General features: G+C 41.8%; 1 protein-coding gene across 6 annotated transcripts; it reads right to left on the reverse strand.

The window, feature by feature from the left end:
* Positions 1-2,088: 2,088 nt before the first annotated feature.
* On the reverse strand, positions 2,089-51,331 carry LOC120030412 (ELAV-like protein 2). 6 transcript variants are annotated; one of them, XM_038975807.1, is made up of 7 exons: positions 51,260-51,331; positions 47,914-48,154; positions 33,186-33,289; positions 12,897-13,050; positions 11,660-11,876; positions 10,107-10,148; positions 2,089-2,416 (listed from the first exon to the last, which is right to left on the reverse strand). In XM_038975807.1, the coding sequence occupies exons 1-7, from the start codon at positions 51,329-51,331 to the stop codon at positions 2,089-2,091; spliced, it is 1,158 nt and encodes a 385-aa protein (XP_038831735.1). The 6 variants fall into 6 exon arrangements, with proteins under 6 accessions (XP_038831735.1, XP_038831734.1, XP_038831733.1 ...); XM_038975806.1 differs by having other exon boundaries at positions 2,089-2,419; XM_038975805.1 differs by having other exon boundaries at positions 47,914-48,157.
* Positions 51,332-72,089: the final 20,758 nt, after the last annotated feature.

Below are 72,089 nucleotides of genomic sequence, written 5' to 3' on the forward strand. Positions count from 1 at the left end.
TCACATTTAGAATTGAGTTATAGTGGGGCAGGGGGACTAATTTTGTCATGCCGCCCCCCACCCCCCCTCGGGTTCGTTAACAGTTACCCTCAATCAAGACCAGTGAGAGGCCCCTCCCCCACTGCAGCAGTTGTGTCACAGCTAATCTATAATCAAAGTTTAACTTGTACAAGTAAGTAACCCAAAACAGAAACAAGTCAAACCAGAAAGAAAAACAGTTGCAAAGATAAATATATAATGCACACACTGCTTGTTTTAAGGGGACGCATGACTAATAATTAGTTAAATACAAAGCAGGATGCAGGTGCAGTATTCAGTGCATCTAAGGCTTGACCAGCGTCTGTTTGTTCGAGATAAGCAAGACGTTCAGCAACCTCTTGCAACGCTTTTTACTATGTTCATGGAACTGCTTCAATGTCCTTCCCCAAAGTGAATAAAGCAATTTACACCTTTTACGATTTTTAAGAGAGGTTATATGCATTACGTACAGTATAAATGAATATGGTAAAAGGTAATCAAATTGTTCAAAACTGTGGTTTGTATCCATTTTTTACTAGTAAAAAATTGAAAAATTGTGAAAAAAATTTGAACAAATTTCAGTTGGTTTGCTTTTTATATATATATATACAGTATATAAAAAACAAACCAACTGAAATGTCTGTAGTTGTCTAAATAGAAGAAGCAAGACTATCTAAAGACCAAACCACCAATGAATCTTACACTGTAATGCTAGTCCATAGTACAACAAATAAATTATTTCAACTGAATGTAACAACTTTGAGTCAAACTGAAATCAAAGGCAATATCCAAAATACAAATCATACTATACGTACTCATAAATAAAAAAGCACTTTCCCATAAAGTCCCAAAAAATAAACAAAATAAGTTAGCCAAATACTCAACATAAAAAATTACTTATTTACATAGCTGTGAACTCAGGAGTAATCCTTTCCATTCTTCATTCAAACTAGTTTTCTTTAGATGCTGCCTTTGTCGGCTTGTCCACTCCTTTTCATACAAAGCAGGTAAAACCCTTATTTGTTTAATATATAGACAAAATGAGTCTTTAATGATATAGTAAGTACACCACAAAACACCAAGAGCTCTGTCTGAAGGGAATCATTTAGGAAGAAGTGATATTTATCCTCCTTTAACCTTTTTAAGATATTTCCATTTTACCATTTGGCATGCACTTTTGCGAATAAACCTTTGCATTTTTCTGTCTGTGTCTCCAAATCAAATCTGAATGTGAGTTTCTAGTCATCACAACCAGGATGATAGGATAACCCACATATTTTACAAATGAAACCAGCACTACCATTGATTCTAAAATCGAAAGATATTACAAATATCTCAAAAGGTATCTTTTACATCATACATCTCATACATCATACACGTTCTGGTAAAGTTCAAAAGCTCACAAGGTGTCATATGAAGATATATCTACTTAGTATCAAGTCAAAATATTTGTTCCAGGTCCAGTAAAAAGTTTCTCCAAATTTGAATTTATATAAAAATAGATGCTTTTTAAACCCACATCAGAGAGGTTCTTAGCTCTTTGGCAAGTTACTGCGTTAGGTTATTCTTTTTTTCCATACATTCCATACAATAAGCAACATTATGCAGCCAACCAATAACCAACTCATATTACGATAAACAAATACTAAAAATTAAGGAAAACTATGAATAATCCAAAATAATTACTTGGTTAACCAATTAAGTCGCAAACGCACCTAAGGCAAATCAGGACACAGAAAGATACAAAATAAATCACTACACAAAGCCTTACAAGACTTACTGGTTCAAAGCAGATGTGCAACAAAACAACAAAAAACTTTAGTAACATTTTAAATGGTCTATCTTTAAAGACATGAATTGAAATGCTACATTACACGCAAAGTTCAAAGCAAAGCATTTTAAGAAGTTGCTAAGCCTAGTAATGAAAGAAAAAGAAAACATTGGACGCTAAATATAGTTTCCTTACGTAACACTGATTTACATAGATGTTTTTACTAATGTAGAAAGTTTATGGTCAGTAGGTTTCCATTGAATGTTTTTCCATTTTCTATAAACAATCTGAAATGGAGATTAGGCTTTGTGCGTTTTGTTGGTTTTGAACGAGACTTGCAGAACTCTGTCCCCGAGGCGGTATCCGTTCAAGCTGGCGATGGCCATGGCTGCCTCGTCATAGTTAGTCATTGTGACAAATCCGAACCCTTTGCACTTATTTGTGTTGAAGTCGCGGATGACCTTAACGTTTGTGACAGCGCCAAATGGTCCAAACGTCTGCCACAGGATGCCCTCGTCTGCATCTGGAGCCAGATTGTAGACGAAGATGCACCAGCTGGTGCCCACATGCCCCGGGATGTTGATGCCAGCCAGGCTGGTCACCCCATCGATGGCCATGGTGGAGAACCTGCTGTAAAACACAAAGACACCAGCATGGGTCAATGCAAAACCCAGACAGCAGACAAGCATTACTGACAGACAAGCATTGCCGAAGGAGGTGACACAGTATTATTGTACAATGGTATTTCAGTGACTTTTCATTGAACTCATTAAATTGCTTTTAGGTTTTATCTAAATGGCACAAAAGAGATGTTCACTTGACACAATCCCTTTCAACTGCATGTACATAGCTACATTAAGTTTGAACTATGCCAAAACCAAAATTGACCCATTTTCTCATTGCCACTTGACCAGCTCAAAGGTCCAATGCAGCAGTTTCTATCTCAAATATGAAATCATTTTTGGGTAACAATTAACCTTTTCACGTGTGAGTTCCAAATATCTCTAACAGTGATTTTTTTTTATGCACGTGATGTCAGAATTTACTTTCTGCAAAATGTGATTGTTACGCACCAGGACAGTTAACATACGATGCCCTCAAACCAAGGCACGCTGCCTACTAATTATCTATAGGCTATAGGCTATGTTACAACTTCTCAATTTCAAATAATTTTCTAACAGTTCAAATTGAGGTGTGTGTCCGCCTCATTAATTCACATAGAAGTAGCCCATTTCACTGTTGCAGACAATTTACGCTTGAGCCATTACTGAGCTGGACAAACTTCTCTCTTTGACAAGAGCCCATGGACAAACTTTTTCCTCCCTGGCACATTTTCCGGCTGGCGTCAAAATTGCCTTCACTACAAATAACTTGGAAATGTGTGCATTCCTATCAAAGTAAGTGCCTTATTAATTTATCATTATAGTTTCTGTATATCGTGTTGACATGTTTCTGTAATTTCTGTAATGAACTGTAATGGAACTTTTTGACTTTTTAGTCTGGCCTGCGCGTCATGATTTTGGATTTTTTAACTAAACGCGCGAACAAAAAGGAGGTATTTGGACATAAATTATGGACTTTATCGAACAAAACAAATATTTAGAATGCTGTTTCTGACTTCTGTTGACTCCACAACATGGCGGGTACCTGTATGGCTTGTTTTTGTGTCTGAGCGCCGAACTCAGATTATTGCATGGTGTGCTTTTTCCGTAAAGCTTTTTTGAAATCTGCCACAGCGGTTGCATTAAGGAGAAGTTTATCTAAAGTTCCATGTGTAACACTTGTATCTTTTATCAATGTTTATTATGAGTATTTCTGTAAATTGATGTGGCTCTCTGCAAAATCAAGGAGCCAGCACTGCATGTATATTATTGTGTGCCAACTAGGTGCAACTAGGTGCTGTTGTAAAGCCTTTATAACAGGAAAGACTAAAAAGTGTTTCATTCATTCGTGAATACAATTTCCAAAACGGTTTAGGACCATTTATTGTTCAATGGTCGCTTTGTTATTCTATTCTAAAAACTAAAATGCTTGATTGTATTTGAAAACAGGAATGACTCATGCTGTGTGATTGACACGAACAAATAAATGATTGATTGACACAGTAGCCTATATAAGTATTGAAACATAAGCCTGAGTAAGTTACGGTATTAAGACTACAAAGGATGAGCTCTTAGGCCTACAGCTCGATGGTGGTTATACACGGCTGCTATACTAAGCCTACTAATGACAACAACAGTACTTATTATTATAATAGTAATAATGGTAATAAAAATAAGGAGATCAAGGAAATGTGGAACACTGTAAACACGAAATAAATTATGAATAATACCAGAGAGGCTGGTCTAACGAAAAAAAAGTGTAAAGTCTTCATTACAGCATAACAAAGACTAAAAACAGCCGAATTTGTGAAATTGTTTCTGACATGTGGTCCCGTGAGGCTTGGTGCTCACAGAACGAGCCTGCTGTTAAAGAAACACTCAAACAGGCATCAGAACAGGATCTGTATTACTTTTGTAGATACATTGTATTCGGAAAGTATTCAGACCCCTTGACTTTTCCCACATTTTGTTACCTTACAGCCTTATTCTAAAGTGGATTACATTTCTCCCGCCCCCACCTCAATCTACACACAATGCTGGAGCATTATTTCTTACAACGACAAAGCAAAAACAGTTGTTTTTTTATTACAAATAAACTGAAATATCACTTAAGACCCTTTACTCAGTACTTTGTTGAAGCACCTTCGGCAGCAATTACAGCTTCAAGTCTTGGCACATCTGTATTTGGGGAGTTTCTACTCTGAAAAATCCTCTCAAGCTCTGTCAGGTTGGATGGGGAGCGTCGCTGCACAGCTATTTTCAGGTCTCTCTAGAGATGTTGGATCAGCTTCAAGTCAGGGCTCTGGCTGGGCCACTCTAGGACATTCAGAGACTTGTCCCAAAGCCACTCCTGCGTTGTCTTGGCTGTGTGCTTTGGGTCGTTGTCCTGTTGGAAGGTGAACCTTCACCCCAGTCTGAGGTCATGAGTCTCATAGCAAAGGGTCTGAATACTTATGTATGTTTTTATTTTTTTTATACATTTGCAAAAATGTCTAAAAAAACTGTTTTCGCTTTTTCATTATGGGATAATGTGTGTAGACTGATAAATATATATATTTTTATCAATATTAGAATAAGGCTTTAACATAAAATGTGGAAAAAGGGAAGGTGTCTGAATAATTTCCGAAAGCACTGTATATACAGTACCAGTCAAAAGTTTGGACAAACCTACTTATTGCAGGGTTTTTCGTAATTTTTTCATTGTAGAATAATAGTGAAGATATCAAAATTATGAAATAACACATTTGGAATCATATAGTAACCAAATAAGTGTTAAACAAATCAAAATACATTTTTGATTCATCAAAGTAGCCACCCTTCACCTTGATGATGAGGGCTTTGCACACGTGGCATTCTCTCAACCAGCTTTATGAGGTAGTCACCTGGAATGCATTACAATTAACAGGTGTGTCTTGTTAAAAGTTAATTTGTGGAATGTATTTCTTTCTTAATTGAGCTAATCAGTTGTGTTGTGACAAGATATACAGAAGATATCCCTATTTGGTAAAATACCAAGTCCATATTATGGCAAGAACAGCTCAAATAAGCAAAGAGAAACAACAGTCCATCATTACTTTAAGACATGAAGGTCAGTCAATCCGGAAAATTTCAAGAACTTTGAAAGTTTCTTCAAGTGCAGTCGCGATATCCATCAAGCACTGTGATGAAACTGGCTCTCATGAAGACCGCCACATGAAAGGAACACGCAGAGTTACCTCTGATGCAGAGGATACGTTCATTAGTTACCAGCCTCAGAATTTGGCAATTAACTGCACCTCAGATTGCAGCCCAAATAAATGCTTGACAGAGTTTACGTAACAGACACATTTCAACATCAACTGTTCTGAGGAGACTGCGTGGCTCAGGCCTTCATGGTCGAATTGCTGCAAATAAACCACTACTAAAGGACACCAATAATAAGAAGAGACTTGCTTGGGCCAAGAAACACGAGCAGTGGACATTAGATCGGTGAAAATCTGTCCTTTGGTCTGACTCCAAATGTGAGATTTTTGGTTCCAACCGCCTTGCCTTTGTGAGACGAAGAGTAGGTGAATGGATTATCTCCGCATGTGTGGTTCCCACCGTGAAGCATGGACGAGGAGGTGTGATGGTGCTTTGCTGGTGACATTGTCAGTGATTTATTTAGAATTTAAGGCACACTTAACCAGCATGGCTACCACAGCATTCTGCAGCGATACGCCATCCTATCTGGTTTGCACTTAGTGGGACTATCATTTGTTTTTCAAAAGGACAATGACCCCAAACACACCTCCAGGCTGTTTAAGGGGTATTTGACCAAGGAGAGTGATGGAGTGCTGCATCAGATGACCTGGCCTCCACAATCACCCGACCTCAACCCAATTGAGATGGTTTGGGATGAGTTGGACTGCAGAGTGATGGAAAAGCAGCCAACATGTGCTCAACATATATGGGAACTCCTTCAAGTCTGTTGGAAAAACATTCCAGGTGACTACCTCATGAAGCTGGTTGAGAGAATGTCAAGAGTGCAAAGCTGTCATCAAAGCAAAGGTTGGCTACTTTGAAGAATCTTAAATATATAATACATTTTAATTTGTTAAACACTTTCTTGGTTACTACATGATTCCATAGTTTTGATGGCTTCACTATTATTCTACAATGAATAAATGAGTAAAAACAAAGAAAAACCCTTTAATGATTTGGTGTCCAAACTTTTGACTGGTACTGTATATATGATTTATAAGCAAGGACATTTAACAGTTAGGATATTGATTATAGGCCTAATTAAGTTTGGGTTCTCTCTCTCCTCACTTTTGTTAGACAATTAAGGCAAGGGCTGTTCTTGTCTCCTAACTCTGCTGCTGGTTCCGCTTCATCGTTCTAAACACCAATATGCTGGTTAACTTTGCTATTATGCACATCGCAACAGTCTAAAGAAAAGGCGCCAATTTAACAGCGCACTGATAACATTGCATCCAAAAATAAAACTGCTCACACTGAGGACATTACATTATAAAGATTGTGTTTGTGCAAAATGTTTCTGTGAATAAACAGTGTGGTCAGCTCCAACGCTGACTGTTGCATCAATCGTAACTGCCTGTTCTAAATAAGTGTTCTAAATCACACCGGTTTGAGCGTACGCTGCAGGAGCCACAATAGTATGATCCCACCCGTGTGTTCGTACGTGTCAAAGGGTTAGCTTACAGTGATTAATTTTGACCATTTTAATTGAAAACAAACAAAAATAGCTTCTTAGCAATTTCTCAAGCAAGAATTTTGCTACAATGTCTGGGAGTGGTCTGAGGAAAATTGAAAACTAGCTGTTATTGGCAGACAGATTTGGAACTATTTCTTATTGGTCTATTAACTAATTTACTAACTGGTGATGTCATCAGGCAGGCCAAAGCTCCATCCCACCAAAACAGGCTGAAATTTCAAGCGGTCTTTTCGAACAGTGTACAAAACATTAAGAACACCTCCCTAATATTGAGTTGTATCCCCCCTTTTGCCCTCAGAACAGACAATCTGTTGGGGCATGGACTCTAGAAGGTGTTGAAAGCATTTCACAGGAATGCTGGTCCATGTTGACTCCAATGCTTCCCACAGTTGTGTCAAGTTGGCTGGTTGTCCTTTGGGTGGTGGACCATTCTTCATACACACGGGAAACTGTTGAGTGTGAAAAACAGCAGCATTGCAGTTCTTGACACAAACCGGTGCACCTGGCACCTATTACCATGCCTCATTCAAGGGCACTTATATTCACCCTCTGAATAGCAGACATACACAATCCATGTAAATTGTTTCAAGGCTTAAAAATCCTTCTTTATCCTGTCTCCTCCCCTTCATCTGCACTGATTGAAGTGGATTTAGCACGTGACATCAATAAGGGACCATAGCTTTCACCTGGATTCACATGGTCAGTCTGTCATGGAAAGAGCAGGTTTTAACTTCTCTAGGCTTAGGGGCGCTATTTTCACGTCCGGATGAAAAGTGTGCCCAAAGTAAACTGCCTGCTACTCAGGCCCAGAAGCTAGGATATGCATATAATTGGTAGATTCGGATAGAAAACACTCTAAAGTTTCTAACACGGTTTGAAAAATGTCTGTGACTATAACAGAACTGATTTGGCAGGCGAAACCCCGAGCACAATCCATCCAGGTAATTTTGTTTTGAGGTCAATCTGTTTTCCATTGGATTTCTATGGTAAGCCCGTTTTAATAGAAATATGCATGCAGTTCCTATAGCTTCCACTGGATGTCAACAGTCTTTAGAAATTGGTTGATGTTTTTCTTTAGAGAAATGAAGAAGTACGGCTGTCCAGAACGAGGGTCCAGCTCTCTAATGTTTTGATGCGCGCGACCTGGAACACGCTTTCTTTGTTTTCCTCCGGTATTGAACACAGTTTATCCCGTCTTAAATTTGATCGATTATTTACGTTAAAAAATACCTAAAGTTGTATTAGGAAAGTTGTTTGAAATGTTTGGATCAAGATTACAGGTAACTTAGAAGATATTTTGTAGTCATGTTGCGCGAGTTGGAACCGGTGTTTTTTTTAATCAAATGCGCAAAATAAATTGACATTTGGGAGATATAACGACGGAATTAATCAAACAAAAGGACCATTTGTGATGTTTATGGGACATATTGGAGTGCCAACAGAAGAAGTTCTTCAAAGGTAAGGCATGAATTAAATATTTATTTCTGACTTTTGTGTTGCGCCTGGCAGGATGAAATATGATTGTCTGTGTATGTTTGATGGGGTGCTGTCCTCAGATAAAAGCATGGTTTGCTTTCGGCGTATAGACTTTTAGAAAACTGACACGGTGGCTAGAATAACAAGAAGTTCAGCTTTAATTTGGTGGTGTATTGCACTTGTGAATGTATGAAAGTAAAAAAATAAAAAATAATAATTGAATTTCTCGCTCTGCCATTTCACCGGATGTTGTCAAATCAATCCCGTTAACGGGATTTGAACCAAAAGAAGTTTAATGTTTTGTACAATCAGTGTATTATAGAAAACACAGGGACATCACGTGATTGACTACACCTTGGTCTTAAATGGCCCAGTTCTAAGATTTCCTGGAAAACCAGGAGGGAAGTAGCTCGCTATGAAATTGGGATTTAGGCTACAAAGACAATTACATCCCAGTTCGTAGGCAATCGTGGTTTTGCAGTTTGAGGAAACAAAAAGCAAAGTTCACAGGAGGACATTCATTATTTCAGCAGTGTCAGATAAGATTATCTGCTCCAGGTAACCCCTCAGGGAACTTGCACCAGAACAGGTGTGCTCAGAGCATCAATGACCCTGGGATTTGGCTACCAAGTCTACCATCGCCCAGTGAAGGGAAGGATGGCGTTTGAACTTCTGAAAAAATGCAATTCAATCATGCTTCAGGAAGGCAGTGTGGGAAATTCATCTCAAACAAAATGCCATACTGGAGTCTGAAGTTCCTGAGAGGCGGCTGATGTAACACTGATGCTCGGTTGTTTAAAACAGGACACGACATGGAGTTTGACATGGAGTGCAATGGAGAACTACGAGGAAAAGCAATATTAATTCAAGGTTTGTGGGCAGACACGTTGCTTTATTGTGAATAAATTAACCTATTGTGACTGGGTCCTAAAGCTAAACTGCTTCAATCAGTCAGATCTCAAATAACAAGCGGGAAATTCAGAGATGAGCCCCAGTGGCAGAGCATGTAGGGTAGGCAGAGGGAAAGAGCACCCAGGGTTATAGGATCAGGTATGCATTTACTGTGTGACATGTGACCTGTCACTGGCCTTTCTCCTGCCAACGTGAATCAGCCTCAGAGTGCAGCAGTGTTCACCCCTGACACGCTCTCCTTCACACACACACGCAATCCCCCCCACCCACCCCCACACACGTTGTCAAAGACAACACAGCCGCAACATACAAACAGGCACTAGCTTACACAAATGCCAGAATATTTCATTCACCACCAACCTCAATTGTAGTCGCTATAGTGAATGCCATACACTCACCCCTGAATCGCTCAAACCAACAGCCTATACATCCACTGAACGTAGTCATGGAAAAAGATCTAGGCCAAACAAACCCGATCTCGGGTGGAAAACACGCAATGTGTCAAAATGTGTCCTAATGCAAAACTGCCGCAACTGACATTTCCTGAGAAATATAGCCCAATCGAAATTTGCAATGTCCACTTTTGACACAGAAATCTAGTATAAAATATCAGTCAAAATAGATACACTACCTCTTGACTCCTCCGTATGCCATGTTTAACAGATTGTCCAACCTGAAATGAAGAAAGTGGAGATCAGTTGAAGCACATACTGTAGTCTGCAGAACATTGATGAAGTCGAACACATTCATTCAAGATGCCAATGCACAGATTGTCACGAGTTAAAAGCAAATTCACTCTCAGGATATCGCCAGGGAAATTACTTCCAAATTACCTTGTTAATGTTGTGTAGTATATTCACACAGATATCAGTGTAAAGGGAAAACGTGTATCATTTTATGGTCAAGAAGCATGATGAAAAGGAATAAAAAGTCATTATGAACTGCAAGTGCACAAATATTAAACAAATATGCAAATACTAAGTGAGTCACTAAGGAAGAAAAGTATGGTTAAGGTATTAGGCTTACACGATAGTTAGAATTAGAATACATTCAATTCCATTAAAAGGTTGCCAAAAATCAAATGGTTAAGTCAATTTGGACAGCCCATTAACGAGCGTTTGCCTTTTATTCAAGGGTGCTTTCAAACAGTCAAGTCAATAATGACCAGAATACTCCCGAAGTTGCAAAATCCCCAAAACCCACGTTTAAAATCAACAAGATGAGATATTAGCACCAGGAGGAACACAGCAAAGTACAAATATGGTTGAAATATTAATACCGTCAGAATAATTCTGGATGCTTTGATAAGTAAAACAGAGTGTTGTAATGTAACGTAGCCTATAGTATTCCACTGTTAAGTGAGACAACTCAAATGCTAAGGCCCTATAAAATCGACGAGGGCGGAATCACAGAATACAGACATTAAAACGGAATTCTACAATATTAAAAAAATCTATTGAACTTAGTAGGAAATCAACTAAATGTATTGAATTCATTAGAAAAGGTATACATTCCACCAAGATTATGATGTGAACAAAATGCATAAGTTAATCATATATTCTTTCAACTTACTGGAGAGGCAATGGCGCGGGAATGCCCGTCTGTGTATGCGCATTTGTCTACCACTTTGTGTAGCCGTTAACGATGATGCTAATGACAACCATCTTCTGGTAGATGGAAAGGCTCTCATAAAAACCTTTTCAATTAAATGTTAACTACAAAGTAGTCTATGCCTACCTGGCAGAAGGATATGATTATTTGCATCAATCCAGTGGTGATTTGTTTAGCAAACTCTGCAATCACTTGTGTGCTACAGAAACATCGCTAACCAAGCCCGTCTTTTGCTGGTGCACACTCGAATTAAAGGTTATCTACACCCCAAAATGTAAAATTCTAAAAGTGATGTGGTTTAAGCAATAGAACATCACAACAATGTGATGTTGTATTAAAAAAGTTCGATTTTGAGAACAAATCTAAAAACAAAACGGAGAAAATTGAATTTGGGATAAAACTAAATGGAACGAGGTGAAACATTCCAACGGATTTTATAGGGCTCTATAATTCCTTTCACCCGTGAGGAATAAATTGATTCTATATCGTTGTAGCTAGGCTATGACTTTGTTTAGGTCTAATCAGAATGTGGTAGGTAAGTGGGTATGTTTTTGGTGTGCCCTTTTACTGTACCTGAAGCGCTGTGCAAGGGGTCCAGGGTACCTTCGATTGGGCGACTGGTACAGCTGGGAGAGTAGTGCCTGGCTGGTCTTCTGGCTGGGGTTGTTGGCAAACTTCACCATGATGGGCTCTGTGGCGCCTGGCGGCTTTTGACCGTTCAGGCACTTGATGGCTTCTTCCGCTTCGATTCGCCGGTCAAACCTGATAAAACCCACTCCTCTGGAGACACCTGGGGACCAGAGTGAGACATGTAAGTGTCACATGTTTAGACAGATGCAATATCGTGACCCTGAGTGACTTGGTTAGCTACATGTCATTATAGTAAGTAAGCCCTGTCCGAGACAGACTCCTTCCCTATGGGCAGTTCTCTCTTCTGTTTCTGTAGCATGAGGCAGCATGATGTACAAGTACACCCCCTGGACAGAATATCAGTGCTTCTAAATCCCGGTCCTGGGGACACAAAGGGGTCCACATTTGTTTTTGCCCTATCACTACACACACAAAACTAAAATATGCACCCTTTTGGGTCCCCAGGACCAGGATTAAGAAAGACAGCGCTAGTCTATCGCAAGGTCATGCTAATATACTTGGTGGAAAATAATGTGATGAGCAGCATAACTGAAACACATTTGTGGTCAAACTGAGTCACTGAAACATCAAGCCTATAACTGATATTTGAAATGGAAGTCTTCCTTTTCAAAATCAGCACCACAAACCCCACACGTCAATGATATCCCTGTAGTCAAACTACCGGGTTCAACATATTTGCAAACGGGGAAGCAGGAATAAGATTCCTTCTCGAAAAATAAGTAGCCACTTGCTCTGCAGTCACGTTCTTACATAAAAGCAACCCAAAATTGCCAAATTATACTGAATATAAATAAACACAACATGCAACAATTTCAAAGATTTTACTGAGTTACAGTTCATAGGAGGAAATCAGTCAATTGAAATAAATTCATTAGGCCCTAATCTATGGATTTCACATGACTGGGCTGGGGCACAGCCATGGGTTGGCCTGGGAGGGCATAGGACCACCCACTTGGGAGGCAAGGTCCACCCACTTGGGAGCCAGGTCCAGCCAATCAGAATGCGTTCTTCCCCACAAAACACCTCAGCAACCCCCCACCCCCATCAGCAGGTGAAGAAGCCGGATGTAGAGGACCTGGGCTGGCATGGTTACACGTGGTCTGTGGTTGTGAGACCAGAGCTTGAGAGGATCTGCAGAGAAGGGGGGGCTCCTACTCACCGGTCACCTGGTCCACCAGAATGCGCGAGGTAATGATGTGTCCGTACTGCGAAAAGAGCTGCTCCAGTTCTTTCTGAGTCATGGTTTTTGGCAAGCCACTGACGTACAAATTTGCATCTCTAATGGAGGCTGAGCTAGGACGAGCATAGGAAACCTAGAGCGGGATCAATTACGAGAGACAGGTTAGTGTCTTCCTATAAAAGCCACACACACACACACCACAGTTCACACTGAAGAATGCCACTATTGCCCTTACTGAGAAATGGTGGCGACATCCTCCACACACTACCAGCAGTGGAGAAGAGGAGAATTCCAAAGCCCCCTGTGTTTGTTATGTCTAATGAGTATAGGGCCAATTAAAAGCTCTGAATCCAATGATAAACATCCTGTTTATGCTCGCCCCTCTGAACGGGTTGCTGATTTAGACTGCTGATTTCGTTACAATAAAATATTCTGCCACAATTATGGGGAAATCCATATTCATGAGTCTTGGTGTCTCCATGATGGCTTCTGGAATGTTCCACAAACAAGGCTGCATCCGAACAGCGGGTAGGGAGTAGAGCTAGTGACATTGTGTTTTCTGCACTGATGAAAACACATAACATTTCAGGTTCCAGGCTTAGTTTCGGGAACCTCTTTTTCTAGGGCAGAGGCTTAGTAGACTTGTTTAATATACATTTATTTTAGGGATCAAAATAAATGTGGGTTTTGGCGGGAGGTTTGTATTAGGGATGGGCACTATTATTCGAATATCTGAACGGACGTTAGTATTTGATTACTGGAGTGTTCATTTTTGGAGAGAAGAAATTATAGGCCTATTTTAACAATGTTGTGTTGTCTAAATTAAAATGATCCTTGTGACATTGTTCCATACAAGGATACACCATGGTATTTGAATGTCTTACTTTAATAAATTCTTATGTTATCTTCATGTTGCGTTTTACATGAAAATAAACTGTATTATAGTGCATGTGTGACCCGTTCCAGGAAGCTAGGCATATGTCACGCCATTACATCACAGGAGAGGCATTTGAAAGTAAACATTTTATTTTTTGTCCAAATGTGTTTTTGGGAAGAAATGCCTTCTGGAACATGTGAACTTTCATGTTCCTTAATAACAAACGTGTATGCCATCTGTAAATAGGAATAAATAAATAAATTACGAGCCTAGTTGCTTTAGCGGGAACCTTCCCGCTAGCCATGATTGGCTGAGATAATGGTTTGGCGTGATATGCCGAGAGACTAGTTTGGATTGGTCTGCCACGTAGCATGCTTCGGTCAATAACACAAGCTGCTCAGTATGTGCACAGCTTTTTTGAACAGTTGTGGTGGACTACTACCAATCCGAACTAGTCTCTCGGCATATCCAGCCCAACCATTATCTCAGCCAATCATGGCTAGCGGGAAGGTTCCCGCTAAAGCAACTAGGCTCGTAATTTATTTACATTTTTGGTACTCAGAAAATGAAGCAGGGAAATCCCTGATTTAGGTAAAAACATTATTTGATCCAGACATTGTAGAGTCTTGTGATGAGGAAGAAACAGCAATCAACAGAATTGTCACGGAGGAAGTTGACAGAGTTTTGAAATTAGTGGAATGCCCGGAGATGCGGTGGGAGTCAAAAAGAGAACAGACGGCTGTGGTATAAAACACCTGTCTCCGGATTACATCTTCAAACTAAGGGCACACATGATATCCATGACAGATAGGGAGAAGCGTTTACCCATGTGCATTCAGAAAGTATTCAGACCCCTTGACTTTTTCTAAAATGGATTAAACAATCACCCCCAATCTACACACAATGCTGGAGCACTAGTATCAAAATCACAAAGCAAAAACAGGTTTTTTGAAATGTTTGCAAATTTATTATAAATAAACTGAAATGTCACTTAAGTATTCAGCCCCTTTAATCAGTACTTTGTTGAAGCAGCTTAAGCAGCAATTACAGCCTTGGGTCTTCTTGGGTATGACGCTACAAGCTTGGCACACCTGTATTAGGGGAGTTTCTCCCATTCTTCCCTACAGAAGCTCTGTCAGGTTGGATAGGGAGCGGCGCTGCACAGCTATTTTCAGGTCTCTCCTGAGATGATCGATCGGGTTCAAGTCCGAGGTCTGGCTGGGTCACGCAAGGACATTCAGAGACTTGTCCCAAAGCCACTCCACTCTTTGTCCATTTGGAAGGTGAACCTTCGCCCCAGTCTGAGGTCCTGAGCGCTCTGTAGCAGGTTTTCATCAAGGATCTGTCTGTACTTTGCTCTGTTCATCTTTCCCTTGATCCTGACTAATAAGTGGGCTATCATGTGCTTTTTACTGAAGAGTGGCTTCTGTCTGGCCACTCGACCATAAATGCCTGATTGGTGGAGTGCTGCAGAGATGGTTGTCCTTCTGGAAGGTTCTCCCATCTCCGCAGAGGAACTCTGGAGCTCTGTCCGAGTGACTATTAGGTTCTTGGTCACCTCCCTGACCAAGGCACTTCTCCCCTGATTGCGGAGTTTGGCCGGGCGGCCAGCTCTATGAAGAGTCTTGGTGGTTCCAAACTTCTTCCATTTAAGAATGATGGAGGCCACTTTGTTCTTGGGGACCTTCAATGCTGCAGAATTTTTTTGGTACCCTTCCCCAGATCTGTGCCTCAATCCATTCTCGGAGGTCTACGGACAATTCCTTTGACCTCATGGCTTAGTTTTTGCTCTGACATGCACTGTGGGACCTTATCAAGACAGATGTATGCCTTTCCAAATCATGTGCAATCAATTGAATTTACCACAGGTGGACTCCAATCAAGTCGTAGAAACATTTCAAGGATGATCAATGGAAATAGGATGCACCTGAGCTCAATTTCGAGGGGTCAGAATACTTATGAAAATAAGTTGTTTTTTATTTTTAATACATTTGCAAGGGGACTGAATACTTTCCGAACGCACTGTATACGGTTAAGAGTCTAACTACATTTTCAGATATTATGCATTTGTAATTTTGATAGAAAGTCGTTTTCACTGCAAGTTTAAGCGTACTGTTCGCTACCTAGCTAACATTAGCTGGCTGGCTCGCTAGCTAACGTTACTTGTATGAGCTGTGTAGTAATATTAGAAATCCATTTGCATTGCTAGCTAACATTGAACCTAGTTGGTTAGCTTAAGGTACCTGCAGATTGATGCATGGTAGTATGGGTTGTGATTACGGGTCTAAACAAAAGACTCCACTATGCAAGTAACCATTTCACTGTACCGTTTACACCTTCTGTATCCTGTGCTTGTGACAAATAAACTGATTTAATTTGATATAGTGTGTGTTTATCAGAGACTGTAATGTGAATAACATGACCTGCACCAAAGTTATATTATGATATAGTCCAAGGACTAGATAGTGTGTTTTTGCTACTACTTTCACCGTTTTTAGTTACTCTGTTTAGCACATGGCCTCACACATGACTCCTTAAAGAGATGGGTGGGGCTAAAGCTTAAGACCTTGTGAACTATGCTGAATGGGTGTAGACAAAAAATTGCTCTCCAGTAGGTGTACCAAAACATTCTCATAAGTGGGCTTACAAGTTTCAAAGCAGAATTACTTTCTCATTGTTCCTCAACTGCAGTGTATGATATACCATTTTCTAGCTCTGAGTCTCTACTTTTAGCCAATGTAAAAAATACAATTTCAAATTTTGCTACATAGAACCGAATCAAGGTGGTGCATCACATTTAGCCCTCCAGTCAGCCCTGAACACGGTAGACTATGCCATTTTCCCCACTTCAAATTGTGATTACAGGCACGCACCTACAGTAACAGAGGTTCCACAAGACCTGACACAGATCAATGTAAAACTCTCACAAGACAACTTTTTTGAAACCGAATCAGGTGAATCATGACGAACATCAGACGTCATTTTCACTGTTGCGGTTAGCCAAAACCTACTGGAAAATAGCAGCCGTCTGCTGTTGTGGTACTTTTGCCCTCTGCATTTTCGTCATTATGATTGGTCAAGAGCATTTATTTTAACTATCCGGACATCCCAAAAAATGCCATATTATTAACATAGTGAAATCATTTCAAATGTCCAACCCTAGTTGGTATGGATGTAATCGGGAAATATTGTGTTAGACTTGAGGGATGGAGCTGAGATCCAGGCAGCATAGTTTCCAGAGGTTATACCTGTGTACAGAACTGAATGAGGGGAGAAATATATGCCTACAATGGTTGCTTAACTAAACGTTTTGTGATTATGCTGCGGGACATAGAGGTCATTTGTGGTTTAGTACGGTACCCTGTGTCATTACTTCATTGCTTCAGACCAGCGCAAGGGGGAGTTAGAGCTGATTATGGTTTTGGGTCCCAAGGTGCTACTGCGTCTCTGACAATGAATGGGCGACATAAACCAAATAGAAACTGATAATTGTGCACAACTTCTGTATTACTTACTAAAACTGTTGTTACACTAAAGTTTTTATTCTAAGAGAAATGTTGACTACAATTAGGGTGTGGAAATGTCAGGATTATTTTGCTCTTACTGTAGTACTGTAGCAAACTCCCGACCATTCATGTTGTACAGTGCCCGAGTGGCGCAGCGATCTAAGACACTGCATCGCATTGCAAACTGTGTTGCTACAGTGTTGCTGGTTCAATACCGTGCCGGCCGCGACCGGGAGACCCATGAGGAGTCGGCAGGTTTTTGGTTTCTCTCCCTCTAAAATCACAAATTAATCATTCTAAATAAAAAACTGTCTTTATTTACAAATGAGTAACAATGTCTCACCCCATGTTCAAGAATGGCCTTTTTCTCGCTCACTTTAGGTTATTTGAAAACGAAATAAACTCCAAAATATCGTCATTTTTTTAACAAGCCATAGGAAGTTGGTTGCAAATTCAGTTTAATCCACCAGAAAAGACAGAACAAATAATACAACAAATATTGTGGTTAAACTCAAATATATTAATTGAACAAAAAACGTTACAACCTAGAACCTTTAACAAGTGGAAGGGGGAAAAGTAGTATTAATATTAACCCTGTTTTTCACAAGCGTAGCGGGCTGTGAATTCTGCAAACAACGTTTCTAGGATGGGCTATTACCAGGACAATATGATCAATATATATTGTCTTGCTAATAGCCCATACGAGTGGCGCTTTGGTCTAAGCTACTGCATCTCAGTGCAAGAGGCATTACTACAGTCCCTGGTTCGAATCCAGGTTTTATCACATCCAACTGTGATTGGGAGTCCATTAGGGTGGCACACAATTACTATTCATTAATTTTGAATTAGATAAAGGCTAATAATGGATACTTACACAGATAAATTTGCCTAACGAAAAATGCCCCTTAGATATTAATTCAGAATCCTCCAATCCTCTAAATGTAATTATTGGCAGAGAGTCACGTCATTGAAACATTTTATTTTTTAGATATACTGTAGGCAACATGAGTCTTACTAGTGTTGAGTAATGTGCTGTTAAAAGTGGTGTAGCTCTTATTTATTTAAAAAGCATATTGATGTTAGAAGCAATAGGATTTGAAGCAACCCGTGTACGGTCAAATATTTCACCACCGTTTCGCGCTGATCTACAAGATTTTTATTTTCACTAAATCTCCGTTTGGGTATTGGTTAGACTACAATTAAGGGTGTGGAAATATTATGCTCTTCGTACTGTAGCCTACTCCCGACCGTCATGATGTACAGCGCCATATTTTCCATTCCATCCTAACAGTAACCCTGAGGGTTAAGATAAAAAAAATATTGGAATAGAAACACCATAATATGAATCCAATTAATTAATAAACATTTCTTAAAATAAATCCCATATCCTAAGTTCTCTAGTATAGCCAATATGGAAGGCTTTCAAATGCTTTAAAGACGCACTCTGGTGGTCAAACTAGCACTAACTAGCATTAACTTTTTAGGGATAGGGGGCAGCATTTTCACTTTGGATGAATAGCGTGCCCAGAGTGAACTGCCTCCTACTCTGTCCCAGATGCTAATATATGCATATTATTATTACTATTGGATAGAAAACACTCTGTAGTTTCTAAAACTGTTTGAATGATGTCTGTGAGTATAACAAAACTCATATGGCAGGCAAAAACCTGAGGCTGATGGATTTTCAACTAATCGCCTATTGAAATTCCAGTGGGATATGGATCTGTTTGCGCTTCCACTAGATGTCAACAGTCTGTAGAACGTTGAAAGAAGCTTCTACTGTGAAGTTGAGCCGGATGGGAGCTGTTTGAGTCAGTGGTCTGGCAGAGAGCCAGGTCCTGGTCACGCGCATTCCACATGATATCGACTTGCGTTCCATTACTTCTATAGACACAAAGGAATTCTCTGGTTGGAACGTTATTGAATATTTATGATAAAAACATCCTAAAGATTGATTCTATACTTAGTTTGACAAGTTTATTCGACCTGTAATATAACTTTTTGAAGTTTTCGTCCGACGTTCGCCTGGACCTGCACGAGCGTTTGGATATGTGTACTAAACGTGCTAACAAAAGTATCTACTTGGACATAAATAATGGACATTATCGAACAAAACAACAATTTATTGTGGAACTAGGATTCCTGGGAGTGCCTTCTGATGAAGATCATCAAAGGTAAAGGAATATTTATATTGTAATTTCCGATTTCTGTTGACTCCAACATGGCGGAGAAATTTTGTTTCTATCTGAGCGCCGTCTCAGATTATTGCATGGTTTGCTTTTTCCGTAAAGTTTTTTTGAAATCTGACACAGCGGTTGTATTAAGAACAAGTGTATCTTTAATTGTATGTAAAACATGTATCTTTCATCAAAGTTTATGATGAGTATTTCTGTTATTTGATGTGGCTCTCTGCAATTTCTCCGGATATTTTGGAGCATTTCTGAACATGGCGCCAATGTAAACTGAGATTTTTGGATATAAATATGCACATTATAGAACAAAACATATATGTATTGTGTAACATGATATCCTATGAGTGTCATCTGATGAAGATCATGAAAGGTTAGTGATTCATTTTATCTCTATTTCTGCTTTTTGTGACTCCTATCTTTGGCTGGGAAAATGGCTGTGTGTTTTTTGGATTTGGCGGTGATCTAACATAATCATATGTTGTGTTATCGCTGTAAAGCATTTTTTTTTTTTATCGGACATGATGGGTAGATTAACAAGATGTTTATCTTTCATTTGCTCTATTGGACTTGTTAATGTGTGAAAGTTACATATTTCCGAAAAATATTTTTGAATTTCCCGCGCTGCCTTTTCAGCGGAATGTTGTCGAGGGGTTCTGCTAGCGGAACGTGTGTCCTAGAAAGGTGAATGGTAGCAATGGCTGACAATTAAATAACGTGCCATAGAATTCTGTGGTAGCCAACAAGGTGTGCTGTAGTATGACACAACTTTTAAAGGAAGACCCACTGTATCTGTAGACCAATCATATGTTTTCTGCACACAACCTGTGAGGGTGTATTGCCTCTCCAACAATGTGCCCAACTAACGTCTCCAGTATAGTCATAAATAGATTTGTACAAAAACACATCCACGTATGAGATAGTTATCTACTCTACCTGAGGGTCAATATATCATGACATCCCTGAACAGCCCTATCAATTTAATTTACTGAGGATACCATCATTCTATGCAGGCGCAGGCACACACACACACACACACACTGAGAGTTTAGGTGTTGAGAGAGTTGTGTCCGAATACCCATACTTGCTTCCTAAATAGTAGGTCGTTATGAGTATGCGAAAAAAATATGTTTAATAGTATGCGACATTTCGATTATACTTTAAATGACTTGATGTCATACTCTTTTTGACAACAGCTGATCAATTAGAAATGGCGATGCCGAAATCAACAAATAACGGGAAACAACGCAATCGCGCATGACACTTTCTCAGTATGCAAAACTAGAGTATGGTTTAAAACGCCAGGATGTTAAACTTGGGGGTTAAAGCAACAACAACAAATCCCGTTACTTAAATTTAAGTAGATCTTAGATCGATTGTCTGGGGCCAAGTTAACCTCCCCTTTCATGTAAGAAAGCCATGAGCATCATGCTTTTAGGGAAAGAGGATAATTTTGTCCATGTATTAAACTGCGAGTTTGACCAATTCCAGTCCTCTCTGGGATAATTTGTATGTAGAAGGACTGAGAATCTCAGTTCTGGTGACTTTTTAAAATGATATTCTACTCCTGAAAAAATTATGCTGACACCATCTAAAATATAAGTTGCAATTCCAGAAATGGGCTCAATAACATGGGTAAAAATGTTACAATTATAGTATAAATATAATTTAACTATTCACTTCGTTTTTATTGTATTATTCCATTACAACTACAGTGGTTCCTCAATTAAAAGTTGACATTATGCCGCGTGATGTAGAGGTATTTTGTAGTTTAGTACGTTACCCCGCGTCACTGCTTCATTTCTCCAGACCACAGCAAGGGGGAGATAGAGCTCTGATTATGCTTTTGGGTCCCAAGGCAATAATGTGTCTCTACCTGAATGAATGCTGTCAATGAATGGGCGATATAAACCACATATAAACTGATAATTGTGCACGACTTTAACATTTAATTTTAATTAAATAAATGATGGAGAATGAAGACGAGGGTGATTGAATTTAGAACAAAAGTGTAAGAATTGCTATTCCTCTGTCCAGCATGCACACCCGAAAAAAATGTATATTTTTGTGTTTCTACTTTGTCAGAAGAAGCTGTAACTGGACTGTAGCATATTACATAATGAAACGTTTGAAACACTAAGGATTTTATTCTAATTGAAACTAAAATGTTCAGTTATACTCCATGATATTCTTAAAATATGTGTTGACTGAATATAAGCAGCAAGTGATGTCTGTTAAAAAAAACAAGTTGATGGCGCAGTCATATAGCCTTGGCACATACACATACAGTGCCTTCGGAAAGTATTCAGACCCCTTGACTTTTTCCACCTTTTGTTATGTTACAGCCGTACCCTAAAATGGATTAAATAAATTTAAAAAACTCAGCAATCTATACACAATACCCCATGACGACAAAGCAAAAACAGTTTTTTTAATTAACAGAAATATGTTATTTGCATCAGTTTCCAGACCCTTTGCTATGAGACTCAAAGTTGAGCTCAGGTGCATCCTGTTTCCATTGATCATCCTTGAGATGTTTCTACAACTTGATTGGAGTCCACCTGTGGTACATTTAATTGCACATGATTTGGACATGGCAAACAACTGTCCCACAGTTTACAGTGCATGTCAGAGCAAAAACCAAGCCATGAGGTCGAAGGAATTGTCTGTAGAGCTCCGAGACAGGAATGTGTCGAGGCACAAATCTAGCGAAAGGAACCAAAAAATGTCTGCAGCATTGAAGGTTGCCAAGAACACATTAGCTTCCATCATTCTTAAATGGAAAAAGTTTGGAACCACCAAGACTCATCCTAGAGCTGGCCACCCGGCCAAACTGAACAATCAGGGAAGAAGGGCCTTGGTCAGGGAGGTGACCAAGAACCCAATGGTCACTCTTACAGAGCTCTAGTTCCTCTGTAGAGATGGGAGAACCTTCCAGAAGGACAACCATCTCTGCAGCACTCCACCAATCAGGCCTTTATGGTAGAGTTGCCAGATGGAAGCCACTCCTAAGGTAAAGGCACATGACAGCCCGCTTGGAGTTTGCCAAAAGGCACCTAAAGACTCTCAGACCATGAGAAACAAGGTTCTCTGGTCTGATGAAACCAAGATTGAACTCTTTGGCCTGAATGGCAAGCCTCAAATCTGGAGGAAAGCTGGCACCATCCCTACGGTGAAGCATGGTGGTGGCAACATCAGCTGTGGGGGTGTTTTTTTAGCGGCAGGCACTCGGAGACTAGTCAGGATCGAGGCAAAAATGAACGGAGCAAGGTGCAGAGAGTTCCTTGATGAAAACCTGCTCCAGAGCGCTCAGATCTTCAGACTGGAGCGAAGGTTCACCTTCCAAATGGACAAGAACTTGTGCACACAGCCAAGACAACACACGAGTGGGCTTTGGGACAAGTCTATGAATGTCCTTGATTGGCCCAGCCAGAGCCCGGAGTTGAACCCGATCGAACATCTCTGGAGAGACCTGTGCAGCAACGCTCCCCATCCAACCTGACAAAGCTTGAGAGGATCTGCAGAAAATAATGGGAGAAACTCCCCAAATACAGGTGTGCCAAGCTTATAGCGTCATACTCAAGGCTGTAATCGCTGCCAAAGGTGTAAGTACTAAGTAAAGGGTCTGAATGTAAGTGTATTTTTTATAAAACCTGTTTTTGTTTTGTCATTATGGGGTATTGTGTGTAGATTGATGAAGGGAAATAACAATTTAATTCATTTTAGAAAAAGGTTCTAACATAACGAAATGTGTAAAAAGTCAAGGGGTCTGAATACTTTCTGAAGGCACTGTACAAACGACAACTACATCACACCTAACCAGACCCACCTGCTCACAACCACATCTCCAGCGCCCGCATCACTCCCTGCCACATGGCCTCAAACTGCACCATTTTGTTTCTCTCAGTCACCCACATACTTACAAAACATTTGGATAATAAAGCATTTAAAGGCTGACATTGGTTGATTTTCAGTTTTTAATTATACACTTTTTCAAGATGATTGACAACAAAAGTACCATCCAACCCATAGGGTAATCTCACTGCACCCTTATTGGCCATGTCTTCAAATATGCAGACAGACGGATTAAAAGTTTACTTCCATTGTAATTCTTCTGACAGTCAAATTTCTAACTCCACCCATAACTTTGATATTATAACTTTCCCATGCCATGAATCATTATAACCCAATGAAACATGTACCTGGTTATCTAATTTAATTTACTGTGGGCCTAATACCTATGGGTTTAACCTTCTGAATGAATGATATTGAAGATAGAAGCCACCTCTTAATGAGTTCCGAGAGCCGATCCGTTACCCAACAAAATAATAATTTATTTAGCGTAATTATTTTATGAGTAGAGACAGTAGGCTCTTATTCCTCTTTTCCTGAATAATTTAATTTGTCTGCATGTCTATTCAACATTTGGCTAAAAAGAAACTATGCCATGAATTAAGAACGATATATATATTTATTTTTTATTTTTCACAACGCAATGCGGCACATTGACAACTCAAATCGCTTTAAAGAGCCTTCTAATATTAGAGAACAAATCATCTCTGGATTTCTTCAAATTGCTGTGCAGGAAAAGGATGTCATCCACCGTGCCTGGTCGCAGGCTTGCAGCTGGGTTCTCTCGGAAACCACACATCCATCTGTAGGTGAAGCTTTATCCTTTGGATCCACACAATTACCAGGTGGACAGTAGGCCTCTTGAAGCTGCAGAGGAAATCAACAAGACCCTCAAGTATTCTTTCACAATCGCTGGCCTTATTTTAACCTCTCTTGGGTAGGGGGCAGTATTTTGAATTTTGGATGAATGAGGTGCCCAATGTAAACTGCCTGTTACTCAGGCCCAGAAGCTAGGATATGCATATGCATATCTATATATGGTAGTATTGGATAGAAGACACTCTAAAGTTTCCAAAACTGTTAAAATAATGTCTGTGAGTATAACAGAACTGATATGGCAGGCAAAAACCTGAGGAAAATCCATCCAGGAAGTGGGATATTTTTTGATGTGGGTACTTTTCTATTGAATGCCTACCCAGTATGTTGGGTTTAGGGCCCAGATTGCAGTTCCTATGGCTTCCACTAGATGTGAACAGTCTTTAGACATTGTTTCAGGCTTGTATTCTGAAAAATTAGGAAGAATGAGACCATTTTGTAAGTGGCATGCAGAATGAACCAGAGCTGTTTTGCGCACGTGACCGATTGAGCGCCGTTCGTTGTTTTTCCTTTCTATTGAAGACGCTATTGTCCGGTTGAAATATTATCGATTATTTAGACAATAGACAACCTGAGGATTAATTATAAACATCGTTTGACATGTTTCGACGAACATTACCGGTACTGTTAGGATGTATTCATCCTCATGTCGTGACCGCCTTTGAGCCAGTTGATTACTGAACAAAACGTGCCCAAAAAAATGAGTTTTTGGGACATAAAGAGGGACTTTATCGAACAAAATTAAGATTTATTGTGTAACAGGGCCTCTTGTGAGTGCAAACATATGAAGATCAACAAAGGTAAGTGATTAATTTTATCGCCATTTCTGACTTTTGTAATTCCTTTACTTGGTTGTAAAATGTTTGTATGCTTTTGTAAGCGGGGCGTTGTCCTCAGATAATCTCATGGTATGCTTTCGCCATAAAGCCTTTTTGAAATCTGACACAGCGGCTGGATTAACAAGAAGTTCATCTTTAATCCGATGTATAACACTTCTATTTTTATGAATTTTTAATTAGACTATTTCTGTATTTTGAATTTGGCGCTCTGCAATTTCACCGGATGTTGGCCAGGTGGGATGCTAGCATCCTGCCCATAAGAGGTTTTTAACTGCAGTTTTCAGCTGCACTGTCCCACTTCGTGGTGGACAACAGCCACTCTTAGTTTATGTAGTGGTCTGTAAGGCACAAGCATCCTATTTTTCTAAAATCATCAGTCCACATGTCAAGTGTAATGGCGCCATTGCATTTACCCAGGTTCTCTCAACTCTGGGACCACCCGCCAGCTGAACTTTTTTGTTGTTGCTCAATTCAGGACTCTTGTGAGATAGGAGAGAGACTGAAACATTTACACCTCCATTAATTAACAAAAGGATAGTCTAATAGCTTTGCTAGGTGTGAATAATCCCCCAATTTGTGTCATAGTTTAGACTATCGATAGATGCTGCGGTCAGTCAGAGTTGAGTCTTATTGTAAAGTGTAGCCTAATGCCCAAAAAAGGACAACTGAGCAAGAGGGCAAGCACATTAAAGTGTCTAGTTTGAGAAACAAGTCCTCAACTGGCAGCTTCATTAAATAGTACCCGCAAAACACCAGTCTCAAAGTCAACAGTGAAGAGGGGACAGAGTTCCTCTGTCCAGTGTCTGTGTTCTCTTGCCCATCTTAATCTTTTCTTTTTATTGGCCAGACTGAGATATGGCTTTTTCTTTGCAACTCTGCCTAGAAGGCCAGCATCCCGGAGCCGCCTCTTCACTGTTGACGTTGAGACTGGTGTTTTGCGGGTACTATTTAATGAAGCTGCCAGTTGAGGACGTGTAAGGCGTCTTTCTCAAACTAGACACTAATGTACTTGTCCTCTTGCCCAGTTGTGCACCGGGGCCTCTCACTCTTTCTATTCTGGTTAGAGCCAGTTTGCACGAGATCTTCAGATTCTCTGAAATGTCTCGCATAGAATAGCCTTCATTTCTCTGAACAAGAATAAACTGACAAGTTTCAGAAGAAAGTCTTTGTTTCTGGCCATTTTGAGCCTGTAATCGAACCCACAAATGCTGATGCTCCAGATACTCAACTAGTCTAAGGCCAGTTTTATTGCTTCTTTAATCAAAACAACAGTTTTCAGCTGTGCTAACATAATTGCAGAAGGGTTTTCTGGTGATCAATTAGCCTTTTAAAATTATAAACTTGGATTAGCAAAGAACGTGCCATTGGAACACAAGAGTGATGGTTGCTGATAATGGGCCTCTGTTTGCCTATACAGATATTCCATAAAAAAAATCAGCTGTTTCCATCATTTACAATGTTTACACTGTATTTCTGATCAATTTGATGTTATTTTAAATGGACCAAAAAAATAGATTTTCTTTCAAAAACAAGGACATTTCTAAGTGACCCCAAACTTTTGAACGGTAGTGTACATAGATACATACATACACTTAGGTTGGAGTCATTAAAATTCGTTTTTCAACCACTCCACAAATGTCTTGTTAACAGACTATAGTTTTGGCAAGTCAGTTAGGACATCTACTTTGTGCATGACACAAGTCATTTTTCCAACAATTGTTTACGGATAGATTATTTGACTTATTCGCTGTATCACAATTCTAGTGGGTCAGAAGTTTACATACGCTAAGTTGACTGTGCCTTTAAACAGCTTGGAAAATTCCAGAAAATTATGTTATGGCTTTAGAAGCTTCTGATAGGCTAATTGACATAATTTAAGTCAATTGGAGGTGTACCTGTGGATGTATTTCAAGGCCTACCTTCAAACTCAGTGCCGCTTTGCTTGACATCATGGGAAAATCAAAAGAAATCAGATAAGACCCCAGAGAAAAAGTAGACTTGTAGACCTCCACAAGTCTGGTTCATCCTTGGGAGCAGTTTCCAAATGCCTCTAGGTACGAGGTTCATCTGTACAAACAATAGTACACAAGTATAAACACCATGGGACCACGCAGCCATCAGACCTCTCAGGAAGGAGACAGGTTCTGTCTCCTAGAGATGAATGTACTTTGGTGCGAAATGTTCAAATCAATCCCAGAACAACAGCAAAGGACGTTGTAAAGATGCTGGAGGAAACAGGTACAAAAGTATCTATATCCACAGTAAAACAAGTCCAATACTGACAAAACCTGAAAGGCCACTCAGCAACGAAGAAGTCACTGCTCCAAAACCGCCATAAAAAACCCAGACTACGGTTTGCAACTGCACATGGGGACAAAGATCGTACTTTTTGGAGAAATGTCCTCTGGTCTGATGAAACAAAAATAGAACTGTTTGGCCATAATGACCATCGTTATGTTTGGAGGAAAAAGGGGGAGGCTTGCAAGCCGAAGAACACAATCCCAACTGTGAAGCACGGGGGTAGCAGCATCATGCTGTCGGGGTGCTTTGCTGCAGGAGAGACTGTTGCACTTCACAAAATACATGGAATCATGAGGAAGGAAAATTATGTGGATATATTGAAGCAACATCTCAAGACATCAGTCAGGAAGTTAAAGCTTGGTCGCAAACGGGTCTTCCAAATGGACATTGACCCCAAGCATACTTCCAAAGTTGTGGCAAAATGGCTTAAGGAAAACAAAGTCAAGGTATTGGAGTGGCCATCACAAAGCCCTGACCTCCATCCTATTGAAAATCTGTGGGCAGAACTGAAAAAGTGTGTGCGAGCAAGGTGGCCTACAAACCTGACTCAGTTACACCAGCTCTGTCAGGAGGAATGGGCCAAAATTCACCCAACTTATTGTGGGAAGCTTGTGGAAGGCTACCCGAAACGTTTGACCGAAGTTAAACAATTTAAAGGCAATGCTACCAAATACTAATTGAGTGTATGTAAACTTCTGACCCACTGGGAATGTGATGAAAGAAATAAAAGCTGAAATAAATCACTCTCTACTATTATTCTGAAATTTCGCAATCTTAAAATAAAGTGGTGATCTAACTGACCTAAGACAGGGATTTTTTACTAGGATTAAATGTCAGGAATTGTGAAACTGAGTTTAAATCTATTTGGCTAAGGTATATGTAAACTTCCGACTTCAACTGTACATACATACGTAGTACCAGTCAAAAGTTGACAATTACTTATTCAAGGGATTTGTTTATTTTCACTATTTTCTACATTGTAGGATAAAAGTGAAGACATCGGAACTTTGAAATAACATATGGAATCTTGTAGTAACCAAAAAAGTGTTATACAAATCAAAATATATTTCATATTTGAGATTCTTCAAATAGCCACCCTTTGCCTTGACAGCTTTGCACACTCTTGGCATTCTCTCAACCAACTTACTGGGGTAGTCACCTGGAATGCACGACTTCACAGGTGAGACGTTTGAACTTAAACATTTTTTTTATTATCAAAATGCGTGTTTGGCAGAAATGCCTTCTCGACCATAAGAACAGTCATGTGCCTTAATAAAAATGTTGTGCCATCTGTAAATACAAATACATCTGTTAAATTACGAGCCTGGTTGGTTTAGCCAAAGAAAGTCAGGAACCTTCCCGCTAGCCATGATTGGCTGAGATAATGAGTGGTCTGAACATGCCGAGAGATGAGTTTCAGACTGGTCTGCGGTGTAGCATCTTGTGTCTATAAAGTGAGCTTCTCATTATGCGTAGATAATTATTTCTATTTCTAGTTTGTTCGAAAGATATAACGTTAGCCATAGAGAACTGCAAATATGTTGCTACTGTTCAATAACAGTTGCCCTGAATTTATCAGGCACTATCGACAAAGGTCAGTGGGAAAAAGTTGTGATGGACTACTTCTGGAGGACGATTGTGCCATGCTGACTCTGACTTTGAAAATTAATCAGACGATGAGGAAATCCCTGATTTAGGTAAAAACATTTTTATTTAATTAGACATTGTAGATTCATTTATGTGTATGAAGTGTGTGTAACGTTTGTGATGTTTTCTCAGAATGTAATTTCGCACTGTTAGTTATAGCCTAATGTTAGCTAGCTAACTAGCTAACATTGAATCTATTTGGTTAACTTTTGTCATAGCTATGACAATCGGTTTGTATTGCGAGAAACGTTACATTATGGATTGGGATTATAGTTAATTGTTTAGCTAACGTTACATGTCTAAACAAAAGACCAAGTTAAAGCTTGCTGTTAGCTAGCTAACATTAGCTGAGGTTAGATGGCTGGCTTGCTAGCTAACATTAACTTATGTGTATGAAGTGTGTGTAACGTCAGTGATGTTTTCTCAGAATGCCATTTCGCATTGCTAGTTATAGCCTAATGTTAACTAGCTAACAAACTATTTTGTTAACTTTAGCTTGCTATGACAATCGGTTTGTATTGCTAGTTAAAGCTTGCTGTTAGCTAGCCAGCTGACGTTAGATGGCTGGCTAGCTAACATTACGTGTATGAACTGTGTGTAGTGATGTTCTCAGAATGCCATTTCGCATCTATTGTATAATAATGCCAAAATATTTGTATCTGAAATGTATCTTTCCGCATCAGTAGAACATGCCTGACTGTCCACCAGTCATACAAGGAGAATGGTCTAATGCCTCCCATCAAGAAAAGAGCTGGCCCAAGCAAGCACAGGTTACACCTGAAGCATGAGGACTTGCAGAACTTCATCAACGACTATGGAGAGGATAATTCAATAGTGTAACCAGGATGCCACCCAGGACACAAACACTTTGGTGGAAAGCTGATGCCATCCCATGTGACAAAAGCAGCAGTGTGGCATCTCTACAAGGAATTGATAACACTTGTATGTAAATCATAAATAACACATTTTGATTATAGACACGTTTTGATTAGACAAATGTATATTTTTGAGAGGATCAGGGAGTTTTGTGACGAAGAGGCTATGGACATCACATGCCCTGCACCAAAGTCAAGGACAGGACAGAAACAGGCTCTCCAAATATATATTCCCTTGCTCATGCGTGGTTTGGACAGACAAGTCATCAGCACTATCTGCAGTGCCTCCATTAAAATGACTCTCTCCTAACACACGTTGCTGCTACTATTTTTTTTTATATCCTTCTGCTCAGCCACTTTACCCCTGATTGTATGCATATAACTACCTCGTCTATCACTATTGTTATTGATATTGTTTGTGTACTGTATATTATTTTATTTACATTGACACTATCTCTTTCTGATATTGCTACTATGCAAGTAACCATTTGCCTGTACCGTTTACACCTTCTGTAGAGACCCATCCACTTAGCAAGACTTATTGAGCAAAATATTGATATATAAAATGAATATTGATATGTGTAGTCGTCACATGATTTTGTGACATAGCACAACAATATCATGTGACCGTATCAAGTGTCCACCACATAAATATATGGCACATGCATCTGTTTATATACTGTACATGTGCACCTCACTCAGGTTTCAACTCCGGTTGCATGACCTTAGCTATTGTATGGAATACTGTGTGATAAGTGCGTGTGTAACAATATATAAAGTATGCTAATGTACTGGTGTGCAGGCATTTGGGCAGTGGTGTAAAGTACTTCAGTAAAAATACTTAAAAGTACTACTTTTTCTTCACTACATTCCAAAATAAAACTTTTTACTCCATACATTTTCCCTGACACACAAAAGTACTAGTTACATTTTGACAGAATTTTTCCCCAATTCACACACTTAATCAAGAGAACATCCCTGGTCATCCCTACTGCATTTGATCTTGCAGACTCACAAAACACAAATGCTTCGTTTGTAAATTATGTCTGAGTGTTGGAGTGTGCCCCTGGCTATCCATCAATAAAAATCAAAAAAAAAATTGGTTTAATATAAGGAATTTAAAATTACTTATTCTTTTACTTTTGATACTTAAGTACATTTTAAAAATTCCATTCAAAAGTGAGTTTACAAGTTTATCAACTTTGAAAGCAGAATTACTTTCCCATTGTTCCTGAAAAATGTTGTGTATGATGTACAATTTTTTAGCTCTGAGTCCACTTTTTACCAATGTAAAAAACCCAATTTCAAATTGTTCTACATATGACTGATTTGAGGCGGCCAGTCACATTTCCTTTTCAATAAATTTGCAAAAATGTAAAAAAAAACTGTTTTCACTTTGTCATTACGGGGTATTGTGTGTTGATAGATGAGACAAAATATAATCCCTTTTGAATACAGGCTTTAACAACAAAATGTGGAATAAGTGAAGGGATATGAATACTTTCTGAAAGCACTGTAGATGGGCAATATTGGCTGAGGTCAAATGTGATAGTCTGCCTATAACTAGCCTGAGTAGGCCTATAACTCCATTCATATTCCATTCAGACTTGAGAGAAATTAATCAAATTGGAAATGTCTAATTCTGAAATATTCACCAGCACTCGGCCCCACCTCCTCGGCCAGTCAGGAGCTACTACTGCATTGCGGCTGTGGCATACTATTTATTAAACGGTAAGTGGTAAATAGTATGCGACGATGAGTAAATAATATGTAGTGTAAGTATGTAGTATGCTAGTATGGGTATTCGGACACAGCTAGTGTGTGAGGACAGTGTGGAGCAGTCATGGCTGTTGTGTATTGCTCCTCCCTGTGCCTCGTGGCTGCCTACAGGTCTGTGTGTGAGACAGGGCCGTCTATTATCTGGCGAGTGAACTGCGGGCGTATTTAATTACAGTGTCAGATCCGCTAAATAGTCCTCCACCAAGACCCCCTCTGCAATCTCACCTGACGGATTCTATCAATAAAATTCACTTGCTTAAATTAAACCTCCAAATAGGAATCCCTTTTGGTGCTCCCCGATCGATGAGACCCCCGCCCCGTCCACATCCCTCTCCTACATCCACCTCTCATTAACCTAAAGGAAAGACAGGTGAAAGTGAAAGCTTCGAACCCCCCACACTCCATTATGCCCATCCCTTCTCTCCCCCAGTTTCACCTTCACACTTCACTTGACACTAATACTTGCAAAGTATATTCTGCTGACTCACTGGGGTGTATTTGCATTTCTGACAGAGCAGTTGGAGAATGTCAGGTGATTTGTGATGAGAAAATAAATAAAACCGATCCTGTGTTGCGGTTCGGAAGGGGGCGGGGAGAAAAAGCCCTGTTTTATGTTTGATTCATGCATATACAATGGTGCTCGCCACATGCCACATCTCCAGTCCTCGATATACATTAACGGTAATCAAGCTTGCATTACACAATTTGGTGCCATTCAAAATCCCTTCATTATCACTGAATACGTTTTCGCAAGCAGCCATTTTCTCCCCCCTGCACTCCCCCTCGAGATCAGGCCAACGCTGTGTATGTACGGTTCATGGAAAACCGCATCCAATAAATTAGCCCCTGCATTCACAGGTCCTGATGCAGTGTATGAAGCAAATTGGTTTTTCTCCAGCACATCTATCTTTACCTGCTCTGCCAGATGAATGCTAGTAAGTGAGCCCCCTCCCTGTACCGACATCATACACAGGCGCTCTACGAGCTAAGGTAGCACATGCAGCCATAGAAACAGTTTTGCTCTACTTGAGGCCTCATAGCGACACAGTTATTAAAGGCTATCTCCTCACAACGCATCACCTTAATAAAAGACAGGATGTTAAAACATGTGGACAGCACACAACTACCATGAAATGGTTATTTTTGCCATGAGATACTATGTGTAAACAAAAATATAAAAACTCAACATGCAACAATTTCAAAGATTTTACTGAGTTACAGTTCATATAAGGAAGTAAGTCAATTGAAATTAATTCATTAGGCCCTAATCTATGGCTTTCACATGACTGGGCAGGGGTGCAGCCATAGGTGGGCCTGGGAGGGCATAGGCCCACTCACTGGGCAGCCAGGCCCACCCAATCAGAATTAGTTTTTCCACACAAAAGGAATGACAAATACTCCTCAACTCATGAAACCAACACTTTCCATGTTGCGTTTATATATTTTTTCGGTGTACTAAAACTACCATCATGATGGACAATTGAATGAACAATCACATGCAATACCCGATAGAGATCAGGTGCTTACCTTAATGGTTTTGGTCTGAAGTCTCAGGCCATTTAAGGTGTTGATGGCTTTTTCTGCATCTTTTGGGTCCATGTAATTCACAAATCCATAACCTAGGCTCTGCCCTGCAATCGGAAAACAAACCAATTACAATGTATAAGCTTGGCTGTGATCAGATCAGGTTTGTCTTATGATGGTGAAAAATACTTATTTTCCACCATAATTTGAAAATAAATTCATTAAAAATCATACAATGTGATATTCTGGATTTTTTTCCCTAATTGTGTCTGTCATAGTTGAAGTGTACCTATGATGAAAATTACAGGCCTCTCTCATCTTTTTAAGTGGGAGAACTTGCACAATTGGTGGCTGACTAAATACTTTTTTGCCCCACTGTATATACTCCAATTTAGGCACTCCTCCTCCTCTCCAATCCTTACATATTTTATGGTTCGACAGGAAGACAAACTGATAAGGGAGAAATAATGGTTTATTACCCTAAGGGGATCTGACCTGACCTCAACCCCTCATTTGCCTAATCCAAAGATCTCCACCCGTATCCCCTATAGCAATCCTGTGACTTCCTCCCATCCACCCAGCACATTCCAAAGCCATCTGGCTCCTACAGGTAACCATTAACTTCTAATGTAAAAACCAGTCTCTATCACCCCTCAGATACTATAATCTTACTTCTGATGTATCATGTCTCTAGGGTAGCAATGTTCCAAAGTTAACCCAGAATCCAACAGGACACACAAGATGTGTCCGTATCTAGTCTAGCATTTCACTACACCCGCAATAACATCTGCTAAACACGTGTATGTGACCAATACAATTTGATTTGATTTAGAATACAATACAGTAGTTCAAATTTAAAAGGGCATATGATGAACTTGCAGCCTCAATGGTGCGGCCCTACACCACACACACAAAAAAAAATACATTAATTCCTAATTACTGCCAATCCAGTGCAGCCCTGATGCTCTAAACACTACTTCCTATCCAGCGACAGCATAGTAATCTATTGTAGACCGCCAATCCCTTTCAATCAAAATGTTTTCAACCACAGGATATTCTAAAACAGGAAGCCACATACAACGGTCAGCATTTGAAACAACGGTAAACACTTTACTTGACAGCCAGCGTCTAACACGTTATGACACTGTCATAACACCGTCGTGACGCATATTTAGACCTGTTGTGACATATTGCGTTATGTTATGGCTGGTTATGACACCAACATAAGCGTGTCAAAACCCACAAAACCTACCACACCATGGCCCACCTGTCAACAGTATGTTTATGTTATATAACATTTTCTGAAATGTAACATATTAAATTATAATTGTAATTGCGCACACATTGATGTCAGAAAGAAATATACCTTCCCTTATGCTCTGTTGCTGATGACTGGGATGAATGTCGGACAAGATGAATGCAGGACAAGACACCCTCTTTTTGACTGATCACTGACATAAGGGCATGTACGTGATAGGCCTATTTGGCTTATATGATTATAATGCTTCTTGACAGTGTCATCAAGTGTATTTGACAAGTTAATAATACATTTTAAAAAATGACTAAAGAATTCATTACAACGAAAGGAAACTTCTTGGCAGAGGAACAACATTTGAAAAAACAGTCATAAAATAACGCAATATGTCACAAAAGCTGTAAATACACTTCATGGCCAAAAGGATACTCGTCAAACATTCATTCCAAAATCATGGGCATTAATATGGAGTCAGTCCTCCCTTCGCTGCGATAACAGCCTCCACTCTTCTGGAAAGGCTTTCCACCAAATGTTGGAACATTGCTGTGGGGAATTTCATCCATTCAGCCACAAGAGCATTAATGAGGTCGGGCACTGATGTTGGGTGATTAGGCCTGGCTCACAGTCTGCGTTTCAATTCATCCCAAAGTTGTTCGATAGGGTTGAGGTCAGGGCTCTGTGCAGGCCAGTCGTTCTTCCACACCGATCTCGACAAAGCATTTCTGTATGAACCTCGCTTTGTGCACCGGGGGACTGTCATGGTGAAACAGGAAAGGGCCTTCCTGAAACTTTGTTGCCACAAAGTTGGAAGCCCAGAATCGTCAAGAATGTCATTAAATGATGTATCGTTAAGATTTCCCTTCACTGGAACTAAAGGGGTCTAGCCCAAACCTTGAAAAACAGCCCCAGACCACTATTACACCAAACTTTAGTTTGGAGAAGGTGTTTACACTGCTCCAGAGTCGAAATGGCGGTGAGCTTTACACCACTCCAGCCGACGCTTGGCATTGCGCATTAGTGATCTTAGGCTTGTGTGCGGCTGTTCCGACATTAAAACCCACGAAGCTCCCGACGAAGTTCTTGCGCTGACGTTGCTTCCAAAGGTGGTATGGAACTTGGTAGTGAGCGTTGCAACAGAGGCCAGACAATTTTTACACGCTACGCACTTCAGCGGTCTTGTTCTGTGAGCTTGTGTGGCCTACCACTTCACGGCTGAGCCGTTGTTGCTCCTATACGTTTCCACTTCACAATAACAGCACTTACAGTTGACCAGGGCAGCAATTTTACGAACTGACATGTTGGAATCCTATGACGATGCCACGTTGAAAGAAACTGAGCTCTTCAGTAAGGCCGTTCAATGTCTGTCTATGGAGATTGCATGGCTGTGTGCTCAATTGTATATACCTGTCAGCAACGGGTGTGGCTGAAATAGCTTATACACTTCGAAAGGGTGTCCACATACGTTTGTATATATGGGTCATGACAGTATTATAACCATATCATAACATGCTATGACACTGGTTGTCAAGTAAAGTGTTACCGAAACAACTATTAGATTATGCCAAAAATCTTTGCCCATATCAATATTTTCATATTCCCATGGTAGTGGGCACAAACTGCCCCTTAATTTAAGTTTACAAACATGGCCACAAAGGAAAACTAATATTAACGCCATCAAACATACACATGTAATGCAATGGGGGATGCAGATTCAACAAGAGTTTGAGGTGTTGGCTTTCTAGAGGCCTCTCTTCAAACAGATGGTGCCTTTTTACATGCTATAAATGGGAAGCTTCACTCCCATTCTGGCTCAATATGGGCTATCACCGTGAGTCATTGCTTGCACAGGTTCCTCCGCTTGTATGATGAACAGTTCATAAACGTAAATTCACCTTCCATCTCAGGGAGTGCTATAGCCAGGAAAAACAGTGAAGTGAAGCAAAGCCTCCCTCACTGGGATGTGAGAAAACTACAAATCTGAGGCAGAAATTAAGCCTTCCTATGTATACCTCGCACTCCCTTTGTTCCGATTGGGCTCCCTCAAACATCTGCCTATACTGTAATTGGCTCCACAGTCGTTCCAAGCACTGGGGGCAAAGGGGATTTCACCCAGCACAGAGTAAAGTCTATGGCTCCAAGCTAAAGGAGAGAGGACATCAAGGGTCCAGGATGAGCCAAATCAGGGAGAAAGAGATTCATCTCTCAGATGTTTGGTGATTACCTAACATTTGAGGTACCTAGCACAAGTAGCATACAGGGGTAGGTTGATTAGCCTAAATACACTGCCACAAGAGACACTTTGAATCACCATCCAGTCAAACAGAAATGAAAAGAAATTAGGACAGATGTGCATGCAGTATGGAAAGTAAAGTGATGAGAGGGTTCCAACTAGAGCTGAGATTATAAACCGAAAATTATTGACACCAACCGAAGAGACCAATTATCGATGGCATTTTACTTATATCGATAAGTAGCCTTTACTAAAGGAGTAGGAAGTTTGAAATTAAAGTCTGCTAATATGGGCTATTGCTAACAGGACAATTGATAGCCACAACATTTAAAGTAGTAGAAGAAGTTAAGGGTAATATAAAAAATAAAAAAAACATTGTTCAATTTATCGTTATTGTGATAATTCAGTCAATTTATCGTGATATGGATTTTTGTCCATATCGCCCCCAGCTCTAGCGCCAACACTAGGTTTCCTCTTTGGTCAACAGAGACAGAGTGACATTTTCCACTCCCAAACACACATGTGCTGGGAGCAAATGCACCGTAACATTCACAACAGATGAGAGAGCTGCTACTGCAGCTTGTGATCGAAAAGTGTGTTTTACGCTGTCAACTAAAACTAAAGTTCCTCCTCAAAGAAACTGTTAAAGTTACAACATAAATCACGCTGCAAATTATAATTCAACTTGCCAAGTTCTAAAAAATGTTATGTGTCACAGCACTAGTGCATTGCAAGAGTAAAATGACACCTTCAGGCTCCTATTCAGATAGCCAACAAGCCTAAATCTAACTGGAGTATGTCACACTTTATTACAGCTGCAAAGTTGAGGTACAACAAATGTGTTATTTCCAGTGAAAACATATCAGACAATCTCATTCGGCACACACGACAACACCTTCTCAATCCAACTGAGCATAAAATGATGTGATCATACAGGTAAACTCAGGCTGGCATAGTAGGCAAACATGACAACAGCTCCTAGATAAGTAAAGCCTGTCCATGTGTGTTTTTCAACTACGGTTTACCACACACACACACACACACACACACACACACACACACACACACACACACACACACACACACACACACACACACAGGTTATGAATATGGGTTAATGGTGTTAATACCGTGTTTGATTTATTGTGTGGGGTCTTTGTAATTTGGTTTTAAACTGGGTACGCAGAATGATGGAAATGTTGGAACGGTTTTTAAATGGTTTCTGAAGTATAGGGAAAGAACATACTTAAACGAGCAAGTTTAGAGAGTGACATTTCCAGTCACACTATGCCCACCTTGACAAAAAATAACCAACACAAAGCAACCTCTGAAACAACAAAATAGACCAACTCAACGGACAGCTCAAAGGACAACAACAAATGATGGACAGATCTAGCACTGTTACAGAGAAAACGACAGAGGCGACATATGAGATTGCTTGGATACTCGCGAGAAACAAGGCGGCCTTCGCAGATGCGGAGATTGTCAAAGAATGTTTTTTGGCCTCAGCCGAAATATTGAATGCTGATTTCACAAACAAGGAAGCTATTTTAAAGCAAATTAAGGGACTGCAACTGTCAGACTCGACCATAACATGACGCATAGAAGACATCGGCGAGGACATCGGTATGCAACTGATTGCTGACATATCCTTGGCGCCATGTTTTAGTATTGCGCTTGACGAAAGCACTGATGTATGTGACATTGCCCAATTATGTGTTTGGGTCCACTTCTCTCAAAACGAGTCATTCAGAGAGAAACTTTTATGTTTGCTACCCCTTCAGGGACAAACACGAGGAGAGGATATTCGGAAAGCCCTCGTTACATTCTTTGCTGATAATAATATTGACTGGTCAAATCTGGCATCTGTGTGCACTTACGGCACCCTAAACCTGCGAGGGAAGGAGAAGGGACTCATGGGCCTGATGAGAAAGAGAGGATATTCCAGAATGTATTACGTTTCATTGTATCATTCATCAAGAAGCATTTGTGGCTAAACTCAAAGACTGATTTAAATAATTTTTTATTATTCAGTTAAGAATAAATTCTTATTTACAATGACGGCTTAACCCGGCCAAACCCTAACCCGGGCCAACGCTGGGCCAATTGTGCGCCGCCCTATGGGACTCCCAATCACGACCAGATACAGCCTGCAATTGAACCAGAGTCTGTAGTGACGCCTCTAGCACTGAGATGCAGTGCCTTAGACCACTGTGCCACTCGGGAGCCCCCAATGTAATGCAGCAAGTTGTGTGCGTGGTGAACATTATTATTGTGAGGGCACTGAATCACCGGCAATTCTACGAGTTGCTGGAGGAATACCAGACAGAATACTGCGACTTGATATTTCACAATGAGGTGAGATGGTTGTCTCGTGGCAGAGTTTTGGAAAGATTTCTCTCTCTCTTCCCTCAAATCCGTGAAATTGTCGCAAGCAAGGGGAGAGAAGAGCCAGAGCTGGATGATCCACAGTGGATATTAAAGCTGTTTTTTTTAACTGACATCACCTGCCACCTGAACACAGTGAATCTCCAGCTCCAAGGGAAAGCTGAAACTCTGGGCAAAATGCTGCGTGTGGTCACAGCATTTCAAAATAAAATCTCCACACTGTTCATACCTGACAGACAGTTTGTTAATTTCCCAACACTCAGAGCAGTCACCACATCCAACCCATACATACTGCAACATTTTAGCTATGATGCATATGTGTGTGTGTTGGAGTTTGAGTCAAGATTCAAGGATATCATGGAGTACAAGTTTTTCAACTTAATTGAGAACCCCTTTCATGTGCCAGTGTCAACTCTGACCCCAGTCATCACAGCCCTCTGTCCTGACCGTGCTGGAATAGAGAGTGAGATAGTGGAGCTGCAGCCAAATGACACATTGCAAGGTGAACTAAGATCAAGTGTTACCCATTTCTGGAGCCTTCTGTCAGACACCGAGTATCCACTTCTGAAGCAGTGTGTGCAAAAGGTGACCATTTTTTTGTCAGCACTTATTTATGTGAAGCAACATTGTCAACAATGAACATTGTAAAACAGAAACTGAGAAACAGATGCACACCTGGATTGCATCACAGGGATAGCAACAACAGACTATACATTTAGAATGAATTCAGTCAAGGGACATTTTCGCTCATCCAAATACTGAGGTAACAACCCTTAATATGAGACTTATACATGTGATGTAGCCTATTTGATGTGTGTATGTATATATTTGTGATGTGCTGTCCATCAAATCAATTGCATGTTGATATTGGAAGAAAAGGTACAGCAAATTAAAGATCTGTGCGGCCCTCTGAATGATTGTCTCAACCCAAAGTGCCCCCCTTACAAATAAATTGTGCGCAACACTGCGCTAGATGATAGCTTGGGTCAACCATGAATGGGTTTTGGGTTACCATGTCATCTGAAACCTAATGTTAAAGTGCATCAATAGATATGGACTGTGGTGGATGATACAGGACAATTAATGACATAAAGACTCAGTCTGCTTCTTGCGTTAACACCCGAAGATGAGGATGGAGACTGGCATGGAGACTAGCATCCCATTGGCATTGTAACGGCTATCGTAGTTGTTCTCCTCCTCAGACGAGGAGGAGCATGGATCGGACCAAGATGCGGATTGGTAAGTATTCATTATTTAATGGAAAAACAACAAACACTACAAAGTACAAAAACCAACAAACGTGACTAACCTGAAACAGTCCTGTGTGGCCCAAACACTGACACAGGAACAAACACCCACAAAACACAAGTGAAACCCTGGCTGCCTTAGTATGATTCTCAATCAGGGACAACGATTGACAGCTGTCTCTGATTGAGAATCATACCAGGCCGAACACAAAATCCCAACATAGAAAATCCAACCTAGACCAACCCACCCAACTCACGCCCTGACCAACTAAAACAAATACATGACAAAGGAAAACAGGTCAGGAACGTGACAGAACCTCCCCCTTAAGGTGCGAACTCCGGGCGCACCAGCACAAAGTCTAGGGGAGGGTCTGGGTGGGCGTCTGTCCACGGTGGCGGCTCTGGCGCTGGTCGTGGTCCCCACCCCACCATAGTCAACCCCCGCTTCCGTGGCCTCCTCCCAATATTCACCCTCCATGTCAATCCCACTATTCCAAAGGGCAGTAACAGACTGAGGGGCGGATCCTGGCTGGCTGGCTCTGGCGGATCCTGGCTGGCGGAAGGCTCTGGCGGATCCTGGCTGGCGGAAGGCTCTGGCGGATCCTGGCTGGCGGAAGGCTCTGGCGGATCCTGGCTGGCGGAAGGCTCTGGCGGATCCTGGCTGGCGGAAGGCTCTGGCGGATCCTGGCTGGCGGAAGGCTCTGGCGGATCCTGGCTGGCGGAAGGCTCTGGCGGATCCTGGCTGGCGGAAGGCTCTGGCGGATCCTGGCTGGCGGAAGGCTCTGGCGGATCCTGGCTGGCGGAAGGCTCTGGCTGGTCCTGGCTGGACGGCTCTGGCTGGTCCTGGCTGGACGGCTCTGGCTGGTCCTGGCTGGACGGCTCTGGCTGGTCCTGGCTGGACGGCTCTGGCTGGTCCTGGCTGGACGGCTCTGAAGGCTCGGGACAGACGGGCAGCTCTGACGGCTCGGGACAGACGGGCAGCGCTGGGCAGGCAGACAGTTCAGACCACGCTGGGCAGGCAGACAGTTCAGGCAGCACTGAGCAGGCAAGCAGCGCAGGCGGCGTTGGGCAGACGGCCGACTCTGACCTGCTGAGGCGCACAGTAGGCCTGGTGCGTGGTGCCGGAACTGGAGGCACTGGGCTGGAGACACGCACCACAGGGAGAGTGTGTGGAGGAGGAACAGGGCTCTGGAAATGCACTGGAAGCCTGGTGCGTGGTGTCGGCACTGATGGTACTGGGCTGGGGTGGGAAGGTGGCGCCGGATATAACGGACCGTGAAGGAGGACACGCGCTCTTGAGCACCGAGCCTCCCCAACCTTACCAGGTTGAATGGTCCCCGTAGCCCTGCCAGTGCGGCGAGGTGGAACCCGCACTGGGCTATGCAGGCGAACCGGGGACACCACCTGTAAGGCTGGTGCCATGTACTCCGGCCCGAGGAGACGTACTGGAGGCCAGATATGTTGGGCCGGCTTCATGGCACCCGGCTCGATGCCCAACCAAGCCCTCCCAGTGCGGAAAGGTGGAATAGCCCGCACTGGGCTAAGCACGCGTACTGGGGACACCGTGCGCTCCACCGCATAACACGGTGTCTGACCAGTACGACGCCCTCTCACTCCACGGTAAGCCCGGGGAGTTGGCTCAGGTATCCAACCCGGCTTCGCCACACTCCCCTTTAGCCCCCCCCCCAAGAAATTTTTGGGTGAGCCTCTCGGGCTTCCAGCCTCTCTTACGTGCTTTCGCCTCATAAAACCTCCTCTCCGCTTTCGCTGCCTCCAGCTCCACTTTGGGGCGGCGACACTCCTCTGGCTCTGCCCAGGGTCCTTTCCCGTCTAGGATTTCCTCCCAAGTCCATTCCTCTTCTTTCCATTGCTGTTGTTCTTGCCTTCCTTCTCCAATCCGCTTGGTCCTGTTTTGGTGGGTGTTTCTGTAACGGCTATCGTAGTTGTTCTCCTCCTCAGACGAGGAGGAGCATGGATCGGACCAAGATGCGGATTGGTAAGTATTCATTATTTAATGGAAAAACAACAAACACTACAAAGTACAAAAACCAACAAACGTGACTAACCTGAAACAGTCCTGTGTGGCCCAAACACTGACACAGGAACAAACACCCACAAAACACAAGTGAAACCCTGGCTGCCTTAGTATGATTCTCAATCAGGGACAACGATTGAAAGCTGTCTCTGATTGAGAATCATACCAGGCCGAACACAAAATCCCAACATAGAAAATCCAACCTAGACCAACCCACCCAACTCACGCCCTGACCAACTAAAACAAATACATGACAAAGGAAAACAGGTCAGGAACGTGACAGGCATAGAACAGATGGACACTTCTTTCCCCAATCTCATTTGCATAAAGGGGGTGTGAAATGATTAAAACATATATTTTCTCTCTTCCCTGTTTAAGTCAAGATATTTCTAGGTGCCGTGGATCATAAGATCATTGTTCCAGAGGAGGGATTGTTGGAAATTGACTAATTGACTTGAGAATGTTATAACTATAGAAGTGGATTAGTAGTAGTGACTAATGTGTTATGGGTTAGATGATTTATGTGCAAATACATTTGTAGCAGGAGGCGAGGTACATACGGGGCCTGCATTTGAGACAATTGCCGAGTTTAGCAGGACCGACATCAGTGTACTCTGTGGAGTTCCAAAAACCACGGCATGAACATTATAGGGAATTAGGAGAGCGGAACGTGACTGGGGCGGAGATCTGTGGGGCTCATAAATTAAGAAACAGGTGATAGTCTCTGGGGAATAATACCACTCCTCTATGTATATTGTTACAGGAGATAGCTGTCCTCCCTCTAATACGAGCTAACTGTCCACAATATAGAGACGACTATGAAGTTAAATTGAACGTTACACATACGCAGATCATGGTGTGAGTAGCAGAGATAGTGTTGTCATTTCAGACACTATTGTCAACTTTCAGTGATGGGTTTTGTCAGAGAAGGCACAACGCTTGAAAAAAATAGGCACAGATCCCTGTATACAGGAGGCCACATCACCGGAAGGGAAGTTCGCTGTAATAATAGCATCACATCTCCTGCAGAGTGTGATTAAGAAACATGTGACTCAGAGTTTTGTTAGGTTGGATACTCTTCCAACACCAGCCAGCAAACACTTGACACATGTCCCAGAAGATTGGGACCGAGTGACGGTAAATGGAAAGCGTCAGAAGGTGGCTGTCTATTAACAGTTGGGACACAAGGTTTACACAACGAGGGTGTTCACAAAGGGGTGGAGTATAGATCGGCCTTGTGATGACCAAGGGGTACCTAACCTGAGCACAGGAAAGTATTATCCACAGAAGGTCATTGGGATGCTGGTGGCTAGGGGAACGGGTATGAGTTGGGAGATAGGTAGGTAGTATTTGAACGATTCAGTCCTAGATCTATCAGTGAAGCACGAAGTTAAAATGAGAGCAGGAGACAGATTCCATGCAATAGTTATTCTCAGAGGTCGCTGTAGGGACAGTAACTGAAGGAGCAGTAATAGTAGCGAAGGATGCTATATTAACAGCGTGGAACTGGACCACAGCGCCAACGAGGTGTATTGTGAAGTATGCATCATGGGCAGTCTTAGTAATAGCAGGGGTTACTTTGGTGGATGTTGAAACATATATACAGTGCTGAGTTACCTCAAGATGAGGTCAAGTTGGTTAAGACCACCGCAAGTGTATATTGGGTGGCCATGTAAGAGGGAGATGGGCAGCAAAGTGAGAATGACATGGTTTGGGAACACCTTTTGGAACCTGTGGCCGGAGAGGGAAGACTGGGTGGAAGCATGAGGAGGTTTTTTAGGGCCTTGATTTTTGTGGAACCCAGCAGAAAAGTATCCTGAGTCATGTGAAGAGAGAGTGGGAATCATCATATTATCAAGCTTTGGGTTGTCATACATATGTAATTGTGCAGAGCTTAACACATTAATATCTGCTATGCTTTGCGTTTCTCTTCGCTTTTCAAGTCTTGTGCTATCACTCTCTTAGGAACCAGAAGGAGAAAAAGTCAAAAGCTCAATCGGAAATAGCAGTAAAAAGCTCCAGTTGAAATGTTATTGTGTTGTACAACGAGAAATGTAAAGAAGAGTGAAGTGTGATTATAGATCAGAGGCCATAAGTTCCGGAGGTGCAAACCTAATAATTAACAGTGAATGTTAATCATGTTATATTTTTTGTTCATGTTTTATTTTTTGTTCTTTTATTAGTCATTTCCAAGTGTACATTTGAAGACGGAAGTTTACATACACTTAGGCTGGAATCATTAAAACACGTTTTTCAACAACACAAATGTCTTGTTAACTTCTTATGGCTGGGGGCAGTATTGAGTAGCTTGGATGAATAAGGTGCCCAGAGTAAACTGCCTGCTACTCAGGCCCAGAAGCTAAGATATGCATATAATTAGTAGATTTGGATAGAAAACCTTCTGAAGTAGAGGTCGACCGATTAATCGGAATGGCCGATTAATCGGGGCCGATTTCAAGTTTTCATAACAATCGGAAATCGGTATTTTTGGGTGCCGATTTGCCGATTTTTAAAAAATTATTATTATTATTATTATTTTTTACACCTTTATTTAATCTTTATTTAACTAGGCAAGTCAGTTAAGAACACATTCTTATTTTCAATGACGGCCTAGGAACGTTCTGCCTCGTTTAGGGGCAGAACGACAGATTTTTAACCTTGTCAGCTCGGGGGATCCAATCTTGCATTGATTACATTGCACTCCACGAGGAGTCTGCCTGTTAGCGAATGCAGTAAGCTAAGGTAAGTTGCTAGCTAGCATTAAACTTATCTTATAAAAAACAATCAATCAATGACTGTCATTGCTCCAATGTGTACTTAACCATAAACATCAATGCCTTTCTTAAAATCAATACACAAGTATATATTTTTAAACCTGCATATTTAGCTAAAAGAAATCCAGGTTAGCAGGCAATATTAACCAGGTGAAATTGTGTCATTTCTCTTGCGTTCATTGCACGCAGAGTCAGGGTATATGCAACAGTTTGGGCTCTTTGCGAACTAATTTGCCAGAACTTTACGTAATTATGACAACATTGAAGGTTGTGCAATGTAACAGGAATATTTAGACTCATGGATGCCACCCGTTAGATAAAATACGGAACGGAATAAACGTTTTGTTTTCGAGGGGATAGTTTCCAGATTAGTCAAAGGTATATGGTTTAGAGAGAAATAGTCGACGCGTTATAATTCCTGTAATAACTTGCGGCTGAATTTGAAAGGGGTTACTTCGTTATTTTACGTTCATGTCTTCCATAGAGAATGTCTTGATCTACTTCAAATAAGGTCTGTGTTTCGTGCAGGCTTAAACCGCCTCAGCGTTTTGATACCCGTGTAAATCTCACTAGGATAAGGTAACGTTTGTCAACATATTTTCATAAATCCACTCTACAATTTTTTTTATCTTCGCTTATATTTAGCCAATATTGATCAGAGTTACCTTATCCTATGGATATCTACACAGTTATAAAATTGGCACGGTGATGTAAGCCTACACGAAACACAGACCTTATTTTAAGTGAATCTAAAAATATCCTATGGAATAAATGAAGGAACCGCTTTTCAGATTTTGCTAGGTGTCATGGGAATTATGACTCGCACTTTGGTAGTCAATTCTTACCATGCCCATTATTAAAATAGGATTTCCTGCATATAGAAATTAAAGTTTGTTTTCAACATTCATCACAGGTAACTTAAACTCTATTTTTATTCAAACAGTTGAGAGTATTTGTCTCCGAAGCAGACTCTTCAGTATCATTGTCACTTCAGAGCTGTGTGCGTGTGTGTATTTATGTATTATATTAAGTTAAAATAAGTGTTCATTGTTCATTCAGTATTGTTGCAATTGTCATTATTACAAAAATGTGTGTGTGTGTATAATATATATATATTTAAAAAAAATTTTTTTTTAATAAATCGGCCGATTAATCGGTATCGGCTTTTTTTGTCCTCCAATAATCGGTATCGGTATCGGCATTGAAAAATCATAATCGGTCGACCTCTACTCTGAAGTTTCTAAAACTGTTTGAATGATGTCTGTGAGTATAACAGAACTTATATGGCAGGCAAAAACCTGAGAAAAAAATCCAACCAGGAAGTGGGAAATCTGAGGTTTGTAGGTTTTCAAGTCAGTGCCTATCGAATATACAGTGTCTATGGGGTCATAATGCACTTCCTAAGGCTTCCACTAGATGTCAACAGTCTTATTACTTTTTGTATTACTTTCGCCTGGACTTGCCCACGCCTCCTGAGTTTGGATTTGTGTACTAAACGCTCGTACAAAAAGGAGGTATTTGGACATAAATTATGGACTTTATCGAACAAAACAAACATTTATTGTGGAACTGGGATTCCTGGGAGTGCATTTTGATGAAGATCATCAAAGGTAAGTGAATATTTATAATGCTATTTCTGACTTCTGTTGGCTCCACAACATAGCGGGTACCTGTATGGCTTGTTTTTTGTGTCTGAGCGCCGTACTCAGATTATTGTATGGTGTGCTTTTTCCGTAAAGTTTTTGGGAAATCTGACACAGCAGTTGCATTATGGAGAAATTTATATAGCGTTCTATAGGGCTGTCCCAGACACAAAAAAAACACGTTGACCAAGTTTGTCAACCAACCGATTGGTCGACATTTTAAAACGTATCTTTCCATATATTGACACATCCTATGTGTTTTAATCAAATCAACTATATTCACTGAGCTTGTCTGATGCAAGTGACTGACTAGAACAGTGTTTATCACGCTGTCTGTGTTGCTGAAGCTGAACATAATTAGCCATTTCTGACTGAAAAATTACAGAAATGACTGTTACTGAAATCGGTCATTTGTTTAGGAAAAACATTCCCTGCGCCCTCAACCCTTGCTCTCTTTACGTGACACATGTATGCATCGCATGCACGTGACCAAAATCCTATTAGCACGGGATTAGTATTACTAGAAAACTTCGGTTATGTTAATATTACTCCAGAATGTCCGTTATTCCAGCGGGCGAGTCGGGGATTTGTTTTTTTCCAAACTGGGCTGGCGTATTAACACGTGGTTTGGATGTGCGGCCACATTTTCTAAAACGACGTTGGGTGCATGCGGCTTATGTTAGAGGAATTAACATTAAATTCTCTGACAACAACTCAAATTCTCTGACAATTCCTTCCTGCAGTCAGCATGCCAATGTCACGCTTCCTCAAATCTTGAGACACCTGTGGCATTGTGTTGTGTGACAAAACTGCACATTTTAGAGTGGCCTTTTATTTCCCCCAACACAAGGTGCACCTGTGTAATCAGCTTCTTGATGAATTCTCAGTGAGAGCCTATTTCACCTCACTAAAAATAATCTTAAAAAGCAAGACCCATGCTTTGATTGGGGGTAAAAAATAATGTAAAGCACACAATATTCCATAATTCATGACACTGGAGATCAAAGGCATCAAGCTATGAAACAAAAATATATGAATGCCATAGAGACAAATGCCTATGAGATCCACCCATAAACCACCACGTCTGTGGTCTCAACTGATATGCAAAAAAACACCCCAAAAACACTGTCAACAATTCAATGGCAACTACATACCTTACCTGTTATTTTGTCTCTAACTAATTTACAGGACTCGATTTCCCCAATGCTCCCAAACAAACTCTTGAGCTCTTCTTGGGTCATGTTCTGAGGCAAGTAGTTGACTATCAAGTTAGTTTTACTGTCCTCTATGCTCCCTGACTCTACCGGAGAGGAGCAGTTGTGTGAGATTGTTGAGGGACCATTGCTCGTGTTGTTGCAAGTGAGCCGATTGGACAGCTGGGTTTCCATGGCAGCAATTACCTGCTAAAAAGACAGAAAAGTAAAGTTAGGATCACATGCTAATACATCAAACACGAAGCAAACCAAAATTGGGTAGTTAAAAAGGATGCTTTTCACATGAAGGATATGATTAACTGAAGCCATTATATGACACCATATTATCAAGATTACAGTCTCTCGCTTTTGGGAAGAGTAAGGTCGGACTGACCTGAACTAAAAAAATTCTCAACTGAATTAAATGAACACAAATTATGTGTAGCCTATTAGCATAATAAAAACAATTATAAGGCTGTTGAACAATATGCTAGTTATCATTGAGATTTATACAGTGCCTTGCGAAAGTATACACCCCCCTTGGCATTTTTCCTATTTTGTTGCCTTACAACCTGGAATTAAAATAGATTTTGGGGGGATTTATACAACATCCCTACCACTTTGAAGATGCAAAATATTTTTGGGGGTGAAAAACAAGAAATAAGACAAAAACAGAAAACTTGAGCATGCATAACTATTCACCCCCCCAAAGTCAACATACTTTGTAGAACCACATTTTGCAGCAATTACAGCTGCAAGTCTCTTGGGGTATGTCTCCATAAGCTTGGCACATCTAGCCACTGGGATTTTTGCCCATTCTTCAAGGCAATACTACACCAGGTCCTTCAAGTTGGATGGGTTCCGCTGGTGTACAGCAATCTTTAAGTCATACCACAGATTCTCAATTGGATATGAGGTCTGGTCTTTGACTAGGCCATTCCAAGACATTTAAAATGTTTCCCCTTAAACCACTCAAGCGTTGATTTAGCAGTATGCTTAGGGTCATTGTCCTGCTGGAAGGTGAGTCTCCATCCCATTCTCAAATCTCTGGAAGACTGAAACAGGTTTCCCTCAAGAATTTCCTTGTATTTAGCACCATTCATCATTCTTTCAATTCTGACCAGTTTCCCAGTCCCTGCCGATGAAAAACATCTCCACAGCATGATGCAGCCACCACCATGCTTCACTGTGGGGATAGTGTTCTCGGAGTGATGAGAGGTGTTGGGTTTGCGCCAGATGTAGCGTTTTCCTTGATAGCCAAAAAGCTAAATTTTAGTCTCATCTGACCAGAGTACCTTCTTCCATATGTTTGGGGAGTCTCCCATAAGCCTTTTGGCGAACACCAAACGTGTTCACTTATATATATTTTTTCCGCAATGGCCTTTTTCTGGCCACTCTTCCGTGAAGCCCAGCTCTGTGGAGTGTACGGCTTAAAGTGGTCCTATGGACAGACACTCCAAACTCCACTGTGGAGATTTGCAGCTCCTTCAGGGTTGTCTTTGGTCTCTTTGTTGCTTCTCTGATTAATGCCCTCCTTGCCTGGTCCGTGAGTTTTGGTGGGTGGCCCTCTCTTGGCAGGTTTGTTGTGGTGCCATATTCTTTCCATTTTTTAATAATGGATTTAAATGGTGCTCCGTGGGATGTTCAAAGTTTCGGATATTTTTTTATAACCCAACCCTGATTGTGTACTTCTCCACAACTTTGTCCATGACCTATTTGGACAGCTCCTTGGTCTTCATGGTGCCGCTTGCTTGGTGGTGCCCCTTGCTTAGTGGTGTTGCAGACTCTGGGGCCTTTCAGAACAGGAGTATATATCCTGAGATCATGTGACAGATCATGTGACACTTAGATTGCACACAGGTGGACTTTATTTATTTAATTATGTGACTTCTGAAGGTAATTGGTTGCACCAGATCTTATTTAGTGTCTTCATAGCAAAGGGGGTGAAAACATATACACGTACCACCTTTCCGTTTTTTATTTTTTTAAATGTTTTGAAACAAATTATTTTTTAAATTTCACTTCACCAATTTGGACTATTTTGTGTGTGTCCATTACATGAAATCCAAATAAAAATCAATTTAAATTACAGGCTGTAATGCAACAAAATAGGAAAAACACCAAGAATCCTTTTGCAAGGCACTGCAGATTATTACCATTAGGCCTAATTCTACAGTGAACAATTACTTTGAAAACACAGCCCTGAATTGCAACATACATTATCAAATTACACTTCTCCTGAGACTATAGCTGAGGTGAAATACACTTCCAGGCTGCTCTAAACAAAATGAATGTTCCCTTCATTCTCACAGGGATGGGAGTTTGAAAAAAAGACAAAGCATGACAAACTGTGTGTGTTACTGTAATCAAATGTTTGTTTTTTTAAATTAAACTAGCCTATCCTTCAATGGCATCTCAAATATGAGACGGAGGTGAGCAGACTACCTTTGAATAGGTGTACCATTTTTTGATGTCTGCACTGTCATGCAAAAGAAAGGGACGCCAAAATAGTTACCGCTCCTGCAGACATCTGTCCTTTCCTCTTATGAGGATAATGAGAAAATAAACTATTCAATTTAATTGCTGATGTCAAGCTGGCAGAAAACAAACACTGATCAACTAACGTGAGAAGATGCATTGCTGTGTTGCATTTATATAAATATCTGTCAAAGGCAAACTGGGTGAAATCCAGTATGCCTACTCCACAGTGGCATCATTCAAGTCAGGAAAATGTGTTGTGAAGACAAAGATTTAAAATGAAACTAGGCTAGGCTACAACTGTGGGAATTCTGGCACTACAAAACAAAGGCAGAACGGGAGAGGCTATTTAATTAAGGTCAACATCCAAAATGTATCGTACAAAGTTACAATTTGATGCATCTCCCAACAAGTATGACGAGACATCCTTATTCAAATATGTCCAGTCAGAGGCAGCACAATTCATACGTTTCATTCAAGCACTAACTGAATAGTCATTAATTTAGGCTAAATACAAGTAAAAATGTGCTAAGAGGTCAAAGTCCATATTTGAAATGCTATACTACATTCAAAAGTGCATGCATTCAGACAGTTATTATCAAAGTGGCGATACAGTTTTAGACCATACCAATGCAGACAGACTACATAGAGTATTTCATACCCAAAATATATTTATTTTTAAATCACCGTAAATTAGCCTAATATTTTGAACAAAGACTGCTCTGGCAAAAAAAATATTTAAATGCATCCAAAGCTGGTAAGAGCTAGCCATTGGTATGGCCTGAGACAATGAGCATTATTGGCCAAATTAATTCAAGAAGAAGTGCCACCAACCCCAGTCCAAGGCTCTGCCGCCCACGAACCACTTCTGAGCAGAGAAGCCACGTCGCACAGTCTGACTGCCATGTTTGTTAGAAGTTGTCGTCTGCAAATGTGGACACAGAAAGTACTGTATGTTAGATTCACAGTAAATAAAAAAAGCAAGTCAGTGACGATAACATGTCATAGTTAGGAGATGGGGAGTGGGAGATTCTTTCTTGGCACTGGCCGTCCATTGTAGATTGGCTTCACCCGGAGAGGCAGTGACAAAAGTCAATTTCTCATAATAAGTCATCTTTAGCAAGGAGCAAAAATTAAACTGGGGAAATATCTGTAGGAGTTGGAGTCAAGAAAGAAATCCCGCCACAAATCGAGGAACATGTATGAGTAATGACAATTAGTTGAATTTGTGGGATGCTTCACCGCAAGATGTACTGAAATCGGACAGTGCAAATCAATAGCTCTGCACAGTACAGCTTACATCTGCAGCTTGCCAGAAATGGCACTGCTTGTATTACGCTGACACACACATTCACTAACCGTGTTCATGTAGCTCACAAAGCACAAAAATCCCCCAATCTGTTGTCATTAAATAACATTTTAAAGCAATTTTAAAGCAATTTTAACCTTAATGCTAAGGTTACAACCACAAGAAGATGAGTATATCCAAGCTTGCTACAGTATAAAATATAACTTATAATATCAAGTGGATAGGCTCCATTTCACCTGCTACTGGTAAACAATGCCACATTCAAAGTCTGAGCAACTGGCCAGTTCTACCCCAACAAAGCAGGACAGGTCTCCTGTTGACAATAAATGCAGTCACCAAATGGAAACATATTACCATACTATAATCACATTTGACTGCAGCTCATTAAAAGGAAAGTTTCACACATTTTGAATGTTACAGTATACAGTGCCTTGTAAAAGTATTCAATCCCCTTGGCATTTTTCCTATTTTGTTGCCTTACAACCTGGAATTAAAATTGATTTTTGGGGGGTTTGTATCATTTGATTTACACAACATGCCTACCACTTTGAAGATGCAAAATCATTTATTGTGAAACAAACAAGAAATAAGACAACAAAAACTGAAAGCTTGAGTGTGCATAACTATTAACCCCCCCAAAGTCAATACTTTGTAGAGACACATTTTGCAGCAATTACAGCTGCAAGTCTCTTGGGGTATGGCTCTATAAGCTTGGCACATCTAGCCACTAGGATTTTTGCCCATTCTTCATGGCAAAACTGCTCCAGCTCCTTCAAGTCGGATGGGTTCCGCTGGTGTACAGCAATCTTTAAGTCATACCACAGATTCTCAATTGGATTGAGGTCTGGGCTTTGACTAGGCCATTCCAAGACATGTAAATGTTTCCCCTTAAACCACTCAAGCGTTGATTTAGCAGTATGCTTAGGGTCATTGTCCTGCTGGAAGGTGAGTCTCCGTCCCAGTCTCAAATCTCTGGATGACTGAAACAGATTTCCATCAAGGATTTCCCTGTATTTAGCACCATTCATCATTCTTTCAATTCTGACCAGTTTCCCAGTCCCTGCCGATGAAAAACATCCCCACAGCATGATGCAGCCACCACCATGCTTCACTGCAACACTTCAACTGTGAGAGACGGAATCTAAAACAAAAATCCAGAAAATCACATTGTATGATTTTTAAGTAATTCATTTGCATTTCATTGCATGACATAAGTATTTGATACATCAGAAAAGCAGAACTTAATATTTGGTACAGAAACCTTTGTTTGCAATTACAGAGATCATACGTTTCCTGTAGTTCTTGACCAGGTTTGCACACACTGCAGCAGGGATTTTGCCCCACTCCTCCATACAGACCTTCTCCAGATCCTTCAGGTTTCGGGGCTGTCGCTGGGCAATACGGACTTTCAGCTCCCTCCAAAGATTTTCTATTGGGTTCAGGTCTGGAGACTGGCTAGGCCACTCCAGGACCTTGAGATGCTTCTTACGGAGCCACTGCTTAGTTGCACTGGCTGTGTGTTTCGGGTCGTTGTCATGCTGGAAGACCCAGCCACGACCCATCTTCAATGCTCTTACTGAGGGAAGGAGGTTGTTGGCCAAGATTTCGCGATACATGGCCCCATCCATCCTCCCCTCAATACGGTGCAGTCGTCCTGTCCCCTTTGCAGAAAAGCATCCCCAAAGAATGATGTTTCCACCTCCATGCTTCACGGTTGGGATGGTGTTCTTGGGGTTGTACTCATCCTTCTTCTTCCTCCAAACACGGCGAGTGGAGTTTAGACCAAAAAGCTCTATTTTTGTCTCATCAGACCACATGACCTTCTCCCATTCCTCCTCTGGATCATCCAGATGGTCATGGCAAACTTCAGACGGGCCTGGACATGCGCTGGCTTGAGCAGGGGGACCTTGCGTGCGCTGCAGGATTTTAATCCATGACGGCGTAGTGTGTTACTAATGGTTTTCTTTAAGAATGTGGTCCCAGCTCTCTTCAGGTCATTGACCAGGTCCTGCCGTGTAGTTCTGGGCTGATCCCTGACCTTCCTCATGATCATTGATGCCCCACGAGGTGAGATCTTGCATGGAGCCCCAGACCGAGGGTGATTGACCGTCATCTTGAACTTGTTGCCTTCTCACCAAGCTGCTTGCCTATTGTCCTGTAGCCCATCCCAGCCTTGTGCAGGTCTACAATTTTATCCCTGATGTCCTTACACAGCTCTCTGGTCTTGGCCATTGTGGAGAGGTTGGAGTCTGTTTGATTGAGTGTGTGGACAGGTGTCTTTTATACAGGTAACGAGTTCAAACAGGTGCAGTTAATACAGGTAATGAGTGGAGAACAGGAGGGCTTCTTAAAGAAAAACTAACAGGTCTGTGAGAGCCGGAATTCTTACTGTTTGGTAGGTTATCAAATACGCATGTCATGCAATAAAATGCAAATTAATTACTTAAAAATCATACAATGTGATTTTCTGGATTTTGTTTTAGATTCCGTCTCTCACAGTTGAAGTGTACCTATGATAAAAATTACAGACCTCTACATGCTTTGTAAGTAGGAAAACCTGCAAAATCGGCAGTGTATCAAATACTTGTTCTCCCCACTGTACATACATACGTACATACATACATACATACATACATACATACATACATAGGAGCAATCAAATGTTGTTTTTGGTGAGTTTGGGCATTTACAAGCGAATGTGAACAGTAGACATTGTGGAAATTAACAAAGTTTTGATGCATGCTTGTCTGAATTAAGAACAGTACTGGCTCTTAAACAGTAGCTGTACATGCCGAGTCACTAGACTTCTCAAACACAGCAGAAAGCTAACACAATATGATGCTCAGTCAAGTTGTTAATTCAGCCACTTCGATAACTAGCAAGTTAGGGGTAGCGTTAAAGCGGAATTCTGCATTTTTCACGCAGGAAAAAAAGAAAATGCGTGAGAAGAATCTTTCTGCATTTTGTAAATGCATTCTATCAGCAGACATCTGACTGAATTGTAACTACTTTTATCCAGTACTTTTCACAGTGTAACCAGCATACTTTTGTCTAGTAAAATGCCAGATTAACTTTAAGCAAAACATTAGGAAATGTAGCTGGCTATATGCTTTCTACGACAAACATTACAAACTTGATCGCCATATATGCTTTTTGCAAAAAAAGACCTTGCTTTTTCATTGTAAGCTCATTTACTTCTGTGGCTACCAGCCAAATAGCGTTGCACTTCTGATGTCATCTGAAAATTATGCTATTTTCCAGCGAATGTGTTGCACTAATGTATTTTCTGTGAAGGAAAACTAGTTACACGTCCCTGATCACTCTATTGAAGAAAAAAAAACTTTCAATATAAAACGCGATCCCGGTCAATACACAGCTGGAAACACCTGCTCCCGCTTTCTCCCGTTGTGCTATTTACAAACAAACGCATAACTGCCTCAACTGTTCTGGGGAACTTAAGCTTCTTCATGTAAAATAATGTGACAGGTGAAATGAAGAACGCGATAAGTTTTATCTCCTAACAAACTGCACAAGTTGACTGCAGGTATTTACTTAAAAAGTAGCTACTGGACCTCCCGGGTGGCACAGTGGTCTAAGGCACTGCATTGCAGTGCTAGCTGTACCACCAGAGATTCTGGGTTCGAGACCAGGCTCTGTCGCAGCCGGCTGCAACCGGGAGGCCCAAGGGGCGGCGCACAATTGCCCTCGGTCGAAGTTGCAATGGGGGAAGACCTCAGCCCGACCCAACAACAAGAGCTCAGAGAGTTGGTCCAGCGGAATAGGGCCATGTTCTCTGAGGTGCCGGGGCGCACGGATCTCGTGGAACATCATATCCACACCCGTCTAGGAGACAAAGTGGGCAAATGGCCATACTGGATACCAGAAGCCCGGAGGGTGGAGGTCCAGCGGGAAGTGGCGACAATTCTAGAAATGGGGGTACTGGAGGAGTCACATTGTGAGCGGTCTAGCCCCATAGTGCTGGATCCGAAACCGGACGGAACCGTCCGCTTCTGTAATGACTTCCGGGGCCTGAACGAGGTCAGTAAGTTCGATGCCTACCCCATGCCCCAGGTGGACGAACTGATCGACTGCTTGGGGATGGCGAGATACGTCAGCACCTTGGACCTGACGAAGGGGGCACTGGCAGGTGCCTCATGGGAGAAGACTGCCTTTTCCACCCCGGGGGAGGCTATACCACTACCGGGTTCTGTCTTTCGAGCTCCACGGGGCACCAGCGACCTTTCAGCGACTCATGGACCGCGTCCTGCGGCCACCAGTGAATACGCCGCTGCTTATCTGGACGACATATTTGTGCACAGTGACAGTTGGGAGTCACATCTTTGTAGGTTACAGGCTGTGGTGGATGCGCTAAGGGATGCAGGTCTGACCGCGAACCCCCACAAGTGCAAGGTGGGCTACGCAGAGGTGGAGTACATGGGCTATCAGATAGGGAGTGGAAATGTGAAACCCCAAGAAGAAGAAAAAATTGCTGCCATTAGGGGATGGCCGGTCCCTCGAACCAAGAGGCAGGTGAAGTCATTCCTGGGGTTAGCAGGGTACTACAGTAGATTTGTACCTAACTTTGTCGGAGTAGCTTCTCCCCTCACCGACTTAACAAAGGCACGACTACCCCAGACGGTCCGATGGACGGAAGACAAAGAGGCGGCATTCCAGGCCCTGAAGGATGTGCTATGTTCGCACCCGGTACTCGTCACCCCGGCCTTCTCAAAAAACCTCCTGGTCCAGACAGACGCATCTGACACAGGGGTAGGGGCCATTTTGTCTCAAGAGCAGGAAGGTGAGGAGCTCCCCATCATGTATGTCAGCAGGAAACTCCTCCCAAGGGAGAAGAAATACTCGATTGTCGAGAAGGAGTGCCTCGCCGTGAAGTGGGAACTGGACACCCTCAAGTATTACCTCCTCGGGAGGAAGTTCACTCTGATTACTGACCATGCCCCTCTTGTGTGGATGGCAAGAGGTAAGGACACGAATGACCGTGTCACCCGCTGGTTCCTGTCCTTACAGCGATTCTCTTTCTCTGTCATTATAAGTATGTTTGAAAAACATTTATTTTTGGAACCATTTTCTCCCAACTTCACATTTCATTCATCCGCTGTGACAGTGGGCACAAGGATACTTGTCAACACAGCTGGCCAGCTAAGATAGCGGGAATTTTGAACAAGTTTGTTAGTTAAGTTATGATGCTCGACAAACCGGTGTTTGGAAGATATATTGACACGGGTGTTCTAAAACCGTGCCAATATATCCTCCAAACACCAGCTACGAGGGCATAATCACTTTGTATACAACGGGTTACCAATATCCTCAAATAATGACTGACATGTTTTCATTAAAACCGTTATTTTGATTAATTTATTCATACCATTTCATCCTTCCACAAGATATAGTCCCAACACAAATCTAGGGTTGCTACCAAAGTCGGCTGGTGGTTCATTCTATTGGTTCGGTTGCTAGAGTCCCAGTCGTTCAGTCTTTTTGTTCTGAATCTATCGACTCAACCCAGTTGTTCGTTCTTAATGTTCCATTGCCATACTGGCGGTCAACATTCTCATCCCTTGCTTGCTAGCTAGCCAACTACGGCTAACTTAGTCATGTCAAAAAGTGCAGCCAGAATAACAGCAAGTAGCCGCATTTGCATTTGTTTAAGCTGTTTTCTAGTGACATTTCATGTGGATATATGCACAACAATTAGCTAATGAGGCGCGATATTTGCCCTCTTGCCAGGACACTGTTGTTCAGAGGAGCTAGCCAACAACACAGCTAACAAAATCATTTCAAACTGAAGCTGGAAAGACTAGCTTGCACACCATTTTGTTTTACAATTGACATTTCTTTGTATATATCCATAAAAATGAAGCCAGCTGATTCGTGATTTCGACTGGCTGAGAAACGCTGCCTGCCTGTCTCGTCCCAACTCCTGACACGTTCATTACTATGGGTCACCTGGAGTTCAGAATATGAATATTGAAATAACGTTGCAAATGTCAGAGACAGACAGCAAGGTTTATACAAATCTCTACTGTTAAACTAAATGTTACTCTAAAATAAATGTGACATAATGTCTAGATCAAATGTATAAAATTCCTTGGCTGGGCTGATGAGACAGTGGATTGCGCAGTCAGATGGAGCAGAGTAAATAGGCATTTTAACGTCAGACTTAGCCGGCGGTAACTTGTAGAATAGACACCGGCTGGAATGCGGTTTTAACCAATCCGCATTAGACCCACTCATTTTATAAATATCAAGTAAGCAAAGTGTGAGAAGAGTACATGAACAAAAAGACCCACCCGTGAGTACTTCAACAGACTGCCATTGCTCATCCAAAGCAATAGTTTTACCTCGCAGCCGTGACTGAAGATTGTATACACTGCTGGAAGTATTTTCAAGTTATTAACTAGCTTTTACGTTAGCAAGTGTCTAGCTAGCAAACGTAGCTAAGTGTGGTAAGATTTGTTAGATCGACCAATTACCATCCAATATGGTTAGTGTGTGTGCTGTAAAAACTTGCAATAACAAACTAAGGCTTGATATGTACTAGTTTTTGCTTGGAAATTGACGAAGCCCATAATGGAAACTTAAAAAGTATGTTTCAGTTGTTACACAAAAATGGGTGTCTCCAATGCTTTACTAGTGGCATTGTGGAAATTGTCTAAAACTTGATTTTAGACTATGTTCATGGAAAACTGTTTTAAAAGCTATTTCACAGTTAACTCCTGAGAAACTATTTAGAAAGCGTTTCATTAAGAAGTTATTTCACAGTTGAAACAGTATCTTATAGTCGCCCCTTCCAATGCTGTAATAGTTGCATTGTAGTGGTCGGCCAAAATCTTTCAAACTTCCATTGAATGACCTGCACCGACTGAAAATATGGCTGGTTGCCCTGAATACATACACTTTACAAAAATATACAAAACGCAACAATTTGAAAGATGTTACACTTCATATAAGGAAATCAACGGATTTCACATGACTGGGAATACAGATATGCATCACAGATACATTAATACAGTGGTTACATCAGTGGGCATTCTACGCACGCCAGAACTAAGTGGAATGGGGGTAAGTATGATGATCTAACATTACCTGATTGAATAGTAAGCTAGCATGTGCGTACCGATAGGATGCATGGGGAAATGGTAGTGCAGTTTTGTACCGTCAAAACTGTGATTATATGCTGAAACCAGAGAGATTAAATTAACCCTTAAATTGATAGAGCAATATATCCCCAAGCAACCGGGAGAGAGAGAGAGGTCAGTTATACACAACAGCGAACAAATTGGTGAGGAAAGCAACACAGACCCCAACAAGCCATGGCTTCCCTTAAAGGCAAAGGCAAAAAACTATTTGGAGATGCAAATGAGCGCAACAAACAGTTGAAGGATTTCCAGGAGAATAGCTAAAATGCTCTCACTGCTCACCAAAACAATCAAAATGTTACAATCTGTTAAAAGTACAGTGCATTCGGAAAGTATTCAGACCCCTAGACTTTTTCCAAATTTCGTTACAGCCTTATTCCCTCAATCTACACACAACACCCCATACAAATGTATTAAAAATAAATAAAAAATACTCTAGGCTGTAATCGCTGCTTCAACAAAGTACTGAGTAAAGGGTCTGAATACTTATGTAAATAGAATATTATTACATTTTTTTCTGTATATTTGCAAATAAATCTAAAAACAATGTTTTGCTGCATAATTATGGAGCATTAGGTGGAGATTGATTAGGGGGGAAATTATGTAATCAATTCTAGAAAAAGTCAAGGGGTCTGAATACTTTCCGAATGCAAAGTGTAGTGTCAGTCAAAAGTTGACACCTACTCATTGCAGGGTTTTTCTTTATTATTACCATTTCCCACAATGTAGAATAAACATATGGAATCATGTAGTAACCAAAAAATATATTTGAGATTTAAGATTGTTCAAAGTAGCCACCCTTTGCCTTGATGACAGCTTTGCACACTCTTGGCATTCTTTCAACCAGCTTCTTGAGGTAGTAACCTGGAATGCATTTCAATTAACAGTGCCTTGTGTGCCTTGTTAAAAGTTAATTTGTGGAATTTATTTTCAGACAATCAGTTGTGTTGTGACAAGGTAGGGGTGGTATACAGAAGATTGTCTTTTACCAAATAGGGCTAAGTCCATGTTATGGCAAGAACAGCTCAAATAAGCAAAGAGAAACAACAGTTCATCATAGCTTTTTTTTAACTAGGCAAGTCAGTTAAATTCTTATTTTCAACAACAACCTAGGAACAGCCTTCTTCAGGGGCAGATTTTTTATTTTTTTTACCTTATCAGTTCGGGGATTTGATCTGGCAACCTTCCGGTTACTAGTCCAACACTCTAACCACTAGGCTACCTGCCGCCCCACAGCTTTAAGAATAAGGTCAGTCAATCTGGAAAATTTCAAGAACTTTGAAAGTTTCTTCAAGTGCAGTCGCAAGAACCATCAAGAACTATGACGAAACTGGCTCTCATAAGGACCGCCACAGGAAAGGAAGACCAAGAGTTACCTGTGCTGCAGAGCATAAGTTTATTAGAGTTACCAGCCTCAAAAATTGCAGCCTAGATAAATGCTCCAGAGTTCAAGTAACATACATCTCAACCTCAACTGTTCAGAGGAGACTGCGTAAATCAGGCCTTCATGATCACATTGCTGCAAAGAAACCACAGCTAAAGGACACTAATAAGAAAAAAGGGACTTGCTTGGGCCAAGAAACACGAGCAATGGACATTAAACCGGTGGAAATCTGTCCTTTGGTCTGGAATCCAAATTGGAGATTTTTGGTTCCAACCGCCATGTCTTTGTGAGACGCAGAGTAGGTGAACAGATGATCTCCGCATGTGTGGTTCCCACCATGAAGTATGGAGGAGGAGGTGTGATGGTTTGGGGGTGCTTTGCTGGTGACTGATTTATTTAGAATTCAAGGCACACTTAACCAGCATGGCTACCACAGCATTCTGCAGTGATACGCCATCCCATCTGGATGCGCTTAGTGGGACTATAATTTGTTTTTCAACAGGACAATGACCCAACACACCTCCAGGTTGTGTAAGGGCCATTTGACCCAGACCTGGCCTCTACAATCTCAACCCAATTGAGATGGTTTGGGATGAGTTGGACTGCAGAGTGAAGGAAAAGCAGCCAACAAGTGCTCAGCATATGTGGGAACTCCTTCAAGACTGTTGGAAAAATATTCCTCATTAAGCTGGTTGAGAGAATGCCAAGAGTATGCAAAGCTGTCATCAAGGCAAAGGGTAAAATATGTTTAGAAATTTTTTCACACTTTTTTGGTTAATACATGATTCCAAATGTGTTATTTCATGGTGTTGATGTCTTCACAATCATTCTACAATGTAGAAAATGTTTAAAAAAACAAAGAAAAACCCAAACTTTTGACTGGTGCTGTATGTAGAAGACAGGCAGGGTGAGTGTAGACCGCAGTGAGTCCTATGCAACGAGCTGTTAGCTAATGAGAGCATGAAACCCTCCAAAATTAAAAGGCATCTGGACACCAAGCATCAAAGCCACAAAGAGAAGACATTGACTTAAAATAAATTAAATGGCAATATCTGGAGTCAATATCTGGAGGCCGCACGGTACAAGAAATGGCACGTGACATCATCGCTTGTGGCCCAGTGGATTGTATTTTTCAATGTATTTTATATGATCTCTTTTCTACTTTTAAATTAAATATACCTTCTGGTAACCCGCCTCACTCAATGTGACACGGATCACATTTTTTATTTGTATAGATCTTATATCCAGGACCTCCATTACAAGCGAGCCATCAGCAGCTAACCAGCTAATTAGCTACTAGCTTTTTGCAGCGAATGGTTGAAAAGCATGCATTTGGTTTTATTCGCGTTTATGAGCAGTTAGAGGCCACGGAAGGAGTGTTGTATGGCATTGAAGCTCGTTTGGAAGTTAGTTAACTTCTCTAGGATAGGGGGCAGCATTTTCACGTTTGGATGAAAAGCATACCCAAATTCAACTGCCAGCTACTCATCCCCAGAAGATAAGATATGCATATTATTAGTAGATTTGGATAGAAAACACTCTGAAGTTTCTAAAACTGTTTGAATCATGTCTGTGAGTATAACAGAACTTATTTAGCAGGCGAAACACCGAGGACAAACCATTCTGATAAAAAAAATTTGAGGTCACTCTTTTCAATAGGAATTTCATTGGGAATCCAGATTTCTAACTGACCTTCTTGCAGTTCCTACCGCGTCCACTGGATGTCAACAGTCTGTAGAAATTGGTTGAGGTTTTTTCCTTTGTGTAATGAAGAAGTACGGCCATCCAGAACGAGGGTAACTTGAAGTGTACTGTTAGATAGAGGCGTGTGACCAGAAAGCTAGCTACAGTTTGTTTTAATCATGTATTGAACACAGATCATCCCGTCTTCAATTTTATTGATTATTTACGTTAAAAAAACTAAAGTTGTATTACAAAAGTAGTTTGAAATGTTTTGGCAAAGTTTACAGGTAACTTTTTAGATATTTTGTAGTCACGTTGCACAAGTTGGAACCAATGTTTTTCTGGATCAAACGCGCAAAATAAATGGACATTTTGGATATATATCGACGAAATTAATCGAACAAAAGGACCATTTGTGATGTTTATGGGACATATTGGAGTGCCAACAACAGAAGCTCGTCAAAGGTAAGGCATAAATTATATTTTTATTTCTGCATTTTGTGTCGCGGCTGCAGGTTTGAAATATGCTTCTCTCTCTTTGTTTACTATGGTGCTATCCTCAGATAATAGCATCGTTTGCTTTCGCCGAAAAGTCTATTTGAAATCTGACATGTTGGCTGGATTCACAACAAGTGTAGCTTTAATTTGGTGTATTGCATGTGTGATTTCATGAAAGTTAGATTTTTATACCAGTTTATTGGAATTTGGCGCTCTGCATTTTTACTGGCTTTTGGCCAAGTGGGACGTTAGCGTCCCACATATCCCAGAGAAGTTAACACAGTGTCCAAAGAAGGGCCAGATGTATACAGAATGGTGTCGTCTGCGTAGAGGTGGATCATGGAATCACCTGCAGCAAGAGCAACATCATTGATATATACAGAGAAAAGAGTCAGCCCGAGAATTGAACCCTGTGGTACCCCCATAGAGACTGCCAGAGGTCCAGACAACAGGCCCTCCGATTTGACACACTGAACTCTGTCTGCAAAGTAGTTGGTGAACCAGGCGAGGCAGTCATTTGAGAAACCAAGGCTATTGAGTCTGCCGATAAGAATACGGTGATTGACAGAGTCGAAGGCCTTGGCCAGGTCGATGAAGACGGCTGCACAGTACTGTTTTTTATCGATGGCGGTTATTTTTTATTTCACCTTTATTTAAAAGGTGTCCCAAAACTGATCCAAGATGGCGTAGCAGTGTAGGCGTGTTTTGTTCGTCCTCTCGTGTACTTTTGTATTTTTCGTATTTTTTGTATATATTTTAATTTTTTTCTATCTCTTTTCGACTTTTAATTCGATTATACCTTCCGGTAACCTGCCTCACCCTATGTGATACGGAATCGCTATTATTTTTAACTTTGGAACACATTCAAGAACCTCTAGTAGCTAACCAGCTACAAGCTATTTAGTCATTTTTAGCCACTGCTAGCGGCTTTTACCTTCTGCACAGACACCAGCCCTGTTCTTAGCCTGGATATTACTCGCCAATCTACCAGCATCGGACTGTCTCTCCACAACAACGCCGGATTCCTGCCGTAATCCCTGAGCCACTACTTCTGATCCTCACAGCTAGCTAGCTCACAGCTTGCAGCTAGCTAGCTCACAGCTAGCTTGCACCCTCCGTGGCACCCAGTACCGAAGCTATCCCTGAGGCCCACCCCCGGCCTACTCAGCTGTTTACCCGAACCCCACTCATACACGACTAAACTCTGGACCTTGGCACCGGATCACCACTGCTACCGATTGGCTATAGTGGCTAACGCCACTGCCACGAAGCTAGCACCAGTTAGCAAACAAAATTCTACAATACCTCTTTCGCCACTAACTTTAAACGCCGCGTGCTATCGTAGTGACGGCTTCCCTCTACTGCTGCCCCCTGGACACTATGATCACTTGGCTACATAGCTGATGCCTGCTGGACTGTCCATTAATCACGGTACTCCATTCTGTTTATTTGTGTTTTATCTGTCGGCCCCAGCCGCGAACTCAGGCTCTGTGTGTAGTTAATCCGACCCTCTCTGCCTAGTCATCGCCATTTTACCTGCTGTTGTTGTGTTAGCTGACTAGCTGCTGTTGTCTCACCTATTGTTTTAGCTAGCTCTCCCAATCAAGACCTGCGATTACTTTATGCCTTACTGTATTGTCTCTCTCAAATGTCAATATGCCTTGTATACTGTTGTTCAGGTTAGTTACCATTGTTTTAGTTTACAATGGAGCTCGTAGTTCCACTCCTCATACCTCTGATACCTCCTTTGTCCCACCTCCCACACATGCGGTGACCTCACCCATTATAACCAGCATGTCCAGAGATACAATCTCTCTTATCATCACCCAGTGCCTGGGCTTACCTCCGCTGTACCCGCACCCCACCATACCCCTGTCTGCACATTATGCCCTGAATATATTCTACCACGCCCATAAATCTGCTCCTTTTATCCCTTGTCCCCAACGCTCTAGGCGACCAGTTTTGATAGCCTTTAGCCGCACCCTCATCCTACTACTCCTCTGTTCCTCGGGTGATGTGGAGGTAAACCCAGGCCCTGCATGTCCCCAGGCACCCTCATTTGTTGACTTCTGTGATCGAAAAAGCCTTGGTTTCATGCATGTCAACATCAGAAGCCTCCTCCCTAAGTTTGTTTTACTCACTGCTTTAGCACACTCTGCCAACCCTGATGTCCTTGCCGTGTCTGAATCCTGGCTTAGGAAGGCCACCAAAAATTCTGAGATTTCCATACCCAACTATAACACTTTCCGTCAAGATAGAACTGCCAAAGGGGGAGGAGTTGCAATCTACTGCAGAGATAGCCTGCAAAGTTCTGTCATACTTTCCAGGTCTATGCCCAAACAGTTCAAACTTCGAATTTTAAAAATGAATCTCTCCAGAAAAAAGTCTCTCACTGTTGCCGCCTGCTACCGACCCCCCTCAGCTCCCAGCTGTGCCCTGGACACCATCTGTGAATTGATCGCCCCCCATCTAGCTTCAGAGTTTGTTCTGTTAGGTGACCTAAACTGGGATATGCTTAACACCCCGGCAGTCCTACAATCTAAGCTAGATGCCCTCAATCTCACACAAATCATCAAGGAACCCACCAGGTACAACCCTAAATCCGTGAACATGGGCACCCTAATAGACATTATCCTGACCAACTTGCCCTCCAAATACACCTCTGCTGTCTTCAATCAGGATCTCAGCGATCACTGCCTCATTGCCTGTATCCGCTACGGGTCCGCGGTCAAACGACCACCCCTCATCACTGTCAAACGCTCCCTAAAACACTTCTGCGAGCAGGCCTTTCTAATCGACCTGGCCCGGGTATCCTGGAAGGATATTGACCTCATCCCGTCAGTTGAGGATGCCTGGTCATTCTTTAAAAGTAACTTCCTTACCATCTTAGACAAGCATGCTCCGTTCAAAAAACGCAGAACTAAGAACAGATATAGCCCTTGGTTCACTCCAGACCTGACTGCCCTCGACCAGCACAAAAACATCCTGTGGTGAACTGCAATAGCATCGAATAGTCCCCGCGATATGCAACTGTTCAGGGAAGTCAGGAACCAATACACGCAGTCAGTCAGGAAAGCAAAGGCCAGCTTTTTCAAGCAGAAATTTGCATCCTGTAGCTCTAACTCCAAAAAGTTCTGGGACACTGTAAAGTCCATGGAGAACAAGAGCACCTCCTCCCAGCTGCCCACTGCACTGAGGCTAGGTAACATGGTCACCACCGATAAATCCGTGATAATCGAAAACTTCAACAAGCATTTCTCAACGGCTGGCCATGCCTTCCTCCTGGCTACTTCAACCTTGGCCAACAGCTCCGCCCCCCCCGCTGCTACTCGCCCAAGCCTCCCCAGCTTCTCCTTTACCCAAATCCAGATAGCAGATGTTCTGAAAGAGCTGCAAAATCTGGACCCATACAAATCAGCTGGGCTTGACAATCTGGACCCTCTATTTCTGAAACTGTCCGCCGCCATTGTCGCACCCCCTATTACCAGCCTGTTCAACTTCTCCTTCGTATCATCTGAGATCCCCAAGGATTGGAAAGCTGCCGCGGTCATCCCCCTCTTCAAATGGGGAGACACCCTGGACCCAAACTGTTACAGACCTATATCCATCCTGCCCTGCCTATCTAAGGTCTTCGAAAGCCAAGTCAACAAACAGATCACTGACCATCTCGAATCCCACCGTACCTTCTCCGCTGTGCAATCTGGTTTCCGAGCCGGTCACGGGTGCACCTCAGCCACGCTCAAGGTACTAAACGATATCATAACCGCCATCGATAAAAGACAGTACTGTGCAGCCGTCTTCATCGACCTGGCCAAGGCTTTCGACTCTGTCAATCACCATATTCTTATCGGCAGACTCAGTAGCCTCGGTTTTTCTAATGACTGCCTTGGCTGGTTCACCAACTACTTCGCAGACAGAGTTCAGTGTGTCAAATCGGAGGGCATGTTGTCCGGTCCTCTGGCAGTCTCTATGGGGGTACCACAGGGTTCAATTCTCGGGCCGACTCTTTTCTCTGTATATATCAACGATGTTGCTCTTGCTGCTGGCGATTCCCTAATCCACCTCTACGCAGACGACACCATTCTGTATACTTCTGGCCCTTCCTTGGACACTGTGCTATCTAACCTCCAAATGAGCTTCAATGCCATACAACACTCCTTCCGTGACCTCCAACTGCTCTTAAACGCTAGTAAAACCAAATGCATGCTTTTCAACCGTTCGCTGCCTGCACCCGCACGCCCGACTAGCATCACCACCCTGGATGGTTCCGACCTAGAATATGTGGACATCTATAAGTACCTAGGTGTCTGGCTAGACTGCAAACTCTCCTTCCAGACTCATATCAAACATATCCAATCCAAAATCAAATCTAGAGTCAGCTTTCTATTTCGCAACAAAGCCTCCTTCACTCACGCCGCCAAACTTACCCTAGTAAAACTGACTATCCTACCGATCCTCGACTTCGGCGATGTCATCTACAAAATATCTTCCAATACTCTACTCAGCAAACTGGATGCAGTTTATCACAGTGCCATCCGTTTTGTTACTAAAGCACCTTATACCACCCACCACTGCGACCTGTATGCTCTAGTCGGCTGGCCCTCGCTACATGTTCGTCGTCAGACCCACTGGCTCCAGGTCATCTACAAGGCTATGCTAGGTAAAGCGCCGCCTTATCTCAGTTCACTGGTCACGATGGCAACACCCACCCGTAGCACGCGCTCCAGCAGGTGTATCTCACTGATCATCCCTAAAGCCAAAACCTAATTTGGCCGCCTTTCCTTACAGTTCTCTGCTGCCTGCGACTGGAACGAATTGCAAAAATCTCTGAAGTTGGAGACTTTTATCTCCCTCAACAACTTTAAACATCTGCTATCTGAGCAGCTAACCGATCGCTGCAGCTGCACTTAGTCCATCGGTATATAGCCCACCCAATTTACCTACCTCATCCCCATACTGTCTTTATTTATTTACTTTTCTGCTCTTTTGCACACCAGTATCTCTACTTGCACATGATCATCTGATGATTTATCACTCCAGTGTTAATCTGCTAAACTGTAATTATTCGCTCCTATGGCCTATTTATTGCCTACCTCCTCATGCCTTTTGCACACATTGTATATAGATTCTCTTTTTTTTCCTTTTTTTCCCCTACTATGTTATTGACTTGTTTATTGTTTACTCCATGTGTAACTCTGTGTTGTTGTCTGTTCACACTGCTATGCTTTATCTTGGCCAGGTCGCAGTTGCAAATGAGAACTTGTTCTCAACTAGCCTACCTGGTTAAATAAAGGTGAAATAAATTTAAAACAATTAAATGATGGGATGAGGTCAATGTCATTCCAGGATACCCCGGCCAGGTCGATTAGAAAGGCCTGCTCGCAGAAGTGTTTTAGGGAGCGGTTGACAGTGATGAGGGGTGGTCCTTTGGTCACAGACCCATTACGGATGCAGGCAATGAGGCAGTGATCGCTGAGATCTTGATAGAAAACAGCAGAGGTGTATTTGGAGGGCGAGTTAGTTACATCTATGAGGGTGCCCGTGTTTACGGATTTGTAGTTGTACCTGGTAGGTTCATTGATCATTTGTGTGAGATTGAGGGCATCAAGCTTAGATTATAGGATGGCCGGGGTGTTAAGCATGTCCCAGCTTAGGTCACCTAGTAGCACGAGCTCAGAAGATAGATGGGGGGCAATTAATTCACATATGGTATCGAGGGCACAGCTGGGGGCAGAGGGTCTATAGCAAGCGGCAACAGTGAGAGACTTGTTTCTGGAAAGGTGCATTTTTAGAAGTAGAAGCTCGAGATGTTTGGGTACAGACTTGGATAGTAATACAGAACTCTGCAGGCTATCTCTGCAGTAGATTGCAACACCGCCCTCTTTGGCAGTTCTATCTTGGCGGAAAATGTTATAGTTAGCGATGGAGATTTCAGCCTTTTTGTTGGTTTTCCTAAGCCAAGATTCAGACACGGCTAAGACATCCGGGTTGGCAGAGTGTGCTAAAGCAGTGAGTAAAACACACTTAGGGAGTAGGCTTCTAATGTTAACATGCATGAAACCAAGGCTTTTATGGTTACAGAAGTCAACAAATGAGAGCACCTGGGGAGTGGGGCTAGGCACTGCAGGACCTGGATTAACCTCTACAACACCAGAGGAACAGAGGAGAAGTAGGATAAGGGTATGGCTAAATGCTATACGAACTGGCCGTCTAGCACGTTCGGAACAGAGCGTAAAAGGGGCAGGTTTCTGGGCTCGATCTCATAGATTCAAGGCATAGTGTACAGACAAAGGTAAGGTAGGATGTGAGTACATTGGGGGTAAACCTAGGCATTGAGTAATGATGAGAGAGATATAGTCTCGAGACGTTTAAACCAGGTGATGTCATCGCATATGTAGGAGGTGGAACAACATGGTTGGTTAAGGCATATTGAGCAGGGTTAGAGGCTCTACAGTGAAAAAAGACAGTCATTACTAACCAGGAGAGTAATGGACGAGGCATATTGATATTAGAGAGAGGCATGCATAGCCAAGTGAACATATGGGTCCAGTGAGTGGTTGGGCTGACTGGGGACACGTCGATTCAGACAGTTAGTAGGCCGGGGCTAAACAAGCTAGCAGTTAGCAGACCGGGGAAGGCAAGCTAGCAGTTAGCAGACCGGGGCAGGCAAGCTAGCAGTTAGCAGACCCGGGGCTAGCAAGTTAGCCTTTGGGGGACGTCGCGATGGGGATACGTCTGTTTTTGCCTCTTCGTGCAGTGACGTTGAAAGACCAGTCGAGGAATTAGTAGGGTTCCAGGTAGCTCTAGGTAGCTAGCAGGCCTAGCAGGTTAGCAGAATGGGCCTTCAGCGGGCGTCGTGCCTGAGGGGCCTGTTGGAGTCCTCGGGCAGATTATGTTGGTATTCCAGTCGTAGAGGATCGGCGGGGTTCCGTGCCCCGTACCGGCAGTAGAAGGGGTCCGGATATTGTAGACCAGGAGTGGGCCGGGCTAGCTTCAGGCTAATTGGTGCTTGCTCCGGGATGGAAACGCTAGTCAGGAGTGGTCACCCAGGATTGCGGTTAGCTAATTGCGAAGATCCAGATGAAAATGTTCAGAGTTTGCGGTAGGAATCCGGGGATATGGAGAGAAATAGGAATGAGTAGGTGTCCAAACTTTTGAATGGTACTGTTTGGTTGTCCACAAAATATAAACTCAGCAAAAAAAGAAACATCCTCTCACTGTCAACTGCGTTTATTTTTAAATATTTGTAAATATTTGTATGAACATAACAAGATTCAGCAACAGCCAAACGGAACAAGTTCCACAGACATGTGACTATCATAAATGGAATAATGTGTCCCTGAACAAAGCGGGGGTCTAAATCAAAATGAACAGTTGTAACTGACAATTAACCTGTAAGTCTATTTCGTAGTTTTTTTGTTTGAATTGTTTATGTGTTCGCTATGCGGGGGAAACGATAAGACAAGCGGAACTACATGGCTAAGAACTGGTGTAACGGGAATTATTATCGTAGCAACACACCTTTGGAGTGAAGGCAATCCCTTGCTGTGTTATCTAAGTTTTCATGTCTTCGGGTGTAGTTCGTAAAGTTTGAAGTATGTATGTTAGGATGGTAACGTTATACTAATTAAGGATGAAGCGTGAATTCATGCCAGGAATAATAAGTGTGAAGTTTTTGATTTCCCCCTTCTGTAGTAAGCAGCAAATTAGGTATTTTTCCTTTATTCATGTGTTTAATCTGATACTGTTATAGCTCAGGCTAAACTTTTCATTTATGTAAGCACTTAAATTATAGCAAGCTAATAAGTCACTCGTAAGACAAGTTGTAAGAGTGTGCTTAACTGTATAGTTCTCACGGAAGGTGATAATTCTAACTAAAACTACAGAATAAAGCCGGCAGTTAAAATCAAGGAACAGTTCTGCTTGTGGTTACTGGAGGGAGCTACAGTCAGTATCTGATGTGGCCACCAGATGCATTAAGTACTGCAGTGCATCTCCTCCTCATGGACTGCACCAGATTTGCAGGTTCTTGCTGGGAGATGTTCCCCACTCTTCCACTAAGGCTCTTGCAAGTTCCCTGACATTTCTGGGGGGAATGGCCCTAGCCCTCACACTCCGACCCAACAGGTCCCAGACGTGCACAATAGGATTGAGATCCAGGCTCTTCGCTGGCCATGGGGCAGAACACAGACATTCCTGTCTTGCAGGAAATCACACACAGAACGAGCAGTATGGCTGGTGGCATTGTCATGCTGGAGGGTCATGTCAGGATGAGCCTGCAGGAAGGGTACCACATGAGGGAGGAAGATGTCTTCCCTGTAATGCAAAGCGTTGAGATTGCCTGGAATGACAGCAAGCTCAGTCCAATGATGCTGTGACACACCGCCCCAGATCATGACGGACCCTCCACCTCCAAATCGATCCCGCTCCAGAGTACAGGCCTCGGTGTAAGGCTCATTCTTCAACGATAAACGCGAATCCGACCATCACCCCTGGTGAGACAAAACCGTGACTCGTCAGTGAAGAGCACTTTTTGCCAGTCCTGTCTGGTCCAGCGACGGTTGGTTTGTGCCCATAGGCGACATTGTTGCCGGTGATGTCTGGTGAGGACCTGCCTTAAAACAGGCCTACAAGCCCTCAGTCCAGCGACTCTCAACTTATTGCGGACAGTCTGAGCACTGATGGAGGGATTGTGCATTCCTGGTGTAACTCGGGCAGTTGTTGTTGCCATCCTGTACCTGTCCCGCAGGTGTGATGTTCGGATGTACCGATCCTGTGCAGGTGTTGTTACATGTTGTCTGCTACTGCGAGGATGATCAGCTGTCCGTCCTGTCTCCCTGTAGCACTGTCTTAGGCGTCTCACAATACGGACATTGCAATTTATTGCCCTGGCCACATCTACAGTCCTTATGCCTCCTTGCAGCATTCCTAAGGCACATTCACGCAGATGAGCAGGGACCCTCTTTAGTGTCCTAAGTTTTCATAACTGTGACCTTAATTGCCTACCGTCTGTAAGTTGTTAGTGTCTTAACGACCGTTCCACAGGTGCATGTTCATTAATTGTTTATTGTTCATTGAACAAGCATGGGAAACAGTGTTTAAACCCTCTACAATGAAGATCTGTGAAGTTATTTGGATTTTTACGAATTATCTTTGAAAGACAGGGTCCTGAAAAAGGGACGTTTCTTTTTTTGCTGAGTGTACTTTTTCCACCCTGCACTGTGAATGTTTACACGGTGTGTTCAATAAAGACATGAAAAAGTATGATTGTTTGTGTGTTATTAGTTTAAGCAGACTGTGTTTATATATTGGGGATTGGAAATGAACCAGACAATTACATTGATGGAAGCTACAATCTGCAATATTGAAGCTGATCTACCCCCTAAAAATGTAGAAGAAAATCACCAGTTTTACTTGCTACGCGCTTCAGCGGTCCCGATCTATGACCACTTCACAGTTGAGCCATTGTTGCTCCTAGATGTTTCCACTTCACAATAACAGTACATAGTTGACTGGTGCAGCTCTAGCTGGGCAGAAATTTGAAAGGTGGCATCCTATGACAGTGCCACGTTGACAGTTACTGAGCTCAGGCCATTCTCCTGTCAATGTTTGTCTCTTGTCAATGTTTCTCCT

The sequence above is a fragment of the Salvelinus namaycush genome, chromosome 36, assembly GCF_016432855.1.
Source record: "Salvelinus namaycush isolate Seneca chromosome 36, SaNama_1.0, whole genome shotgun sequence".
Taxonomy (NCBI): Eukaryota; Metazoa; Chordata; class Actinopteri; order Salmoniformes; family Salmonidae; genus Salvelinus; species Salvelinus namaycush.

Bases quoted from the DNA above. Each gene is read 5' to 3' on its own strand.
- LOC120030412 (XM_038975804.1), bottom strand. From the start codon at position 51,331: ATGGCAGTCAGACTGTGCGACGTGGCTTCTCTGCTCAGAAGTGGTTCG. The intron at 33,290-47,913 runs GTAAGGTATGTA...TTCCGATTGCAG, and splicing joins AGTTAGAGACAAAATAACAG to GGCAGAGCCTAGGTTATGGA. The intron at 2,420-10,106 runs GTAGTGTATCTA...TGTGTTTTACAG, and splicing joins GCATACGGAGGAGTCAAGAG to CAGGTTCTCCACCATGGCCA.